Below are 72089 nucleotides of genomic sequence, written 5' to 3' on the forward strand. Positions count from 1 at the left end.
GTCCAGGGGGTCTTCTGACTGTAGGACAGTGGGGAGACATCCAGGGGGTCTTCTGACTGTAGGACTGTGGGGAAACGTCCGGGGGGTCTTCTGACTGGCCTCTGTAGGGACCCTGGGGAGACGTCCAGGGGGTCTTCTGACTGTAGGGACCCTGGGGAGACGTCCAGGGGGTCTTCTGACTGTAGGACTGTGGGGAGATGGCCAGGGGGTCTTCTGACTGTAACCTAGGATGGTGGGGAGACGTCCAGGGGGTCTTCTGACTGTAACCTAGGATTGTGGGGAGACGCCCAGAGGGTCTTCTGACTGTAGGTCCAGGGGTCTTCTGACTGTAGGACAGTGGGGAGACATCCAGGGGGTCTTCTGACTGTAGGACTGTGGGGAAACGTCCGGGGGGTCTTCTGACTGGCCTCTGTAGGGCCCTGGGAGACGTAGGGACCCTGGGGGGTCTTCTGACTGTAGGACTGTGGGGAGATGGCCAGGGGGTCTTCTGACTGTAACCTAGGATGGTGGGGAGACGTCCAGGGGGTCTTCTGACTGGCCTTTACCCAGCTGTGACCTAGGACTGTGGGGAGACATCCAGGGGGTCTTCTGACTGTAGGACGGTGGGGAATCGTCCAGGGGGTCTTCTGACTGTAACCTAGGACGGTGGGGAGACGTCCAGGGGGTCTTCTGACTGTAGGATGGTGGGGAGACATCCAGAGGGTCTTCTGACTGTAGGACGGTGGGGAGACGCCCAGGGGGGTCTTCTGACTGTAGGACCCTGGGGAGGCGACAGGGGTCTTCTGACAGGGGGCCCTGGGAGGTCTTCTAACTGCAGGACCCTGTGGAGACGTCCAGGCGGTCTTCTGACTGTAACCTAGGATGGTGGGGAGACGTCCAGGGGGTCTTCTGACTATAGGACTGTGGGGAGACATCCAGAGGGGTGTTCTGACTGGCCTTTACCCAGCTGTGACCTAGGACTGTGGGGAGACATCCAGAGGGTCTTCTGACTATAGGACGGTGGGGAGACGTCCAGGGGGTCTTCTGACTGTAACCTAGGACGGTGGGGAGACTTCCAGGGGGTCTTCTGACTGTAGGACGGTGGGGAGACTTCCAGGGGGTCTTCTGACTGTAGGACGGTGGGGAGACGTCCAGGGGGTCTTCTGACTGGCCTTTAAAGGACCCTGTTGGGCACAGTGCAGCCCTGATTGGAACGGGGCCAGATCAGAGGAGGCAAACCTTTTTCAGCAACTAGGTGAGGGCTAGGGAGCCCTGAGTGATGGTAGGGTTGGCGAGAAGACCGCAGTTCTCCTGGCCTGGAGGTTGGGATGCGGGAGGACAGATATCAGCTGTGTCCCCCTGGGTTTCAGAACAGGTTGACTTTGCTGACGATTTGATTCTGTATCAGTTATCAATCTGTGCTGGTTGTTCAGTTGCTAAGTCGTGTCCGACTCTGTGACGTCATGGACTTCCCTGTCCCTTACTATCTCCTGGAGTTTGCCCAAGTTCATCTCCATTGAGTTAGTGATGCCATCCAGCCATCTCATCCTCTGCCGCCCCCTTCTTTGGCCTTCAGTCTTTCCCAGCATCAGGGTCTTTTCCAATGGGTCGGCTCTTCCCAGGCGGGGACTGAGCTGGAGGAGGACAGACTACCAGTTTTCCTAGGTGATGAGGAGCTCTGGGGAGGGCAGAGATCAGGGAGGGGCAGGGGAAGGAGGCCCTCCTGCCCCACCGGGCCTGCTGGGTTCTGGATCGCCAAACCGGGCTGGCCGGGCTGCGGGCGGGGTCTCAACCTGCTTCCATCGTCCTGCTGCTCGGCTGGCACGGCTCCCGGATGCCAGCCGTGGGGGGCACACCATCCTGCTTCTCCCTCCGGGCTGTGTTTTTCTTTGGTCTGTGTTTTCTGGGAAGTGGCCGAGTCAGGCGCTGTCTGAAACACACGGTTTCAGTCTTAAAGTTCCTTTGGGGGAAAAAAGTTAACTTTTTGGAAGAAAAAAAGAGCACCTTGGCACTAGCTGGTTTTCCGAGCTTCCCAGGCAGTACATGTGTGGGGGTCAGGCAAGCAGAGGAGAGGGCGGGTGTAGAGACACAAGGGGAAGGCGTGGTCCTCCAACCCGGGGCCCATCCTCGGGACCCATCCCCTGGGGGGACTCTGAGGAGCAGTCAGAGTCTCCAGGACACAGACCGCGTGGAGGCCTGAGGGTGTCAGTGGGCACCAGACGGGCAGAGCTGGAGACACATTTGATGACCATCCTCCCTGGAGACGGTGGCCTGCGTCCCGCTCTCCCCATCCTGGCTCCAGACCTGGGGGCACGCATCCCCACTGTGCAGGCTCTTTCCCTGTCAACGCACGTTTTCCAGTTTTCTCTGGGACATCCTAGCCCTTCACTGCTCTAAGTCTTGGCCCCTGGATGCTGTCTTGTCCGTGTCCCTGATGACATTTCCACCTTCTCTTTGCACCTCCTCTGATTCAAACAGAGCTCCTCCCAGGGACCCCCCCGGGGACAGCTTCGTGCCTCTGCTCAGGTGTCCCCCTGGAGAACGTCCCGTCTCTGTGCGCCCAGGTCCCTTTCCAGCATCAAGGCCATCCCACGGGAAACTCCCCAGATGTCAGAGCTCTCTGATGCGACTCACGTAGCTTGTGCGTCCGTCTCTAGAGGTTTCCCTGCCATCATTTGTGGTTGTGTGCTGTGCCCCTCCTGGACTGTGAACTTCCAAGGATGTGGCCATGTTCTGGTCCTAATTCAAGGTCCTTCCGCGTTCATCACCAAATTCTGCCCACGGCGGGTGGCCAGTGCTGCCCCCGCAGGGACGGAAGGCTGACCCTTCTGCTCCCATCTTGGCTCAAAGGCTCACGTCAAGCTCTTCATAGTGGTGCCTCCGTCAAGGACAAGCCACACACAAAGCTTCCTTTATTTTTCTTTTCAGTCTCTACCCAAAACCTTTGAAATAAAAATGAAACCATTGAATACTGAAAATTCATTCATTCAGTAAGAAAATATTTCCTGTGTACAGACTACGTTGCAGGAATATCAAGGGATGTCTCTCTCGCCTATCCCAACCTACCCCCAGAAAATCCCTGCCTTCATAAAGCTGCTCTTCTAGACAGACGGCAGATAATAACTGTAGACACCATAAATGTTAGGATGTGATAAATGCTGTAGGAACAAGACAAAAATAGAGCCATGTGAAGGGTAGAGGGCTATAATATTAGACAGGATAACCAGGGTGAGCCTTACTGAGGCAATCTGACAGTCCAGAGAGAGAGAGAGAGAATGAGAGAGCTTAGCCAAGCAGGCATCTAACGTAACAGTTGTTCAAGGATAACGGGAAAGAATTCTATCTGGAACATAATTGATAAATATGGCTTGTGTGGGTTTTGGGCATAATTTAGCTGTTTTTTTTCTTTATCCCTGCATTATAACTCTTCAAGAGATAACAGAGAAATTAATTGAATATTGTAGTGGAGTTTTTATTACAAATAGATTTATAAATCCTACAGTAAAGGGCTTTGAATCCATCTTAATTTTCAAGCGAGGATTTGAGAATCTCATGTTTATCTAACACACGTCTCTGGCGGAGTCTCCTTTGTTTTCATCTTCCTCACCTGCTGTCTCATCCATCTGGACGTCGCTCCGCTGCTCGCACCTCACGCATGTTTCTCTCTGACTTGCCTTTCTAACTGCTGCTGTCTTCTGGACGTTGCTCCGCCTTTCTAACTGACTTGCTGTCTTCTAACTGCTGCTGTCTTCTGGACGTTGCTCCGCTGTTCGCATCTCACCATGTTTCTCCCTGACTTGCCTTTCTAACTGCTGCTGTCTTCTGGACGTTGCTCCGCTGCTCGCGTCTCACCCATGTCTCTCTGACTTGCCTTTCTAACTGCTGCTGTCTTCTGGACGTTGCTCCGCTGTTCGCACCTCACCATGTCTCTCTCTGACTTGCCTTTCTAACTGCTGCTGTCTTCTGGACGTTGCACCTCACGCATGTCTCTCTGACTTGCCTTTCAACCATGTTTGTCTCTGACTCACCATGTCTCCTTTCTAACTGCTGCTGTCTTCTGCTCCGTTGCTCACCCATGTTTGTCTCTGACTTGCCTTTCTCTCTCTGACTTGCCTTTCACCATGTTTGTCTCTGACTGCTGTCTTCGTGGTGGCGACTGATGTGTGAGCGAGCAGCATTTGTATTTACCGCAGCGCACGCTGCGGCGGCTCTGTGGTTAGAAGCATAAAAAGTTGATCCTCGAAACAATTAAATTAAAAAATACGTAAACCATGATCCAAGATCGCCATTGTTCATGGAAGGTTTAATTCAGATGCTGTAGGCTCACACACAGCCGTGAGAAATAATATAGAGAGATCCACATGTCCTTTGTGTAGTTTCCTTTAGTGGTGGTGTTTTGCAAAACTACAGTAAAATATCCTAGCTGAGGCTGGCATCCACGCAACCCCCAACCATATTCAGATTTCTGTAATTCTACTTGCACTGTCTGTACAGGATTCAAAAGTACTCTTTTATAAGTATTGGTGGATATTCACAACCAATAGACCATACACCTTATTCAAACATCACTGAATTACGGGAGCTTTTGTTGTATGTTTTCTCAAAGATGTTTTTTGTCAAACAGAAAGATTCCCCTTCTCCACCCAGATCTCACACATGCTCACATTTACACACACACACACATGCAATTCACATACCACACACATCATCTACCCACTCAGATGCACGCACACACACTCACACACACACACACTCACACACACACACACTCACACACACACACACTCACACACACACACTCGTACACCACTTGTACCATATGCGTCATACACCTCCTCATATGCACACATACTTACTCATATACACACATGCAACACACACACCCCCACGCATACTATACGCTTTATGCACCCGCTCAGATGCACTCACACACACTCATACACCACACATACCGTATGCGTCATACACCTGCTCAGATACACTCATATGCTCATACACACACACTACACACCACACACACCATCTGTGGATCCAGGTGGGGCCTGATCACCAGCGTGTCTAGGAATAATGGCGTTTCTGCCAGGTGCCCCCGCTGGTCTGGGGCCCACCCCCGGGAAGCACCGGAGTGTGGGAACCCGGGATGCGGTGCAATTGCCCAGCTCTCCCCTGCGCGGCCTTGAGTGACTGACTTGCTCTCATGAGGGTCGGAGGCCCTAGCTTGGCCAGTCTCATGGCCTCCCCTCAGCCCCATTGTCTTTGCACCCCTCACGTGGCTCTCCCCTTCCGGAAAGCCCCTCAATCCCAGGCCCCTGTTGCCCCTGCTTCCTCTCTCTTCTCCTCCTCAGCCCCCGAGGGGTGGCTGCCCTCGTGAGGTCCTCATGTGCTCCTCACCTCGCTGCTGGCTCTCTCCCAGGGCTGTCACCCCCGTTGCTAAGGCTTCAGTCCTCATTTCTAGGCAAGTGACGCCCAATCTCTGTCCAGTCCCTTGGACCGCAGCATGCCATTCCTAACATGTCCTCAACATTTCCCCTCCACATCTGTCCTTGGTGTCTAAACGATTAAGAAACAAGAGTTTCTTACTCAACATTTACTGATGTGGAAACTGGGGATGTGAGCTGGGGGCCCTGTCTCCACCAGGCCGTGAGCGTGTGCACAGCACAACAGGGAGTCCGCCAGCATACTTAGGTTGAGAAATCAGCCTGCCTGCAAATCCAGCCCCAGCGGGCCAGCCGCGCGCTCCTATAGACAACAGAGTGCAGATCCCCTGACGCGAGTCAACTGCAAGCACAGTTCACTGAGTTGAGGATTTGTTATGAAATAGATCAACACGCGTGGTTTCCAGGCCAAAGTTACTCAAACAGTGAAGGTCCTGGCCAAGTTGGAGGTTCTTTCTCGATGCTTCTTCGTGCTGCAGGTTCATTCACACTGAAACTCAAAGGCACATACGCCTTAGCCAGGAAACTGCGTAAGACCAGGTCCCCTAGAAAGTTTGATTGTAACGTTAGGTACTCATCCAAATCCTAGCGACCTTTGCCTCCTGAGCTGATTGCAGGAAAGTAGGGCAGTGTCAAGGCCTTGCTGGAAGGCGTGATGAGGGATAAGAGCCATCATTTCTGCTTCATCGGCCATTGCCCCTCCTTTGGTTTATTTTATTTCTTTTGAGATATGATTCAGGTATCATAATATCCACCTTTCAAAGTTAGCAAGTCAACTGTGTTTGGTAGATTCACAGACTTGTGCAACCATCACCACGGCCTCATTCGAGAACATTTACATCAGCCCTGAAGGAAGCCTGTATCCATCTGTGGTCACTTCCTGTTCCTCGCCACCCCCAGCTCCTGGCAAACACCCATCTGCTTTCTGTCTCTGTTAACTTGGGCCTGCTGGTTATTTCAAATATATGGAATCACACGCCATGCGGCCTTTGGCGTCTGGCTTCTTTCATTTAGATAATGTTTCAAGGTTTAGCCGTGTGTATCAGTACTTCATTCTTGATGGTTGGGTAACATTCCATTGTACAATCAACCACATGTTGTTTCTCTGGTTTTATCCTAAGGAGATTATTCTTTAAATGATAACGCAATGTTTTCAAGGGTGTTCCTCCTGACATGCCTGGATTGTCCCCTCACCCCTCCTGCAAAGCTCCTTTTGCTTATTTGGTGATCTCTCGAGTGGTGCTCCTTTGCTGTGTTCTTGTCCTGCCTGGGTGCTGCCTGTCGTGTAGACTCGGGCGTGGCCACAGCCACAGGCGGCTGCTGGTCTACCGTCACTGTCTCCAGGCTTTCCCTGAGATGGGCTGTCTGCAGTAGGGAAATGGGGGTCTTCTGAACCCACCAGCGAGGAGAGCACGTTCTAGCTCCAGGACGTGGGCAGCACATTTTCTGCACTGAAAGGAGAGCCAGTCCTGCTGTGTGTGTGTGTGGTAGGGATGGAGCAGGGTGGGGTGGGGTAAGTAGGTAGAAAGAATCAGTCTTTAGTTTTCCAAACGCCTTTCAAGTCACGGAGCAGAGTCTATAAAAGTACATGGTGGTTCTCAAGACTCTGTTTCCTCCCCTCCATCCCAGGCTTCACCGGTTCAGAGTCAAGTGACAATCTGAGGCTCAGTGCCTGGTGGCATCACGCCCTGAATAACCCTTGTAGGGTCGCGGGCTCTCCCCGTGACATGACCGGCCACTCGGCCGGGCAGAGTCAATGGAGGGCCCGGTGGGGCCGTGTCTGCTCAGCTTGGCTTGTAGGGTCCCCACCAGTTGGAGGAAGCTTCACGGTCTAAAGAAAGAACCCTCTTCAGACAGGATTTACCGAGGAGCAAACGCCCGCTTCCTCGACCCTGCACCCCAGCGATGCTAGGCTCCTCTCAGGCATGCCCTGGGAGCTGGCGAGGGGGCAGGGGGTCCTCCCCCAGCCTTGTGTACCCTCTGCTCTCCACTCTCCACCTAGCTCAGCCCACCCTGGAGCACACATTCTGAGATCGTTTGCTGAAGAAATCGTGAAGCTTGCCACAAAGATTTCTCTGACTTTGAGAGGAATATCCCCCAGTCTCAGAAGTCTGCTGTTTTGGTTTTGTGTTCTATAAGAATAAAATTAGTAACTGAACTTGTCTCTGAAGCTGGTGGAACAAAGAGATCCAAGAGCTCCAGTGTGGGACGGTCTTTCTCCAATTGTCTGGACTGAGCAGAGAGCAGACTTGGGCCCATGACTATCACGAGAAGGGAATGGCAACCCTCTACAGTGTTCCTGCCTGGAGAATCCCATGGACAGAGGAGCCGAGCAAGCTACAGTCCATGGGGTGGCAAAGAGTTGGACATGACTGAGCAACTAACACGTATCCTGAGGTCTAAATATTTTTTGACTCAAGGTTTACAAGATTCCCTAAAACCAACCTCAGAGCAACGTGGGAGGGGATGAGCTTTTTGGGGGACTCAGCCTGCTGAGTCACTGAGGGCCCTGCCTTCCAGGGTCTGGCCCCAGGTGGCTTCGGGAAGGCTCTCGCTGGTAGAGTTTAGAATGTGAACACCCCCCTCCATTTCTGGATTTCCTTTGTGACACTGGCTCAGGAAAAGTCACAAGAGGTCGGGTCTGGCTTGACCCCAGCCAACATCAGACACATACAGTGGAGCTTGCACTCACCCCAGACCCTTGTCTCCTCGGGGGAGGGACATAGGGTCAGGTGTCCAGCCAAGCTGCTGTCATCCAAACCTCTGACACACCGTGGGATGGGGGAAGGCCAGCCCGCCCCCCAGAAGGGCCGAGCCGGTGGCCGTGGAGCTGCAGTTGGCTCAGCTGCTCTGTGGCCCTTCACCTGGACTGTGGATATCACGGAGCAGATTTAGAACATCTGCGGAAGACTCCACCACAGGAGACATTTTCTCAAGCATTTTCATAAAAGCAGGACGTCCTGGACAAGTGGACACAGTTCAGCTGCGCCCTGGTGCTCCCGGAACCATTAGAAGGAGTGACCCAGGGCCCGGTCTGAACCTCCGAACTGGACGCACCTTGAGACCCCTCTCTATCTGCAGGGCATCAAGGGGGGGGGGGGGGTGGACTGTGACAGCCCCCAAGGCTCAGGACACAAGCAGGGCCCACCCCGGGGGACAGCAGGCAGCAACCCACAGCGAACAGAGAAGGTGCCTTCCGTCAGTGTGAACTGGGTACTTTGCGCATGAAGACGGGTTGATCACGGGGACTTCTTGCCGCATAAAGTGCCACGTGTTTGTGCTTGCGTGTGCACTCAGTCACGTCTGACTCTGCAACCCCATGAACTGTATCTCGCCAGGCTCCTTTGTCCATGGAATTCTCCAGGCAGGAATACTGGGGCAGGTTGCCATTCCCTTCCCCTGGGGATCTTCCCAACCCAGGGATGGAACTCGAGTCTCCTGCATTGCAGGCTCATTCTTTGCCATCTGAGCCACCAGGGAAGCCCAAAGTGCTGTGGCTCACTAAGCAATGGGAAAGCCTGCAGGGCTGTTTTCTGCCAGGAAGGGGTGGAGAGGACCGCCCCCTTCTTTCTTCTCCGTCACCTCCCTGTGCCCACCCTGCAGCAATGCAGAGAGCTCGGGGTGGGGAGGGGGCTTCAAGCTCAGCGGAGGTGGGGAGAGTCAGAGCCTCAGCGTGGTGGAGGAGGAGGGCTCGCCCACGCCTCAAGGCAGATTTCCGGGATAATTAAAATTTGAATTACAACCTGTCATACAAAAGCTCTTGCAAAGCGGCTCACATACTCCCTCTCACACCAGCGGGGCCTAATGTCACCTGACAGCTTTAAGCCCTTTGGAAAAATATCAAAAGGGAAACGGGAAGATTACGTTTCCAACTCGAGGAAGGCCCCGGTGGCCAACGATCTCTCTGGAACGTAGCACAGCCGCCATACGGAGTGAAGCCCACCTTGGTGGCAACCTGTGGCCCTGTGTCTTCAAGGAAGCATTCACTTAAAAAACGAGTGACTGTCTACAGGGAATATCTTTAGGGACATTTATCACAGGATCACATCTCTGGTTGGAAACAATTATATTTTTGACTTGATTTTTTTTTAACTGTTAGAAGCTGCTTTCTGATCTCCAAATACAAAATTCTAGATTCAAAACAAATACCTTGCCAGTCAACACCAACTAAGCCTTCTTCCTCCGCCCCACCAGAAAAAAACAAAACAAAACAAAAAACGGAAGCAACTCCCCCCAGCCCCCTCGCAGGGCCACGGATTGTAGGAGCTTTTAATCGGGTTTCAGAAACTCCAGTCCAAATAGGAATTCCTGACATATTCCAGGCAGCTCTGACCTCCCGGCACTTAGCAACCGCGGGCACAGGCTTTTGAATTTGCTTAAAACTATTAAGAAGTAATTAAGTAGTTAAAGGGTCTTTTTCAGCCTGGCTGAGTTTGGGAAGGGGGTTCAAAGAAAGAAAACAGCACCCTTGCTGGCCTGGCCTTCCTTTGAGCTGACCTTGCAGGCTGACAGATTCATCCTGTATTTTTCTGCTACTGCCAATTTATGGCCTACAGGAAACTAATCTTGTACAATAACTACCTTCCTGTACTTAGTTCCTAAATAGAGCCAAATGGATCTGGTGGCGGAAACGCTCATCCGCGGCCCCCGGGAAGCCAGGCCTAGGCTGCAGGAGCTCGGAGGCTGAGGCGGGCGCTGGGCCCCCACTGCCGACCCCGCCGCATCCCGGTGCCCTCGCCTCTTGGCTGCCGTGTGCCCTTGTGAACGGAAAATTGAAAGCCATCCTCCGTGCCAGGCCTCCCGCGAGGGCCTCAGCTTCCACCGGAGGGAGGGAGAGATGAGCCTTGGGAGACACGGTCGCGTGAATTTAGGGAGTGAGGTGCACACAGCCCGGCACCCTGGCGCCGAAGACCTCAGATGCTCTGGTGTGAAAGAAGAATCCCCAGGGAGTGAATCTGGTGCTGAGCTGGTGACAGAGCTGTGTTCTCCTTTGAAAGTCAAAGTCTTGCATTATAAGCGGAAGGGAGGAAGAGACAGAGGCTGACTTGAGACCTGGTGACATTTATTCCGGAGTCGTTCACGGCCAGGTTGAGACGACAAGGGCAGGCCCAAGGCACTGTGATCCCAAGTCAGAGAGCCTGTGGGGGCCCTTCTCAGAGCCTCAGATGGCTGAGCCGGGGAAACTCTGGAGCTCTCGACCCTCCACAGGGGCCCTGGTCCTCGGGTTTTCTGCTCCCCACTTCTACCCCATGAATTAAATGACTTTACGCCCACTTTGCTCAGCGGCTCACTCAGTGCTGTGTAGACAGGGAGCAAACCCAGATCTCCTGCGTTGCAAGCAGATTCTTTACCATCCGAGCCACCAGGGAAGGTCCAGAGTCCACTTCCTGTTAACTTAGAGTCTTGTTCTAAGTTTCGGGGAAGCCGCTAGCGCAGAGGGAAGTGGAGCCTTCTATCAGGGATGGAAAACACCACAAATCACGGCTGGGTCGGTGCTTTAAATCCAGGGAGGAGGGGCCCCATGGAGGCAATCAGGTGGGAAGCTCTGGAGTCTCTCTGTCCCAGGGGACTGACCGGTGAGGCCCAGAGCTTGCGATGGCCGTGGGGGATCCCAGGGCTCTGTATTCAGCCTGAGCATTGTCACAGGGGAACCAGGGCAAGAGTGTCCCACGTGGAGCCCCCACCCTGGGCCCCTTGTCCTGGGTGTGCTGGGCACCAGGTTCTCAAACCTTTTACCTCTGACTGGGCCTTGAACCCGTATGCCAGGACTGGAACGCAGCCAAAACCCGGTCTTCCAACTGAGATCACAGACCTGGTTTCAGGACCTAATGAAGCTCAGGTTCTTGATGTCTCGTTGCAGAAAGAATTCAGTGAGAGACAAAGTGATAGGTAAGAAGTGGATTTATTCAGAGAGAAATACCCTCCACAGACAGAATGTGGGCCGTAGCAGAGGGCAGGCGGGCGGGCAGCCTCCAAACTTGGCGCAGATAGCTTTTATGGGCTGGATAATTTCATAGGCTAATGAGTGGGAGGAATATTCCAGCTATTTTGGGGAAGGAGTGGAGATTTCCAGGAATTGGGCCACCACCGCCTTTTTGGTCTCCTGAGGTGCCTTGGAACTGTCATGGCCCTTCCGGGTGTATCATTTAGCTTGCTGATTGAGGATTCTCTGAGAGATCAGTTGGTGAAGAATCTGCCTGCAATGCAGGAGACCCTGATTCAATTGCTGGGTTGGAAAGACCCACTGGAGAAGGGATAGGCTGCCCACTCCAGTATTCTTGGGCTTCCTTGTGGCTCAGCTGGTAAAGAATCCGCCTGCAATGCAGGAGACCCGGGTTCGATTCCTGCGTCTGGAAGATCCCCTGAAGAAGATCCCCTGTATTCTGGCCTGGAGAATTCCGCGAACATTATAGTCCATGGGGTCACAGAGTCAGACAGGACTGAACGGCTCCGCTCACTCTGAGGGTCCATGTCCAGCTGTGGTCCTGTGTCTTCCTCCCGGACTCACCGGGTTGGAATGGTTTAGGTTGTGTCCTCGGGCCGCGCTTTGTTTCAGAAGTTGTGCCCTGCCCCCTTCCCTCCTGTCGCAGTCCCCGTCTCAGGAGGAGATGTGAGCTTGCAGGTGGGGAGGTGATGATTCGGAGTCGCTCAGAGCCCAGTGGGGACGTGGGTGAGGAGCGGAGAGCGTGGTGCCGCGGCCACGGCTGCAGAGTGTCAGCCCAGGAGCGCTGCTCGCCCCGGGGTCTGCTCACCTGGCGTTTCACAAAGTCCAGCCGCGATGAAGCCCACAGCCACGCATGGAGCCCTTAACACTGGGCGCAGGAGTCCAGAGGGGTGGCTCAGAGAGCAGCCTGGGGATGAAAAGTGGGGTGTCTAAGAGTCCAGGGGGGCGGGCTCAGAGAGCAGCCCGGGGATGAAAAGAAGGGTGTCCAGGAGTCCAGGGGGGCGGGTTCAGAGAGCAGTCTGGTGATGAGAAAGTGGGGTGTCCAGGAGTCCAGGAGGGTGGGCTCAGAGAGCAGCCTGGGGATAAAAAGAAGTGTGTCCAGGAGGGCGGGCTCAGGGAGCAGCCAGGGGATGAGAAAGTGGGGTGTCTAGGAGGGTGGGTTCAGAGAGCAGCCTGGGGATGAGAAAGTGGGGTGTCCAGGAGGGCGTGCTCAGAGAGCAGCCTGGAGATGAAAAGAAGGGTGTCCAGGAGGGTGGGCTCAGAGAGCAGCCCAGGGATAAAAAGAGGGGTGTCCAGGTGTCCAGGAGGGTGGGCTCAGAGAGCAGCCCAGGGATAAAAAGAGGGGTGTCCAGGTGTCCAGGAGGGCGGGCTCAGAGAGCAGCCCAGGGATGAGAAAGGGGGTGTCCAGGAGTCCAGGAGGGCGGGCTCAGAGAGCGGCCCGGGGATGAGAAAGAGGGATGTCCAGGAGTCCAGGAGGGCGTGCTCAGAGAGCAGCCTGGAGATGAAAAGAAGGGTGTCCAGGAGGGTGGGCTCAGAGAGCGGCCCGGGGATGAGAAAGAGGGATGTCAGGATGTCCAGGGGAGCTCAGCGGCCCGGGGATGAGAAAGAGGGATGTCCAGGAGTCCAGGAGGGCGGGCTCAGAGAGAGGCCCGGGGATGAGAAAGGGGGTGTCCAGGAATCCAGTCACAGATGGTGACCCTGGGCCTGTCCCTGGTATTGCTGCCTCTGGGTCCTTACCTGTGAGAGTTGGGGAATATGCGTTACCTTCCTGGGGTCACTGGGATGCACTGAAAAGCAGAGTGAACCAGAGTGACCCTAGCTACACTGCTTGCTTGTATTTGGCTTTCCTTAAATGCAGTCAGCACAGCCCCTTGGTCAGTTTCAGGTGTGCTGCAGAAGGTGCCGCCTCTGCGCGCGTTGTGAAATGCTGGCCACGGTCCGTCCACGTGTTGTGAGACGCTGGCCACGGTCTGTCCGCCTGGCAGGTCACAGGTGTCGCGTCCTTTCGCCTTCCGGGCCTCAGGTTTCCTCCTCCCGCGGGGACACTAATTATACTCCCTTTGCAGGACGGCGGCGCTGGTCACATGAGATGCTGGAGCCGAGGACTTAGCGCTGAGCATAAACAGCCGCTCTGGTTATTTTTAGCACTGCCATTACCCGGTCCTGAGATTGCCCGGGCGCTTCTCACCGGACGTTCACCTGACTGGCCTCCCCAAGCAGACCTTTCCTGACCCTCTCCTTTCCTCCTGGGTTGGCAGCCCAGGGGTGTCATTTGTGGCCTCACTGTCCTTTATTTAGGACGCTGGCACACTGCAGGGGGTTTGGTCACCATCCGCTGCAGTGGCAGCCTGGGGCACATTTGTGTCATCACAGGTCACATTCAAACGACCTGGGAACACCCGGCTGGAGTCAGGACAGCATGACCCCACATGGGTCCACAGGGTCCCAGGGGTCCAGGGTCTTACTTTCATCCAAAGTTCTTACCCTCTCTTTATGCATAAAGGAATCCCCTTTAGAAAGTCTGAGTTTTAAACAATCATAAACTACTCACAAAAAAGCTCAAAGTACCACCCAAATAATTTATTGCCTGAACCTTTTGAGAACGATTTGCCTCCGTTACATCCCACGACCCCTGAGCATTTTAATCTGTATCTTCTGAACACACGAATGGTCTCCACATGACCTCAACGGAGCCAGCAAAACAGACTTAACAGATCACACCCCCAGACGGCAGGCACGTTCGCCTAAAAAGCGGTGGAGAATGAAAGGACCCACTTCAGAACCTCATGTTGCATTTGGCCATCACGTTGCTTTGCTCCTCCCTGCCCTGGAGAAGCTCCTGGATCTTCTTTGACCCTCACAACCTTGGCCCTGTGGAGACTCCGGGTCTGTCCGAGGCCTCCTCTTGACCAGAGGCAGCCAGGCGTCTGGCAGGAAGGGCCTTGCAGGGACGATGTCCATCCCTGGCCACTGAGATGGCCTCTGCTGGTGTCCTCACGCCTCCTCCCTTCGGAGACAACACCATTCGGGTGGGAACCATCTTAAAAACGTGTGTGCAACCTGCTCCTCCTCCAGCAGTTGGTTTATTCACTTGTCTTTTGCCCCTACTGGTGTGAACTCGCAGTTTCCACTTCACTTGATGGATTATAATCTGTCATCACTATCACTCACTGTGGTGCTCCAAGGTGCCTGGATCTGATGCTTCATCACCCTCTAAACATGTCCTCCCCATCGGCTGGAAGACAAGCCGCAGACGGACCGCGCCCCTCCCTGCCCTGGACTCTGAGGAGCGCTGGTTCCCCTAAGGGGAGAACGGAACTCGGCAGCGAGGTCTGGAGCGGGTGCTGGTGTCTGGACAGAGCCAGCTGGCATGCGCACCCACAAGCAGCTCCAGACATATCTACTCATACTGAGAACCCCGAGTTCACCCTGGAACCCCCTGTTCAGCAGCCCAGGATGGGCCCTGCCTCTCCTCCTGTGTCTGTAACCCCTGCCCCCGGTGCTCAGCCTTGCCAGCCACTGTCGACCGCCGCTGCTACCCTTCCCTGACCTGCAACCTTCGAGCTTCCGTTTGGCCTCCTGCCAAACTGCACCCCACCTGGGCTTTCTGCCCACACGGTCACCCCCACCTTATAAGCTCTGCTGTTGCTGTTCCTCCCATGTAACTCTCTCCTCCCCATGAAGCCTCTGGCCCTTTGGTCTGGTGCCTGGCCCCTCCAGATGTCCTCCTCATCCTGCACCCCCACCCCAACTCCAACCGCCACTTGGATACACTCTCCATTTTGCTCGAGGTCCCAGTACTCAAGTGTGTCCCTGATCTCAGGCTGCAGCTGTCCCAAAGGCTGCCCTGTTCCCACACCCTCCCCTCCCATCCCAGCCTCCATCTTACTGCACCACAGTGCCCAGTTCTGCCCCGGACAAGGCTCACCTAATGCCACTCTGCCCCCCAATCCTCCATGGCTCATTCCACACAACATGGACATTTACCTGGCTCCAGCCAACCAAGTGGCTTTAGGAGTGAATTGATGGGGAAGACAAGGGTTTCAAAGAAAAGAAGAAGACCCCCCCTAAAATGCTTTAATGGTTTCAGCTATTTTCTAGAACAATGCTAATAAAAACTCACTCTAAAAAATGTACCTTGTTATGCCCCAGGGCTTAATAGGCATGGAGCTTGGTGAGGATGAGACATCTGGTCACCCAGACCTGCCTGTCGGTCAGCAGAGCCCCTGGGGGTGTCCCTGGGGCGGGTGGGGTGGAGGACGCCACAGTAACTGATAGAAGCGCAGTGGCAACGGGCTCCCGGGGGCCTCCACGCCCACGTCTGTGCTGGAGGTCCTCCGTCACCAGGCTATGGCGGAAGTCCCGTGGCTTCTTTCTGTACTCTCTGTCGACCTCCTAGGTGATTCTCTGGACGTCCGTTGGGGAGGCGGAGGCAGCGCGCCGGCTCTTACCCCAGTGTGGTCCAGGCCCAGGGTGATGCTGTCAAGATCCATCGTGTGGCCTTGAGAAACAGCGTGTCTGGAGCCTGGACCCTCTGTGCTGGGCGTGCTCCGTCTGGCTCAGACTTTGCATCTGCTAAACACTTCAATATGCAGTGACTTGTTTAGTGAGTGCAATGTTTACTCAGGAAATGCCAACTAGCCAACAGAAAGGTTCACGAGCTCAGAGCCTATTAGCAACGGGGCCTTGTGAAGCTGGGGAGGGGAGGCGCCGTGGGAAAAGAAGGGCTTGCTCACCAGAGACCTGCTAAGACGTGATGCCTCTTTCCCTCCCAGAGTCACGTACATTCTTGGTGTTCCCATCTCATCTGTAGATGCTGAAGGTCACTTTAAGAAGGCATTTTCAGGGACAATTGCCCTTAGATAAAACGTTTATTATGTGATTAAGTAAGCATGTTCAAATCAAGTGGAAGATGACATTTCCGTTTATAGATAACGCTAGGATATCAGAATATTTGTAAACATCTAGCAAAGCAGCAAACTGACAAAATGACAAAACTCAGATTCTTACTTCAAGGGAAATTTAAAAAATCAAGATGGACCAAAGGGTCAAATATAAAAAAGAAAAAAAATATAAAGATCTAAACTGAAATACAGGTAGAAATGTAACCAACCTCAGAAGCATGTTTTCTAAGCGTGAATCAATGGAAGAAACTACGAGAGGGAAGAGTCATAAATCTGACTTTGAAAAAATTAAAAACAAAAATTTTAATGAATCAAACCCAAGAGCAGGAATGAAATGAAAAGACAATCAGATACCAGGTAAATATTCTGGACAAATGGTTCATGGCCTCTGTTGAGGCAGCTCTTTTGCCAATCAGGAGAAAAAAAAAAAAAAGATGATTGTTCCCAAAAAGAAAATTTCCAAAGAGAAGAACAACAAAAATATAATTGCAAGTGGGCTAAATGAACTTTGAGCAAGTGCAGAAGGAGAGAGGATGTTCCAAACTGATATGTCAGTCCCGGTGTAAAGAAAGCCTCCATGTGACACAGATTGCTATGACACATTCTGGAGTTACTTACAAATGCAACAGAGAAAAAGTGAAAAAAAAAACTGACAGTGAAGGAAAAATTTCAGATCCAAGTCAGGAATTCTGCCAGCCCCCTAGCAGGCAGGGAGTGGTGACATGAGAACCCCACGGACAAATCGGAATTATAATTTGTTTCATGACCACATTCAAGTTATTCTTGGGTAAAATGCATCATAGATTTTCCCAACAAGTTTGCTATGGTAAGTGTTCACTCCCTATCAAATAATCCATTTAATTAAAAAAAAAGAATAAAAATGATAGTACCTAATATTTACTGAGTACATTCTAGGTACAGTGTTACATATACAGAAATTTATTCAGTCATCACAATAAGCCTGAGCCTTAGGTTTTATTATTATTATCCCTGGTTTATAAATGAGGGTTTTGTGTCTCAGCTTTCATGTATCAGTTAGTGCCAAAGACAAAATCTAAGTTCCAAGGGCCCCCTTAATGTTAGTCATCACCACCACCATCAGCTTCTTCATCACTGTCACAACCACCATCACCATCTTCATCACCACCATCACCATCACCACCATCATCACCATCATCATCATTATCACCACCTTCACCATCATCACCACCACCATCATCACCATCATCATCATCATCACCACCACCTTCACCGTCATCACCACCACCATCACCACCATCATCACCATCACCACAATCACCACCATCAGCATCATCTCCATCATCACCACCACCTTCACCATCATCACCATCACCATCATTGTCACCTTTAGCATCATCACCACCATCACCACCACCTTCACCATCATCACCACCACCATCACCACCATCATCACCATCAGCATCATCACCATCACCACCATCACCACCATCACCACAATCACCACCATCAGCATCATCTCCATCATCACCACCACCTTCACCATCATCACCATCACCATCATTGTCACCTTCAGCATCATCACCACCATCACCATCATCACTACCATCACCACCTTCACCACCATCACCACCTTCACCACCATCACCACCATCATTGCCATCTTCACCATCATCACCACCATCATCACCATCACCATCATCACTACCATCACAACCATCATCTCCACCATCATCACCATCATCACCATCATCACCATCATCATTGTCACCTTCACCATCACCAACACCACCACCACCATCATCACCACCATCATCACTGTCATCACCATCATTACCACCATCACTGTCGTCACCACCATCACTACCATCACCATCATCACCACCATCATTGCCACCTTCACTATCATCACCATCATAACCATCATCATCATCACCTTCACCACCATCACCATCACCACTATCATCACCATCACCACAATCACCACCATCATCACCATCATCATCACCACCACCGTCACCATCACCACCATCACCATAATTCTGGGCCCAGTTCACTCTGGTCCTATAATCCCAAAGGTCTCCCACCCCTGATCTTTGACACTCCCACCTTTAACAGTTTGGCTGTTGAAAGATATTTTTCCTCCAAAGTAACTAAGTAAGTGTTAGTCGCTCAGTTGCGTGTGAATCTTTTCGACCCATGGACTGTAGTCCACCAGGCTTCTCTCTCCATGGAATTCCGCAGGCAAGAATACTGGAGTGGTTTGCCATTCCCTTCTCCAAGGTTTTCCCTCAAAGTGCATATCAAATGTTCCCTCTCTACAAACCCTGTGGTTCCACATCCTCAATGCCAAGTGAAGGCATATCTCCTTACTATGGTATTATATATATATATATATATATAAATTCAGTGATAATATATGTCTATATCATATATAATGTATAAATATAAATATATATGTGTGTGCTTAGTCGCTCAGTCATGTCCCCATGGTTGTGTCCTCTCTGCAACCCCATGGACTGTAGCCCACCAGGCTCCTCTGTCCGTGGGGATACTCTGGGCAAGGATACTAGAGTGAAGAGCCTATCCCATCTCCAGGGGATCTTCCCTACCCAGAAATTGAACTGAAGTCTCCTGCCTTGCATTCGGATTCTTTACCAGCTGAGCTACTAGGGAAGCCCTAACCATATAAATATATATACACATGATTTTTAAAATGTAGAGTTTAGACCTACCCAAAGGTCTAGCACTTAAAACACCACAGGTTATGGATTTGTGGAAAGCCTGGAAAGCACATGACATTGCACACGCTTCCTATGTTTGTATCAAATAAGTCGGTTACACACTAAAAGTGAACAAATTCTGCGTCACCTGCTCTGTCGATTACAATGCAGGCCACTGCCACCTCCAGCAAAGCTCAAAACTATGGTGCCCACTTGGGAACAAATAAGGCCATTATTTGATATCTAAAGTGGATGGATCTCTTGAAAAAGAAATCTATTTGTTGGATTTCCCACCATCCTCTCCAGAATTTGACTCTTCTGAGTACGCCCTGGCTGAACAGGCTAAATGCTAACGATGCTCCGGAGTCTCATCACCTGAGACAGGTAAAGGAGGCTCCTGAGCCACGACCCTCACTGTTTCAAAGCAGAGGCAAGAAATGACCAGTCCGTCATTGAAGCCGGATGTGTTTATCTGTACCCGCATTCACTGGGGACAAATACCAGATCCACTTGTGATTTTTCCTACTGCTGGCAAGGCATTACCAAAATCAACACTGAGCTGCTGCAAGTGGGTTTGGAGATTATATGTATATATTTATTTAAAAATGAAGTTCTAAAATTGTAGCTAAAGCGGATGGGCACTGATCCCAGAGGACCGTGTTTCCTTCCGTGACAGCACTTCTCGAGAGAGAATGTTTGCTGTGCTAAGATTCGCTTTTAGGATTTTCAAATCTGTAGCTTGCAAGAGCCCATCCAGAAAGATGAACATCCAGGAGGCAGATATGTACCTTACATGTGGAGTGGCTTGGTATTGCCAACTTAGATGCATGTCGATAGCAAAAAGCCTGTTTACGCTCCTTGGTACAGGGTTTAAGATGAGCGAGAACAAGGAAAACGTGCCAGACTCTCCACACCCTCCCACCTTGAAAACTCCCAAGACTCTTTCCTCTGTCCAATTAGATAATTTCATCATGACTATAAAGGCTTTCATGGAGCTTGATTCTTTTAAAAACATATACCACGCCTTGGCATGGCAAACCTGAGACTCAGCATCATGCAGAAAGGCAGCGTCTGCATGTTGATCGCAGGATGGCCTCCCGCACGGCCATGGTCCTGAGACTCAACAAACCTTTGGATGGTGGACTCTGGGGCTGTCTGAGGACACCTTTGGTGACAAAAGCTGAGCTTGCTCATTCATTCTGCTTGCCACCAGGAAAAACGGACAGCTGTCTCCTCTTGTGTGTGTTTCTTACAAGAGACAGGACGGCAGGGAGGAGGGGCAGAGACAGAAGGAAGACATCCGAGAGGTAAGGACACCAAGGGATCTGTAAACCAGTGACAGGGAAGTTTTGTAAGGGAAGAGGCGGCTGATCTCAGAGACCAGGTGTGGGTTCCTCTTCACGGTGCTGTATATGAGGGACAGGTTCTTCAGATCAGAAGCGGCACAGACAGGACCCCACGGTCAAGGGAGTTTACACTTTCTGCACCACCAGCGGACCCCTGCCTTCCTGTTTGGTCGCGTCGTTTAGCGGAAGCCTCTCCAGAGGGCCTCTAACCCGCATGGTTTAAAAGAAAATGCAGAAGAGGAATCTTGAGCATGTGGGAAGCCGCTGTCTCACTCTCCCCTTTGGGACATGGAGAAGTCCTGCACCTGTGTGACTGTGAGGGCCTCTGTGGCCACCTCCACTTCCTTCTTTCCGTCTCGCGCCTCTCCCACAGCCTCCCCTCCCATGGAGGAGTTCTCTGTCTGGTGCCCCAGTGGCTCTCTGCTCCCCTGATAAGGAGCTTGCAAGGTTTCTAGCAACTTCCATGCCACTGATTCCTTCTGGGAAGTTCAGATGCACTGGAAGTTCCATGTAAAGGCACTGGATATTCATAAGGGCCAGGCTCTGCTTTGAGCTTTGCATTCAAATTCTCATCTTTTTTTTTTTTTTCCACAAAACTGTTAGGTTTGAACCCCCACCCCCCACCCCCTCAAATTATAAAGAAAAATGGCCTGGAGAATTCAAAATTTACCCCACTGACTTTTACGTGATAGCAGCCAAGATTCCAACCAAGATGGGTAACTTCTGTCTTAACCTGAATATTTCCTGTGAGCGAGCAGGTCTTCCACATACTGTGAGATGATAGTTCCCAGAAACAAGCCTGATGGCCCAGACCTCCTCTTGGGAACCAACCTGGGAGTCAAGGGCATCCAGGCTGCAGGCAGGCAGAGAATTTGCACGTGGATCTTGGAGAGAGCTGCCTGGAAGGCTGGTGAGGGTGGGCACTGGTGACGCTCAGATAACCCTGCCGTGACTCCCTGCACTGGCTCCAGGGCGGGCTCCCCTCATCCATTCACTCTGGTCAGAGCTGTGGTTTCTCCATCGGTCATGTACGGTGTGAGAGCTGGAGCATAAAAAAGGCTGAGTGCCAAAGAACTGATGCTTTCCAATCGTGATGCTGGAGAAGACTCTTGAGAGTCCCTTGGATAGCAGGGAGATCAAACCAATCAATCTTAAAGGAAATCAATCCTGAATAGTCATTGGAAGGACTGATGTTGAAGCTCCAATACTTTGGCCACCTGATGCTAAGAGCTGACTCATTGGGAAAGACATTGACGCTGGGAAGGATTGAATGCAGGAGGAGAAGGGGATGGCAGAGGACGAGATGGTTGGATGGCATCACCGACTCAATGGACATGAGTTTGAGTGAGCTCCAGGAGATGGTGAAGGACAGGGAAGCCTGTCATGTGATAGCCCACCTGGTCACAAAGAGTCGTCCACAACTGAGCAAATGAACAACATCTTCTCATGTGCAACATCCTCCTGTGTCCATTGTCACCTTGGGAGGATCCACAGAGAAGCCCTCACTTGTCTTATGAAGGTATATTACTGCTAAATTCAAGAGGAAGAGAAGAAAAAGGGGAAATGAAGACATCCTCGGTTTAAAACTTAACTCTTCCCCTGAAACTGGGAACGAGTGTGTTGTTTATGTTGAAACTTCAGCCTGGCTTAGCTCACATGACACCATCTATCAAAATTCCTAGCTAGCAGAGTCATCCTGCCAGACTCAATTATGGAGTTAATTCCATCCTAACTGGAAACAGAGCTTTTGGTTCATTTCCTCTCCAATCTCTCTTGGGATGCGTTTGATACGATTCCAGGGCGTCCAAGTTCAGGCCAGTTTGGTTGGAATCAATGGGCGTTTTCTGGCTCATCTTCTGTGGTGTAAACACACACACACATTCACACACACCACACACTCACACATGTGCTTGTGTGCTCTCCCAAAGCGCAGGTGTGCACATCCACACTCACGCACACGTGTGTACACGTACACGAAAGCCCTGGCTCCCCTCTCACATCTGGCCGCACATTTTCGACAAGGTGCCCTCCTGCTCTTCCTCAACATTTGCAGGCCACGTTGTTGACCTCTGGCCTCTCTCCCAAGCTGTTTTCGTAGGTCACTGCCTTCATCCTCTCCCTCATTGCAAAAGTCCTGTTTCGATGAGCAGGGTCTGACAAGAACAGAACACCGTGTCTTCAGTGAACTCACCACAGACGTATTACAACACCGCTATCATCAGATCGCTTCCTAAGACAGAAGGAATTCCTGCCAGTTCTGATATGCAGTTGAGTTGTGGTTTAACTCCTTGTGCTGAGAACGCCACGGGGAGTCAGATGGAGCGGCCCTGTGTTCTCTCTACGCAGTGCAGGTAGAGAACACCTTTGCAGAGACAGAGGCCACGTCACGCTGATATTCTCATTCATTCGCTTCAAGGTAATGCTGGCAAAGTTTTCTGCTTTTTGTTCAACTGGCTGTGTTTGGTAAAACTGTATAAAAGAATCATTTTTTTGTAGGTGACAGTCACTGAAGATCATCAATTTATATGTCTTATCACTAAAGATAAGCTCCCATGGTTGGAAATGTCAGATAGAAGGAGAATATGGCTTTTGACTTTATTGTAAGACAATCAGCTTAAGCCTGCATGCTTTGCGCTAAGTCATTTCAGTCATGTCTGACTCTTTGCAACCCCATGGACTGTAGCCCGCCAGGCTCCTCTGTCCATGAGATTCTCTAGGCAAGGATACTGGAGTGGGTTGCCATGGCCTCCTCCAGGGGATCTTCCCAACCCAAGGATCGAACCCGAGTCTCCTGCGGCTCCAACGTTACAGGTGGATTCTTTACCACTGAGCCACTAGGGAAGCCCAATCAGTCTAAGAGAAAGCATACAACTTTAAATTAAAAACTAAATTAATTTAAAATTAAAAACTATGGTCATTTTCAAAAATAAGAATATAAAAATACCCCAACTTTCTACACAAGAGCACTTACGTTTAATGACAACACAGAAGTACTTTATTATTTATTTACTTGGCTGTACCATGTGGCGTGTGGGATCTTAGTTCCTCCACCAAGCATTGAACCCAAGCCGCCTGCAGGGGAAGCGTGGAATCTTAACCACCGGATGGCCAGGGGAGTCCCAAGCATGTACTTCAGTAGAATATACAAAAGTACAGTATATATTTTGAGCAGAGAGTCACTTTTAGTGAGAGACCACTAGAAGTGGTCGAATTTAATTGTATCAGTTTAAATAAATAAGTTTGTATAAAGTTTAATTGTATCAGGTTCTTGAGACGGAAATAAAATATGACGATGTGGTCACACAAGGTAAAATACATTCCTGAACAGGAAAAGCTCTTTTGTGAGTTGTATGTTGTGTTACCATCAGAGACACAGAAAGAGAAATTAAATAAGGACCATAGAAAGAGCAGATGCATCGAACTATAATTTCATGGAGAAAACAGTAGTTTTGTCTGTCTTGTATGAACATGAACCATTTTGATTCTAAATGTCACTCCATCCCCAGATCTCGTGTGAGCTTGTCTTATAAACTGGGAAAGTGCATAAGCTTTTTAGCCCCTACTTTTTAGGTAAAGGGTTGCTCACAAGGTCAAGTTATCTGAGGCTACGCCAGAGCTCAGAGTTGGTTGTTGAGAGGGGTCAGTGGCTACAGGACACACTTCAGGGCTCCTCCAGGACAGAGGGCAGCAGAGCCTCAGCTTCTAGGCTGCGGGGAGGAGACCTTGGCTGCATCTCCGTCATTGCTCTTCTGAGAGGGGAGGTCACGTTGTCGCTTAGCTGGGGTCACATCCCCACGTCGCAGGGCTCCAGGCAGGGTGCTGAAAGTTGTGGACCTCGGGTTCTGACTCCTGGTGTTCGAGTTCTTCTTAGTTTTATGACTTGGGCTGGGTTATTAAGCCTGAGAATTGCTTTCCTCCTGTTGGAATCATGACAACCTCTTCTCTGTAGAGCTGATGAAGGTGAAAGAGAGTGTTAGTCGCTCAGTCGCGTCCAACTCTTTGCAACTCCATGGACTGTAGCCCACCAGGCTCCTCCGTCCATGGGATTCTCCAGGCAAGAACACCGGAGCGGGTTGCCATGCCCTTCTGCAGGGGGTCTTCCCTATCCAGGGATCGAACCAGGGTCTCCTGCCTTGCAGGCAGATGTGGGAGTTAAATTAGCCAGTTCTTGCAAAGTGCTCAGCAGCGAGCCCGTCGCCTGTGGAGCCATTGGTCAGTGTTCTCTGGGGACACAGCCGCCACTGAATCACTTTCTGCGCTGGGACCTTTAACCCTGTATCTCAGGCCTCTGGCAATAAGGAAACACTTCGTTTCCGGCTTGGGAGCGAAAACCATGACTCCAACTTTATGACAGGAAATACAATCCAAACAGTATTTTTGTTTCCCCAGGCTCAAGTTTCCTCCTTGAGATCACCAAGTGCCCTTTGCTGAGTCTTGGCGGGCACTTACGGCACTGATTCCCAGAGGCCGGACTGTCACAGGGCCCGGGCACTTACAGCACTGATTCCCAGGGGCCAGACTGTCACAGGGCCCGGGCACTTACGGCACTGATTCCCAGGGGCCGGACTGTCACAGGGCCCTTCGGTTCTGGGAATGGGTATTTTCTGAATGTCAGAATTCTTGCACCTAAGTGACCCAAGTGGGGTCCCCAGACCTCAACTCCGTCACTTTCTCTCCAGGGGACACCTCCCTAATCAGGTCAGAGGGAGCGTGTGGACGTCAGAGCTCATGGCTCTCACCACAGTGCCATACGTTTCAGAGTTGAAGGGCACATTCAAACTTATTCTTCTGATCCCTTCAGTGTGCAGGGCCTGAACCTAAGACTGGGCAGGCAGAGGTGGATGTGTGAGGCTTATTTCCCTGCAACCGGGCAGGGCTTAACTACTAGGCTCTGAACTTTAGTGGAACAGGACGGACTAACCAGTTCTTCCCCACAGAGCTGGTCATTGCATCTTGGTAGATGTGCGCTGGTCGTGAGCGTGGACAGCCACTGAGCAGGAAAGGGTGGGGGCACCTTCCCTCTCTGTGCCACTGATCAAATAACAAATAAAACTGCGTGGGCACTGCAGGGTCTCCTCGCGCTGCTAGCATCTTACACATCTCTGCAGTGTGTCCGACCCCCGAAGGGCTGGGATGGACCATCGCTGCTCCATCCCATGGACGGAGAAGCCTGCAGGCTACAGTCCATGGGGTCTCTGGACACGATTTCATACCCACTTCTGCCTTTTGAAGAGTCTGGCTTCCAGTCATCCAGAGCCCCATCTGCATGTGGCGTGAACTTTCTTCCAGGACTGGAAACAACTTCCCCGAGACCGGCTGTCCCAGAGCCTTGGGGACCCAGCCTGGCCCCTGGGCTCAGCCCTTTGGCTTCTGTCGGGGCTAATGCTTCCATGGTGCTCAGACCTGGCAGGCAGCCAGGAGAGGAAATGTGCGACCTGGGTGAAGAGCGGGCGCTCAGATGTTTCACCTCCTCCTCTCCTCAGTACTTTAAGGAAGTATTCATTTCCTCTCTTTTTTAAACTTCCTCTGGGAATGTTGAAAATGGAAGACTTTATCTGAGCTTATCTGAACTTTTTGTTACCTGCAAATCCAAACCTCCGTTTACCTGCTCACAATGCACTTGTCATCTGTGTCAGGAAGATTTTTACAGCTTGGATAAGATTGCCAAAATCAGGGAAGCGAGCCTATGTTCATACATACTCCTGTAAAGAGATTTTTTGGTTGCTGTCACAAGTCCTTAAATGTTTATTGGATAAATGAATGAATGACCCTTATAGCCACACCACTGCTATGACTTGAGACAGACTCCATCCACATTCTGAATGTTTACTTCAAATATCTATCTGCTGAGAACTTTTCTCTAAATAACATTTATATCTTGCAATAATTTTAGATTTTCAGAAAAGTTGCATGCATTTCGCAGAGAACTTCCCTAGTGTTAATGTTTTATGTAACCAAGTTGCATTGAAATTAACATTTCTGTAATGCTTTTAACTACAGACGTTATTCAGATTTCACCATTCTTCAAACCAATGTTCCTTTTCTCTTCCAGGATTTAATTCAGGATACCATATCATATTTAGAAGTGGTTGGAGACATTTCTTCTCCCTCATAAAATTAAACAAGCCAAACTTCCCCTAAGAAAATAACAACTGATAAAATTTATTGGGAGGTGGAAGGATTATTCTAGAAAGGGCCAGATAGTACAGAGAATCCCGTGGATGGAGAAGCCTGCAGGCTACAGTCCATGGGGTCACAAAGAGTCGGACTCGACTGAGCAACTTCACCTTCACTTTTCACTTTCGCCTTTGCAAAAGTAGCCACAGACAACGACTAAACAAGTGAGCACAGCTGTGTTCCAATAAAACTTTATTTGCAAAACACGAGGTGGTCATATTTGAGTCTTAGGCAATAGTTTTCCAACCTCTGATTTTATTGAGCCGTGATTTAACATCAAACTTGGTGTAATAGTCACTCCCTTCTTTCATTGTTACCAAAGCATGTGGAGTTCTCCTATGCCCTGGAGTGAGCTACATAGAGCCCCTTCTCCTCTTTTCTAGACTGAAGGTGGCAGAATTCTCTTGACTAAAGGTACCTCTGTCTACTTTAACCTACACTCAGAAATCCTCTACTGTAACACTCAGAGAACAGTCACTATACAAATTTAAATTGCCAGTTAATGATCATCATCTTGCAATAAGGGTTGTATTAATATCCGCTTGGCTGAAGGGGAGAGGCTTTTGAAAACTGGTGAATCTTGTCAATCAATTCCACTTAACTGAAATTTATTTTTGTAAGATGCATTCACCTTTCATGTAGCTATGTTTGGAGATTACTTCTTTGAAAAGTGAGCTATTCATTCTGAGTTGTTAATCTTTTTTTTTGAACGTATATTTTATTCTTTGGAGCATTTTTAGGTTCATGCAGGAACTGAGCGAGAGGTACAGAGTGTCCCCATGAGCCCCTTGCTCCCACCACTGCCCCCAGCTTCCCTCACTGGGTCATCCTGACTGGTCCATGGGGCCCAGATGTTGGTCAAACAGTATCCTGGGTGTGTCTGTGAGGATGCTTTGAATGGGATTAGCACTTGCATTGGTAACTAAGTAAGGCCGATTGCTCTCCCCAGTGTAGGCGTGGGCCTCACCCAGTCAGTTGAAGACCTGAAGAGAAGAAAGGCTGACCCTCCCCAAATAAGAGAGAACTCCTCCCCACTAACTGGCTCTCCTCTGGGACACTGGCTTTCCCTGAGCTCAGGCAGTGGTTTTTAATTTTAATGAAGTCCACCTGATGCACTGCTTCTTTCCTGGATTGTGTTTTTAGTGATGTTGTCACCAAATCCAAACTCATCTCGATTTGCTCCTGGGCTATCTTCTGGGAGTGTATGGCTTTGCATTTTGTGCTTAGTTCTGCCACCTATTCTGAGTTAATTTTTGTGAAGTTTGTAGGGTCTGTGTCTGGCTTTATTTTTTTGCATGTGGATGTCCAGTTGCTTCAGGATGTTCCTTTGTTGCAGAGTCTGTCTTTTCTCCATTGATTTACCTTGGTTCTTTTTCAAAAATCATTTGTCTTTATTTGTGCGGGTCTATTTCTAGGTTATCTGTTCTATTTCATTGATCTGTTTTGTCTGTTCTTCTGCCAATCCCATACCGTTGTAATTATTCTACTTCTATAATAAGTGCTGAAGTTTGGTACATTAGTACTCTGACTTTTTTCTTCTTAAATACTGGGATGCTATTCTGGGTTTATTAACCTTTTAAAGTTTTGAAAGATTTTCAGGTGTGGATTCTTTACAACTATCTCTCTTTTTGTGTATGTAGGTAAAAATACATACGATTTTTAATTAATACATATAAATTTCTTGGAAATCATTCCTTATTTTCTAGGCCCTGAGCCCTCCAGCTATGTTGAGCTTCCTGGGAATACACCTAGAGCTTGATTTTATTTCATTTTTTTCTGTCAGGGAAGCATGTGCCCAGTGCTGTTTTTGGTTATTTTTAAAAAAAGTTTCTGAAAGCTTTTAATGCTTCAGCTATCATCTGTAGAAGCCACAGTCTGAGGTATAGAGAGTCCTTTACATAGCTGTGGAAAATGAATTTCCCAGAGTTACAAGGTGTGGTTTTTGGCATGTTCAGTAAAAAAGAAACGAACAATAGTAAAAAGGAATTTCTAAGAACATTCCTTTACCTGTGAGTAATCTTGTTTTATTTCCTGCTTGATCTCCCTAAAAGGAATTAATCCTCCCGGGAACACCCCGAGGTTTCATGAGACCCCAAGGAAATTGTAGTTTACGACAGAGCTAAAAACCCTTGGTGAATGTTGCTGTCACAGAAGGAGGAGTGGACAGCTTCAGTCTGCGACTGCACAGGGCTTGCTGTCTCCTTCTCCTGCCTTTTGGGGAGTTTTCTGGGCCCACAAATGTGACTGGGGAATCAGGCAGACTAGATAATGACATTGCTAGTGGTTTAGCATGGCCTTCTCTGGAGTAGAGTTTGGTAGAATGACTGGTACCATCATTATTAGGAAATTGGAGATTGTCCACTTTGAAATTTGTATTTTATTTTAAATCAGTGATTTTTAGCCTTTTTTTTTTTTTCAAGCAGTTTGGGAATCTCCTGGCAGTATATAGATTGAGTCCTTGGAAAAATACTGTTACAGAAAGCTTTGCTTATAATTTTTAAGAGATACAAAGATGTTCTGCATCTCAGAATGAGAACTTATCTTTTAAAATCTCATTTTTGAACTTACTTTTTGTAAGGTATATACCAGGTGTTGGAGAAGGAAACGGCAGCCCACTCCAGTGTTCCTGCCTGGGAAATCCCATGGACAGAGGAGCCTGGCGGGCTACAGTCCATGGGGTCGCAAAAGAGTCGGATGCGACTGAGGGGCAGAGCACGTACCACGCTTGCCATATAACTTCTTCTAACTCACGTTTCCTGGAAGCATGCTCTGTTTACTGTAACAATTTTGTTTCAACGCTATAAACCAAGAGTGAGTCAACTGTGGCCCCCGGCTCTGATACGGGCACCCACCTGTGCTTGTAAATAAAGTTTTATTGGGACGTGGTGGGCACCCACCTGTGCTTGTAAATAAAGTTTTATTGGGACGTGGCCCTGACCGTTTGTGTATGCCTTGTCTACTGCCACTTTCCTGCTACAAAACAAAGTGAATAGTTGAGAATGAGGTCGCACAGCCTGAAAAACGGAAATATTTACTATCTGGACCTTTTTGGAGAAAACTAGCTGACTCATGCTATCAAGAGTGAAATTTGGGACGGTGCAATGTATGGCTTTTTATTTGATTCATGTCAATAATAAATTATGTTTGAAACATTCTCCAGATCACACGAGCTTGATATTCATGTAGCAGGATGCTTAATGAGACTTGCCCTGTTATCTCAGAATCTGGGCCAAGCCTGCAAGCTGAGACAACGATCGCTCACCTCCCAGGCTGAGAACAACAACCCCTCACCCCCGCCTCACCAGAGACCCTCAGTGGTTCCACTCAACCTTGCCCATCGGGTTCATCTCTGCACTCCCTGCCCTCGAACACACTGTTGAGAAAACAAATGAGTCAGTTCTAAAGGTTGCCATTACTCCATGTTAATGGGGTATCATGTATATTTACCTTTTTCACTGGCCTGCCAAGAGAATCCAGGAAGAGTCTGTCTCATAGCACCCAGCTCTCACTCTTAGCCATTGTAGCTGCTTCTGCTTCTTGTATAAAAAGTAGGAACTCGGGAGAAATGGAAGGCAGTTTTGAGAGTTGCATTCACTCATTTCTGCAGCCAGCATCCCGTTGGGCGGCTTCCCCACGCACTGCTCTGAACGCGGCCCAGAAGTAGAAAGACAAATCAGTGTGGTGGTCTTGCAGCTGATGGCCAAGCCTGGACCTCAGGTCCTGCCTGTGAGCCGGCCACCCTGGGCGCCATTGTTTCTGCTGACCCAGCATTAGGATGGGGGCAGCGCCGCAGTCTGGATTTGCTCCAGTCAACCGAGGAAGGAAAGTCCAAACTTAAAAGTTCTGTGCATTGGGATCCACTCATCTCTTTCAGAATCAGTTCACCAGAGTGTAAAGACAGAATCTGAACGAACAAGGCCAGGTGAGAAGTGACTCTGCCTTGTGGATCAGTTTGCATCTTTATGGTGGGAGAGGATGGGGAATGCAGAAGCCATCCCCCACCCTCACTTTCCCCAATGCGACATGTCTGCCGGAGGATCCACCCTGCAGAGCCCTGGGTCTGACCTGTAGGGAGCATGCTGGGGATCCCAGGAGCATCAGATGGCACTCACCTGCTGGGAGGAGTGCTCCAAAGACGTGCCCTCCCCAGCCTCTCCTTCTAGCACTTTGTAAGAGCCCCGGAGCCCCTCGCTCTGACCCTTCACGTGGCTCAGGCAGCACTAGGGGCGCTGGGCAGGATGGCACAACCTCTCACTCCTCCTGGGAGGAGGAAGAGATGCTGTCAGAGCCGCATCTGCAAACTGCAAGAGGCGGAGGGTTTGGCTTAACGCTCCGAGGTAGTGTATGCACTGGCTTCCGGACATGTGCTGATGGCTCCAGCCATCTGCTGGACGGACATCTGGCCAACACCCAAACACAGGTGCCAAATGGCCTCAGGGGCACCCGCCTAAGCTAGACTGTGGGTCCCTGGGAAAACGCTCTGTGCCCGGCGGGGCTGACCTCTCCACGGAAACAGCGACGTGGGGCCACTTCCCCTGCAGAAGGTGGGAGAGTTCCCACACTGAGCGGTGCTGAGATGCTGGAGGTCTGTTTTTATGTTAAATTCTGTAAACGGAATCACAGACGTAGAGAACAGACTGATGGTTGCCAAAGGGGAGGGTTTTGGGGGAGGCGTGGAGGGGGAGGTTGGGGTTCCGCAGATGTAAGGTTTTGCATGTAGAAGGGATAAAGAAGGTCCCTCTGTAGAGCACAGGGAATTATATTCAGTGTCCTGTATAAGGGAAGCTGCCCAGTCGTGTGCGACTCTGCGACCCCATGGACTGTAGCCTACCAGTCAACTCTGTCCACGGAATTTTCATGGACTGTAGCCTACTGGTCAACTCCGTCCACGGAATTTTCCAGGCAACAGTACAGGAGTGCGTTGCCATTTCCTTCTCCAGGGGATCTTCCCGACCCAGGGATCAGATCGAATCCAGGTCTCCTGCATTGCAGGCAGACACTTTACCATCTGAGCCACCAGGGAAGCCATCCTATATAAACCATATGGAAAAAATATTTTTAAAAGGAATATATAACTGAGTGACTTCATTATGCAGCAGGAATTAATACAACATTATAAATCACCTGCACTTCAGTAGAGTTTTTGAAAAAGTAGTATGTCATTTATTTGCAACACCACCATCAGAACCCCTGAGATAGGCAGATATTCCTTTATCTGCCTATGAACAGTGCCTTTCCTTTCCTGCTTACGATGGAACATGCCTGACACTGCTTGTCACCTGGCACCCACTTCACGTCACTGTCCTTCCCTCCTCCCCCCTCCCAACCCACGTCCAAGGGCAGGTGTGGCCGCCAGCATCGAATTTCACACCCTTCAGGTCTCCATGGGAAGAGGCTGACCTTTCCTTTCACAGGGAAACGCGGGATCATCTCAAGAGTTTTAAGAGCAGCAAGATTGTGTATTAAGAATTGCTCATTGGAAACGGGAACGAGAATTTCAAACGCTCTCCACACACCTCTTCTTAAAAACGGGACAGGGAAGTCACGAATTTGGTAGAACATGCATCTCCAACAGGGCAATGTGGTTCCCAGGAGGTGAAAACTGATCCTCGATGGACAGAAAGCCCCTGAGATATGACTGCAGTCTGTGGGCCTTCAAATGACCACAGTACCACCACGTGCAGTGTATCTGTGACCAGAACAGGTCACAGGGAGGGGTTAGGAAGGACACGTCTAAAAACTCCTTCAGGGGTGGACAAGAAAATGTTTGAGGGACACCCACGCAGAGAGGAAATATTGCAGCAAGAATGAAGTCTGCAGGCAAAGTCACAGAGTTCCCTCTTTTATTCCAGAAACAGGCTAACCAGGGACCGAGAGACTGAATGGTTTACATAACACTCCTGGGAGACCTGCTCCCGTGACCAGGTTTGATTCCTGGCAGGGAACTAAGATCCTTTATGCTCTGCCATGAGGAAAAAAAAAAAAAAAAAGATGTTGCCTACTTTCTTCAAACTGAGGGTTTGGGCCAACCCTGCCTCTAGGAAGTCTCTCAGTGCCGTTTGTCCAACAGTATTTGCTCACTTGGTGTCTCTGCATCATCTTTTGGTAATTCGTGTGATATTTCAAACTTTTTCATTATTAGTACTGTATTTGTTTTGGCAATCTGTGATCAATGACCTTTGATGTTACGACTGCACCTTGCAGGCTACCCTGGTGGCTCAGCAGTAAAGAATCTACCGCAATGCAGGAGACGTAGGAGATGCAGGTTTGATCCCTGGGTTGGGAAGATCCCCTGGAAGAGGGCATGGCAACCCGCCCCAGTATTCTTGCTTGGAGAATCCCATGGACAGAGGAGCCTGGCGGGCTGCAGTCCACAGGGTCACAAAGAATCGGACACGAAGCAACTGAGCACGCATGTGCACTGCACTCTGCTGAAGCTCCGATGGTGTTAGCATTTCTAAGCAATGAAGTATTTTTTAATTAAAGTATGTACATGCTTTTTAGACATAATGCTATTGCACACCTCCTAGGTGGCCATCCCTTGTAAATGGAGCTTTTATATGCACCAGGAAAGCAAAACATTTGTGTGATTCCCTCTATCGCGGTGTTTGTTTTACTGGGATGTTGGCTTTATTGCAGTGGTCTGGAACTGAACACCTGCATCTGAAGGTATGCCTGCAGCTGGTTTGCAAGGCTGGGGAACACCATTTTCTCAGACTCAACCCCAGAGAAGACACACACGGGATGATATTCCTGGTGACATAGTGTTCGGCGCAGAGCTTGTAGTGCTAGGAGAGGAAGGAACTTTCCCCTGAGAAGGTCCCCCCTAGGGTAAGTCCGCAAGTCGCTTAAGTGAGATGGCCTGGCTGCAGAGGACGGTGCTCACCAGGGCCTCGAGTCCAGGCTGTCCGGGCTCCACTGGCACGGTGGGACAGCGGTGCCCCGCATCCCTGGGGCGGCCCCTCCTCCGGGCCCCGTCCGCCTCCTCCTGGTCACGGCCACTTCTGAGGCCCCTGGCCTGCCTATTGCTGGCCTGTCCTGATGGCCAGGCTGTGTCCCACCAGCGTCCAAATTCAGGGCTCGCTTTCAGAGCCGAGTATGGAAGCAACTCCTTCTTTTCCTCACCATGCCTTTTACATGCAATGTGTAGTTGATCTAATTTCTTAGTTTCCTATAGTTCTCCATCTCTAGGAACTTTGGGAAAATTTACCCGAGTCTTGTTTGGGGGAATATTTGAAGAGTCTCACCTGCTGTCCTCCTGTTTCCCTGAGGTGTCAGGACACACCTCCCCTGGGATACCTTCCACTCGCTGGACCTTTAGAGGCTGCAAAGAAACTGTACTGCTTTCTGTGCAAAAACTCTAACTTTAGCCATTTTCCATTTCATGCTTTGTAGAGCTTCCCTGGTGGTTCAGATGGTCAAAAATCTGCCTGCAATGTGGGAGAGCTGAGTTGATCCCTGGGTCGGGAAGATCCCCTGGAGAAGGGCGTGGCAACCCACTCCAGTATTCTTGCCTGGAGAAGCCCACAGACAGAGCAGCCTGGCAGACCTCATGGAGGACCTTATTGCCAGGAGGACCCTTCCTGAACCTTCCTGGTGCCTACAAATACGTATCCAGTCTCTTGTCACAATCAATATTCTTGGAAATAAGGAAAATTTATAGTTCTTAATACGCTGATTTTCTCCACAAATTTATTGACCATGTCAAATGAAGTTGAGCAAAACATGCTACATCAGAAAATTGTTTTTAATGTCTTTGTGCAATCTTCCTTTAAAAACAAAATGGGAGCATTTTAGTGCTGAAGCATTTTGCAAGTTGCCAGGCGCCGGATTGTATTTTGGTGTGTCACAGCAGAGGTTGTGACAGAACCATTGTCTTCTGAGGCAATCGTTTTCCATGGAGAACAGACAGCCTGGAAATGCTGGAAATTAGGGATCTTCTCATCTTTTGACCTAAAGGGTTGATCCAGACTCATTTACGGAGTTAAGGTGTGGAGTAAACGATGTTCAGGAAGGTTCAGCTTGGTAGCAATTACATAAGCAAAATCTCTGGAACAAAACAAGCAAATACAAACATTGCTTTGGTGTGTGTGGGCCCCGATTGCACAACTCGACGCCTTGAGCTGACCCTGTAATTAGTCATGATGGTTCCTGACGTGGATGTACCTGCATGGGGGCGGGGGAGACACAGTTACACCAACAAAAACATTCTCATTTTTGCATGACCTGACGTGGCCTCCTTTCTCCCCAAGGGGAGCTCGTTTGGACAAATGATGTTCGCCACGGGCAGATTCTGAACTGGCAAATGCAGGGAAACTAACAAAAAAGCAGCAATCAATGGAGAAAGAAAGTCCAAATCAATTCCACAATATGAAGAGGTGAGAAGAGGCAGGGGCCGGCCCTGTGAAAAGCAATGAACTGGGAGAAAAACGTGGGACTCGGGCCTCTCTCCTCCACCTCAGTCAGACTGCGTGTCCCTCTTGAAAATGACAAGAGCCCTGGAAACGCAGACGTCAAATTCAGCAAATAGGTACCCTGTGTTTCTTCCGAACAGCACAGACTTTCTGTTAGAATGGGAATCAATCTATGAAAAGAAATCAATCTGTCAATATGTTCCTGTTTTTCTCCACCAGCAAGGAACTCAGCTCATTTTGAAAAGCCAAAAGGAACACAGGCTGCCTCTTAGAATGAATGCCCCAGGGAAGCTCAGCGTTTGGAGGTCAGATGTTCTTAGGAGATCAGGAGAGCTCCTCAGTCTGCCTGGCTGTGGGGAGGTGGAGAAAGCAAGCCTGGGTGATGCTATGAGGTTCCTCCACTCACTGTGGAGGGCGGGGCGGGCAGAGGAATCCACAGGGCCCCAGTGGTGAAAGCAGAAGTGTTAGTCGCTCAGTCGTGTCTGGATCTTTGCAACCCCACGAACCGCAGCCCGCCAGGCTCCTCTGTCCGTGGAATTCTCCAGGCAAGAATACTGGAGTGGGTTGCCGTCTCCTTCTCCAGGGGGTCTTCCCAACACAGGGATCGAACTCGCATCTGCCACTTGACACTGGGGAAGCCCAGAAACAGGACGAGGTGTACTACCTCCCATGCAGGGTTTTATTGAGGGGAAAAAAAGTCTTCGTCTGTCTAGTGATTATAATTCTCTCTCCGGATGAGCCTCATTTCACCCTGGGCTTCTCATCTTGAAGGAAGGAAAAAAACAAGTTGTATTCAGCTATCAGGGATTCTTGCAGACCTGGTAGATTCCCTTGTTCAAAGCTCTTGGGTTTGTGTGAAAAAGCAAACAAACTCAGAAAGCAAAACCCTAAAGCTTCCAACAAATTGGAAATACACAGTCAATGAGGGACAATATTTATCTTTTGGAGAAGACCTTTAAATAAAGACTCAGAGGGGGAAAAAAAACAAAAACAAAAGAAAAATAATCATTTGGTGTATTTCCCCAACATATTGGATTTTTGATTGTCAGTATATGCATTTTCACTTCCGCCAAGACATCTGCATCCATCCTGCTTATTACCAGAGATTGAGCATCACCAGGCAAGACTGTTACTATGGCAAGCGCTTTTATCGGAAGAGGAATGTAAATGAGAGGAACTCACAAAATGTACGGCGAAAACAGGAAGGCAGAGAAAAAAAAAATTCTTCCTTCTTGGGCCTAAGCATTTTAAAGGAGATGGTGACCATGAAATATTTAACAATTACCTATTTAGGTAAGCAACCTCATTGTAAGAACTGTAGGAGGCACCAAGGCAAACACGGGAGGTTTCCTGATCTCAAGGACCTCGCATTCTGGTTGGGGAATCCTGCCATAATCAGCACAGATGGATGATCCCCTCGATGTGATACACACGTGGTGAACTGAGAAAGAAGCTAGAAAACAGGTGCGTTGGGAGCCCAGGTAAGGGAGATACGATGGGCGAAGTTTGATCAAGAAAGATCTCTTCTGGGAAAGGGTGTGTAGACCTTGTTTTTAAAGGGCAGATAATGTCGGGATGGATCAGAGACAGTTAAGTATTACGGAAAAGTTCAAATATATATTCGACGGTTTAAGGGGTTGACTAAAATAGGGAAGAAGTAAAGGGAAAAGCTGGAATCCAGATGAAAAAGGTAAATGCATCTCAGTTCTGGGGGGATTGCTTTTGAAAGGCTAAGGAATTCGGACGATACCCTGTAGGGAAGGGTTAGGGGCTGTAGGTTTCTGACCGGTCCTGGCTTCCCGCTTCTTTGTAAATAGGGACAGGTGTTGAATGACAGGTCCCCCGGTCCACCTTCCCCCGCTGGGGTCGGGCTGGGGGCGTGGACGAAGTCCTCATTCAGCAGTTCGCCCGCTCACCATCCAGCTTTGTTCTCATTCCTGTTCTGAGTTTGGCAAACACTCCCTGAAGTGTATTGTACTGTTTCCAGGCTACCCCTCACGTAGCACAGCCTCTGCAGAGTGTCGGCTCTCTGCCAACCAGCCCCGATCTGTTCCTGAATCAACATTGAGTGTCTGCAGCCATATCTCCCAGCAGCTCGCCAGCCCCCTGCAGGAACCCACCGGTTTCTAGGGGGTGCTGACTGCGTCCATGCCCTCTCACCGTCGTGGGCAGGGCTGGGCGTCAGAGGGAATGGCTTGCACCCTCCACGTACTCTTGGCCTGCCTTCAGATAGTCTTCTGGTTGCTTCCGAATTGCGGACTCACATTTCCAAGTGCTAGAAAAGTCCAGTCTCCATCACCCTTCCCGAGCTGGCAGGCTGGATGCTCAGACCTGGTGGATACTCTGAATTCACCAGGAATCTCAGCTCAGCTTTTCCATACCCAGTCTACCTCCTAGCTAACCAGGCACGGGCAAGGAACATGATCTAGAAAGCAATGCACTAGGGTATTAAACCTGCTATTGTGTGAAATGCATTAAAAGAACAAAGAGTGTTAGGAAGAAAGCTAGAGAAAGAGGCTCAGTGTCCATGGAGAGATCTGGGTTCTGGAAGTGACAGGTGTTCTTAGCCTCTGTCGGGTCTGACTCTTTGAGACCCTAAGGACTGTAGCCCACCAGGCTCCTCTGTCTGCAGGAATCTCTAGGCAAGAATACGGGCGTGGGTTGCCATTTTCAAGTGGTACTAGATGGGAAAGGAAGGGATAGATATGAGATTTGTTGTTTCTGTTCAGTTGCTCAGTTGTGTCCGACTCTGTGACCCTTTGGACCACAGCATGCCAGGCTCCCCTGTCCTTCACTGAGATAGATAAATGGGAAAAAAATGGACCAGACACGGCGACTCCTCGGCCCGAAGGAACAAACAGGACGGAGTCCAAGGCGACTGAAGAGCTTCTGGTGTGGACGATGGAGAGGAGGCAGTTGCCATTAACAGAAATAAGGAAACAGGAGGGACATTTACCATCCCCACCCCGGGCTGGGTGGGTTGAATTTAAATGCTCAAGTAAAAATGGAACTCTTCCTCAGTGTCTTAGAGGGGGAAATGGTGCTACTGGGTGAATTTGTTAGTGAAGGGGAAAAAAAAAGGAACAAACTGGTAAGAGATGCAGGAATTAGCTCAGGGAAATGTTCATGTTTAAGAAGAAGTTTGAGGGGGGAAGAGGAAGAAAAGTCAATAAAGAGATAGAGAAGTGAGAGCCAAAGAGGTCGCGGTTGAGCCAAAGTAACTCAGGGTCACAGAAGTCAGGCAGCCCCAGATTTCAGAAGAAATAGACCAGTCATGTCACATGCTCTTAAGAAGTCATGGTGAGCGGGGAATAGCCCCTGACTGGGAGAGAGGAGTTCACGCACGTTCACTGGTGCAGTGCACCCGTCCTGGTGGAGATGGAGCAGACGCCGCCAGCCAGGGCGTCTGTAAGTATGAATAGTTCGAGAAGTTTACCCAGATCTGGATATGAATAAGCAGCCATCGTTGAGAAATTTGGCAGAGTCAAGAATGAGGGCTTCTGTTCAGTGTGGGCAAAGCAGAGACTGAGAAGATTCTGGATGAGGGGGGTCATTGTTTAGAAAAGAGGAGGAAGGTATTTTATGCTCATTTAGAAGAGCATAAAATGTAAAGTACTTTTGTACAAAATTTGTGCAACTGTAAAGCTGAGCGCTGAAGAACTGATGCTTTTGAACTGTGGGGTTGGAGAAGACTCTTGAGAGCCCCTTGGACTGCAAGGAGATCCAACCAGTCCATTCTAAAGGTGATCAGCCCTGGGATTTCTTTGGAAGGAATGATGCTAAAGCTGAAACTCCAGTACTTTGGCCACCTCATGCAAAGAGTTGACTCATTGGAAAAGACTCTGATGCTGGGAGGGATTGGGAGCAGGAGGAGAAGGGGACAACAGAGGATTAGATGGCTGGATGGCATCACCGACTTGATGGATGTGAGTCTGAGTGAACTCCAGGAGTTGGTGATGGACAGGGAGGCCTGGTGTGCTGCGATTCATGGGGTCACAAGAAGTAGGACATGACTGAGCTGCTGAACTGAACTGAACTGAAATGATGTAGAAAATAATAAACATTTTTTACCAAGAAACATCAATAGAAACCTATATAAATGGAAGGATCTGAATATCTTATCAGGGGAATCGTTAAAATATTTTGTTTTTTTCTTTTCTCCTTGTCTGTCTCTTTCTTTCTTATTTTTTAAGTTATGAAAATATGATAACATATTTATAGGAGACATAGAAAATACAGAACAAAATTACGTATAGTTCCACTATATACTACAATTGCTTGTTTTAAGTAGATAAATTAAGATTTTTAGTTGGAATTTCAATATCGAATTCTCCAAAATTAATAGAATGAATGTAGAGAGAAGTAGAATACAGTAAACCTGAAAGACGTTGTGAACCAATTTGACACAATTAAGATTTACACAATTTTCACACAACAGTAGGGTACAAATTTCTATTCCAGTTCCTGTCAACTATGAACCAGGATACACTGGAGATGCTGGCACACTAAATCCAGAGACGTAACACCAGGTGCAGAGGTTTCATGGTGTAAAGGTGTTGAATTAACTCTCTGATCACCGATCGGCACGTTCAGCAAAGTCGCCTCTAGATCCCATCGCTCTTTATCTTTCTCCTTTAGCAGCTCCACAGATTCCGTGCACAGAGTGTCTTGAAGAACACTTGAAGCTAGGCGCCATCTCCATTTTTATTTGTAGAATCTGACAGCCCTGCCTACTCTCCGCGCCTGAAAACTGTCCAGGAATGTCCCCTCTGTGGGCTTCCCAGGTGGTGCCGTGGGAGGGACTCTGCCTGCCAACGCAGGAGATTCAGAAGACTCGGGTGTAATCCCTGGGTCGGGAAGATTCCCCTGGAGGAGGGCACGGCAACCTCTCCAGTATCCTTGCCGGAGAATCCCATGGACAGAGGAGCCTGGCGGGCTATAGTCCATGGGGTCGCACAGAGTCAGACATGTCTGAGCACACACGTGCATCCCCTTCCGTATCTTTATTTTGGTGCAAATCATCAGTACCCAGTTCAGGATTTATTTCCTTTTTCTGTTAGTGAAAGAGGTATGGTGGGGTCTGGCTTCTTGCTGCCCAAAAGCCGCTAAACAGGCCAGGATGGTGGAAAGGACAGTCTGCTGTATTTCAGACGCTGGGAACTAGGGAGGGAGGGGGGCAGACATCTGTCTGAAGCCTGACTCCCCCTACCAGCCCCCAACTAGTGGGGCAGGAGCTTAGACGGAGTGCGGGACAGGGGGGATCTACATCCAGAAACAGTCATCTCTGACAGTCGCCTTCAGGTTGGTCCTCAATGGTCTGATCAGCTCGTGCTGGTTGCTTTAGGTACAGCTGATCTTCAGTTCCAGGGCCCATTTTCCCCCATTTCTTTATGGCCAGTTCTCAGAGTGTGGCAGCTCGTGTCCTGGGTACGGTCTGGTCATCACGTAGTTATCCCGTCCACCTGGGGTTTCAGTATCTATAAGACAGCTCACACGATGTGGCTCAGAATATCATCTATAGTCCTGGAGAAAGAACTGAAGGTCCTTGACTATGGTTAATGAGTGCATTCTTAGTATTTGGTCTCCTTTGACTGTTTTCCTCTGTCTTCAAGGTTCTCAATTTTCTGCCGGGCCGTGGGGTCCTCGTCCCTGTCGGGTCCCGCTCTGTCTCGTCCACATCGTCGATTCTTCTCTTAGGAAAGCGTTTTTGTGGACATCTCTTCTCTCCTTGGGCACCTCCACCTAAATGTGTCTGAGAACAAGCTTGTTACCTTGTCTCGGAAACAAGCTAATGCTTCACCCCTGGCCTCCCTACTCATGTCAGGGATGCTGCCTCCAGATTCGTGGTTGCAAGGGACAGAAACTCCTCGGGCCCAGCCGTGGTCAAACGGCAATTTACGGCCTCGGCGACGAACCTGCCTGAAGGGCGAAGGCGGTAGGGCCCAGGGCGGTGGAGCAGGGCTCAGGCATGGTCAGCACCCTTCTTGTCCCTGCCCACCCTGTCGGACGGCCTTGTTCCCTCTGGGCATGCGGGTCCTAGAGGGCAGCCCAGGCTAGACTCTGGCTCTGCCAGTTCACAGTACGACCCAGCACCTAGTTACCGACCCTTCCTGAGGCTCCCTTTCCTCCTCTGCCAGCTCCACTCTGAATTTGGTTCTCCAGAAGCAGAGAGATTTGGATGCACTTGGTTGCCCGAGGGGATAGTCTCAGGAGAAAAGGAAGCAGGGAAGAAGCCGGACAGGCTGGGGCGATGATGTCGTCTCAGCTAGAGTCTGCACTCCCTCCGATTCCATGGGGAGCTCTGCAGAGAGAGGTGGTGTGCAAGGCTGGACCCCTTTGAGACAAGGAGCCCGGAACCAGCCTGGGTGTCCCTGTGTTAGCTGGGTGCAGGTTGTCTCTGCAGGAGACAGAGCTGGGGAGGAATAAGCTCCCGGGAACAGAGGCTCCAGCAGGGTCAAGGCCAGTGGAGTAGGAGGGGTATCCTGGCAACTGGAAGCCTTGATGCTCAGCAGTGGAGGAGGCCAGGGCAGGACGCCAGCAGTGTTCACACTGCATGTGGAAGCAGGGTCCGCCTTGTGGGTCTCAGTCACAGGAGGCGCATGCCTGCAGCGTGCTGAGGCGCTTCAGTCATGTCCGACTTTGTGCCACCCCATGGCCTGTAGCCCGCCAGGCTCCTCTGTCCATGGGATTCTCTGGGCAAGAATATTGGAGTGGGCTGCTATACCCTCCTCCAGGGGACCTTCCTGACCCAGGGTTCAAACCAGAGTCTCCCATGGCTCCTGTATTGCAGGCAGATTCTTCACTGGTAAGTGACAAGGGGAGCCCCGTGAGAGATGCTTAAGTCATTATCTGGCATACAACAGGCACTCGCTAAATGCTACATGATGATTAGAGCTACTTTTCCAGTTTTACTAGTAGCTCATGAGAGATACTGGGCTTCCCCCATGGCTCAGGTGGTAAAGAATCCGCCTGCCAATGCAGGAGACGAGGGAGACGTGGGCTGGATCTCTGAGTCGGGAAGATTGCCCTAGAGGGGGAAATGCAATCCACTCCAGTATTCTTGCCTGGGAAATCCCATGGACAGAGGAGCCTGGAGGGCTACAGTCCATTGGGGCGCAAAGAGTTGGGCACGACTTAGTGATTGAGCACATGCATGAGAGATATGGAAAACAAAAAATATGTGTTTTGCCAGAGTTGATAAAACTTTTAGTTTTTGCTCAAGAATCTGTGGTCTGTGATCCATGGTTTTACCATTTTTTTGGTACCATTTCTGTAGTTCCAAATATTCAGCAAGGGCGACATGTTTGACTATCCTTTGACTGTTGGTTTTTAAACAGATTTTTCAGCATCAAATCCAAGGTCATCTTTGTTGTCAGTCAGGGTTACAGGAGGCTCCAAAGAAGCAGTTCTATCTGTTCTTACTCATTTCTTGGCGGCCTCTCCTTGGCTTTCTGTTCTGTGACAGTCCCGACCTACACAGATGTATTTTGCAAGCGGGATTTTGTGCTACACTGTATCAAGTGTATTATATTGCAGTCGTCATTCTAGACATACATCAGCTGCATTGCTTTCATCTGTAAATCTTGTAATTCCATCACAAAAGCAATCAAGTTGTCTATGGAATGATTAGTTCCCTACAAACACCTGGTGATTATGGCTCCTGCTTCTATTATCCACGGATGCTTTCTGATTTCCCCCTCTCCTTCCTCCATTATTTACTGGAGATTCAGGGTGTGCACAAATAATTCAGATTTATCATGTCTCACCGGTTATTTTATAACATCATTAAGTAGGAAGATGGTACTGTACTTCACAGATGAAAAAGTTAAAACAAAGAAATGTGTGAATTGAAGTGCGATGGTCCAACTGTAATTTTTATCTTAAAAGTCCTCAAGTTCCCTGGAATTGAAAATTTGGTTTTGAAAGGAGTCCACCTTGCCCTTCATTTCCTTTGGGCTCTCAAGCCTTTCTGACTTAGTGGGGCTGCAGATGACTACCACCTTTTATCTGCCTAGAGAAAACCAAGGTTTATCATTGTAGCTTTTCCTAGTGCACCTACTAAATTTGCAGCCACAGTTTTTCTCTTTCTCCATCTCACAGTTATTTGGGAACACGTCCAAATGCTGTAATTTACATGGTCACTGAGCCAGAATGTATCATTGTGCATGGAATACGGGTTGTTCAGTCGCTCAGCCATGTTCGACTCTTTGAGGCCCCATGGAGCACAGGTGGCCCTCAGTTCAAGCTGGAAAGGCGACAGAGTCACAGTACAGGGAGGATGGTCCCTGGGCCGAGGGTGCTCCAGGCATGCGTATCCTCTTTTCCTCTGACAGATGATTAGACAGTTGCAGTTGGGATAAGAAGGGGAAATAAGAGGAAAGAACTGGGGTGGAAGCACCCAAAGTGTTTGGCTTGAGCGGGAAGTGGGGAGCAGTTGCTGTCTTCATGTTAAGATCCTGGAGTACCTTCCGTGTAAATGAGCTCTTTCCTGCTGAGGGCAGTAGAAATTGGTGTGGATGGTTAGGAACAGAGGATTGAGCTGTATAGCAAGCAAGGTTTTGAAATGTCAAATTTTGTTGTTTACTTGCTAAGTTATGTCTGATTCTTCATGACCCCACAGGTTGTAGCATGCCAGGCTTCCTTGCCTTTCACTATCTCCTGGATTTTGCTAAAACTCATGTCCATTGAGTCGGTGATGCCATCCAACCATCTCATCCTCTGTCACCCCCATCTCCTCCTGCCCTCAATCTTTCCCAGCATCAGAGTCTTCCAATGAGTCAGCTCTTCGCATCAGGTGGCCAAAGTATTGGCACTTCAGCTTCAGCATCAGTCCTTCCAATGAACACCCAGGACTGGTCTCTAGGATGGACTGGTTGGATCTCCTTGCATTCCAAGGGACTCTCAAGAGTCTTCTCCAACACCACAGTTTAAAAGCATCAATTCTTTGGTGCTCAGCCTTCTTTAGGGTCCAGCTCTCACATCCTTACCACAATTTGAATGCATCAGTTATTCGGCGTTTAGCCTTCTTATGGTCCAGCTATCATATCCATACATGACTACTGGAAAAACCACAGCTTTGACTAGACGGACCTTTGTCGGCAAGTTTAGAGGCTAAAAATCAAATTTCAGTCAGAGAAATTCTAGAAAACTAAGGACACGGTTGCTTTTTGACTGCATTTTGTTGAAAGATGGAGAGAACAGGTTGGCTCTTCGGAAACTCCACAGAGATTCTTAGACGCTGGGGGCCTTGGGGACGTTACCTCACCCTGCTGGCAAAGGCAGCTCTTTGGTCAGTGGGATTGGATGGAAGGAGGCTCCACTCTTACAAAAAGACCAGGTCTTTTCTGCATCTAGGGAGTGGGTGGAGCACACTCCGGACCTGGTGTTTGCTGGCAAACAGAAGTTAAAAGGATGTTTAATCACGTTGTTTTTACATTTGGGGACAAGCAATTGTGGGAATCACAGAGTAGGCTTATAACTAGAATCGACATATTTGCATTGGATCTCATTTGCTTTTTTTCTTGTAATGATATCATTCAATTGATCTCTACATATTGATCAGAAACACGTGTTCACTTCATGAATAGAAGACGGAGAAGAGGTTCCCAAAGCAGCAGACTGGAGTGATGCCCTGAATAAATGCCTCGTTTACGGACACCAGTGTGGCTGTGTCCCCAACTCTGCCACCTGTGGGGGTTTATTGGTGCCCTAACAGCAACCGATGGGCCACATAAACACGTTGCATATTTATACAGAAGGCTCTGGATCAAACACGCTGCATTTGTGGGGTCAAACCTTTCCAGCTGCTGGCGCTCTACCGCCTATGCTCTGCCCGTGGTGCAAGCCATGGATAAAGTGCAACATATTTATTCTCAAAAACAAGACAGACTTACCCCAGTTTATTACATTTCAGCCACTACAAGCTCAAGATCATGAAGCCTAATGTTCCCGACTCACACTTTCCCACCCATGAGAGCAATGACCTTGTGCAGGTGAAGGTCATGCCCCCGGAGAAGGGCCGAGTGTAGACCTGTGTGAGTATACACAGGGGAGGCGGGCATGGGGGCCTTCCAGGGCTTGCAAACGGGGTCTCCTGCTCGAGGGTGAAACAGGGAGTGCGGCTGGAAACGGGAGGGCTGGTGTCTCTGGGGACCGGCAGCGGTGAGTTTGCTCTGCACCTGTCCTCTGGGCATCATGGGCTGTGTGGATGTGACGTCTGTGTGGAGGATGGGAAGCCAAGGTTGCCTCCCATCCACCTGCACGAATTAGCACAGCAGAGTGGAAACAGTGCACTCTGAAGCTGCACAGACCTGAATGTAGCTCCAGCTTTGCCTCTGTGTCGCTTCAGGGCTCTGCTGCCCTGAGCGGGGCGGTGCAGGGGCGATCCCTGGTTTCCTTCTGAGGGGCAGGGTGGCCGTGGTCACCTTGCCAGATCGCAAGCGCACTGCCCACCGTGTAATCAGAGCAGCTGGCAGAGTGGCCATTCTAGAGATGGGAGTAGTCGTTACTTCCTTTATCACCGCGGTACATACATCAAGAAGCATGTGAGGTTTTCTGGGTCTTTTCTGCTTTGCGTTGACCTGTAATACTAAGTGCGGAATGAAGTAAGCCAGAAAGAGAAAAACAAATATTGTACATTAGCGCATATACTTGGAATCTAGAAAAATGATAAAGATGAACCCACACACGGAGCAGGAATGGAGATGCAGACACAGAGAGCGGATGTGTGACACAGAGGGGAAGGGGAGGGTGGGGCGGATCGGGAGAGCAGCGCCAAGTGTGAGTTTTCCTAAATGAAGAGAGCTTTGTGGAGTTAAGTTCGCAGTTCTTGTAAAACTATCTAATTGGTAGGCTATCCATCAGCTCTGATAACACAGGACCCCGAATCATAAATGAACAGGATTTTCATCATTTTTTTTTCTCACCATTTCAGTTCTTTGACCAAAGTCAAGAATGAAAGGGAGAAGATGCTTCCTTAGTGGAAGGCAAAGGGGGACATTTTAAGTAAGTACATCTATGTTATGAGGTCATGGATCAGGATCTGAAACCTTATCTGCTAATTTTTCCTTCCATTTCGTTTGCAAGGAAGAGAATGACTGTCATTATCTGATGGATGTTTACTGTTGCATAGAGGGTTCAGCTCGAAAGCCTTATTGTGACTTTGGGGTCATTTCAGTCCACAGAAATGTGCGTGTGAGGAACGGGAAGCAGAACTCAGCTGCCTTGGTTTCCGGCGGGTTTCCAGCTGATGTAGGGGGAGCTCCCTGAAACCAGTGCAGCCGGAGCCCAGGAACCGAGAAAGGGAGACGCTCCGTGCCTGCCCTTCCCTGCCCCGCACAGGACCCCCCGCAGCCGGCACCCAATGCCCTTCCGGCCACACTCTTGCTCCTACCGGCCTGGCCGCAAACAGGACCCTGGCACTTTGTGAGTCCACCCGGCGGTTCTCTCTGTGAAGTTGCCACTAACACTGAACTAGGCCATCCTGAACCTCTGCTTCGGGGGAAACACAGCACTAGGAAGGTCCCGTGAGCCATTGGGTGCCACATTTTCACCAGCTGATGAGAGAGAGCCCTGCCTTGGAGGGAAGAAGTTTGTTTCACGTGTCCTACAAAGGGTTTTGATCGCAGAGGAATATGGATAAAGCTGGACATGAAGGATATGAGGGCATCTGAGGAGATGAGAGTGAGATGGAGCAGGACCCTGTGGGGCTCCTGGGCACAAAAGACGTCTGTGTCCCCCGTTTCTTGATTACAGGAATTAGGCTTCATTCAGGCTCCATGACCTTCTCTGAGTTCCAACAGGAAGGTTCAAACAGCTGCCAATCAGGGAAGGGAGGGGGTGCCGAAACCAGGAAAGAGCAGTCAAGAAGCAGTAGGGCAGCCTTGGAGCCGGGCCCTGGTTCCCCTCAAGGGATACACAGGAAGATATCTTGGAGCTTTCTGCAGATACTGAAACCCTCACTACACGGAAGTTAGCTGCTTTCTGCCCACGAACACGGAGGCCCTGGACGGCTCGGAACCAGAAAGTTGATGATGCTGACTCCACTCCCTCACTGCCAAGCCATCAGAAGAGTGTCCATGAGCTGATCACGCCCTCTTTTAACTAATACCATACAATTCTTCACTACCCCCTCCAGATGGGGTCAGAGTTTTGAAGGCATTAGCCCGCTGGGGCAAACCCCTTTGCCTGGCAAAGCAATAAAGCTATTCTTTTCTAGTTCACCCAGAGTTCAGCTTCTGAGAATTTATTCTGTCCTAGGTACAGAGGTCAGACTCAGCATCAAGAGCGTGGCGTTGCCTTAACTGAGATGCCATCTCCACTTGCTCCCATGGCCCAGCTTACGGTGCTCTCGTCGGGACAATGACAGCTGAGTGGGAAATGGGATTGAGGTACAAGCATCAGGCGAGAAGGGGCTTTCCCGGTGACTCAGTGGTAGAGAATCCACCGGCAATGCAGGAGCCACAGGAGATGCGGGTTCGATCCCTGGGTCGGGAAGACCTGGAGGAGGAAATGGCAACCCACTCCAGTGTTCTTGCCTGGGGAATCCCATGGACAGAGGATCCTGGTGGGCTACAGTCCATGGGGTCACAAAGAGTGGGACACAACTGAGCGACTAAACAACAGCCTGGCAAGAAAGAATGATGCACAAAGGGGATGATCTATAAGTCCTTAAAGCAGAGAGCCATTTTCCTATGCGTTTCATAGCTGGCTCCCCCGGCTCTTCCAGACAGACCTGTGCTGTCTGCATTATGACAGCTCTCTGCCTTTGTCCCTTGCACTTTTGTAATGCGTGAAGAGAGAGATTAATTGTATGGTGAAACTCTTCGACAATTTGCTGAACCTCTGCATTCCTGACATTAATCTTTCCCCAAGTGCCCTATGATTAACTTGAAAAATCAACCGGGCACAAGCATAGACTAGATTCATGTAAATGGAAACACATAAACAGCGTGCGGGATGGAGAAGGGGCAAGGCTGTCTGGCTGCCGAGAATCTGTAGCAAGATGATACATGAAGCTTTTCTGCAGACTGCTTCATCCGCGGAACGTGTCGGTTATCCGTCAGCCGGTGCTCAGGAGTTAGAATCGCTTCTTCTGGGCAGGGGCCTGGTAAGAGCACAGACCGGGGCTCCATTTGCAAGCTGCTTTCAAGTCATGCAAATAAGGATAACGTTTCTGTCTTGATCTTTAACAGAAAATCTCTCTTCCTCTTTGTTTGTGGAGTTTAGCAATCAGGTGCCTTTACCTGGATTTTCCTCTTTGTGAAGAGATACGAAGCACAGGAGGTCCATTTGGAGATTTTCTAGACAACGTTCCTGCGTGTTTACATCAGAGATGCTCTCCTGACGCCAGCTCGGATTAGTCGTACGCAGTTGGCTAGAGGGCTCTGTTGATCTATTCGCTTTGTAAGTTCTGAACCTCCTTCTCCTGCTCGGACGCTTCCACACGTGAATTTGTTCTTATGTAAATAAGAGCTCTTCATCTGTGCTCACAGAATGATGAGGATGAGCTGGATGGAAAAATGGAGCCCGTGTGCAGGGAGGCGAACACGGCCCTCGGGTGAATCCACCAGGGGTGGATTTTACCCCAGAGGCAGCCCCGGGTGCCTGCAGTCTGTGAGACCCTGAGCTGGCCTTCTCTTTCAGCTGCAAACTGTCATCTGAGTCATTCGCTACAGAGTTTCACCTCAAAGGCTGGCAGTTTGAGAATAAGTATGCACCATTGTTTCACCGACTACTTTGAGATTGCTAACCCTTGGCAGTCTGCCCTGAACTACAGCCCCAGCACATGAACCCGTTGTCCACCAGCCACCTGATGGGGCTTCCCTGGTGGCTCAGATGGTGAAGAATCTGCCTGCAATGCAGAAGATCTGGGTTCAATCCCTGGGTTGGGAAGATCTGCTGGAGGACAGCATGGCCACCCACTCCAGTATTCTGGCCTGGAGAATCCCACGAACAGAGGAGCCTGGTGCGCTATGGTCCACGGGGTTGCACAGCATCAGACATGACTCAGCGGCTAAGCACAGCACAGCACAGCCCCCTGATAGAGGCAAAGCGATCAGGACATAATTAAAATGCAGTTAGTCCAGTGGACAGACGTAAGTAGAGATTCTTAACAAGGGAAATGAAGGAATATGCTCAGGCCGTTTTCAGAGCTCAGTTGAAACTTAAATACATAAGTCATATCAAACCTGTAATGTTTGTATTTGAAGCAAAAATTAAAGTGGAATTTAGAATGGAAAGCGGCTCCCACTGATTATATTTTTTTCCTTTGTATATAGAAAGTGATTATATGACTGAGAAAGTTAAACCTTAGCAAAGGCTTGGATTTAAGTGAAAAGGCATGTAGGTTTATTTTCAATTATTCTTTCAATTAATGTTTATGGAGAGCTTCTGGGGTGCCTATCTCAGTATTTAGCAAACAGTCGTGAAGCTTGTAGCGTCAAGAGCCTAAGACAAATACCTGGACGACAATTTACGCGGTTACATTAAACAGGTCACACGCAGAATTTCCTGAGCCTAGCCCCCTTGTCTCTCATGCCCATGTCTGTTGCTGGGAAGAACAAGAAAATAATTAGAGATTTCATGATTACGGACTTGTTAGGACTTGATTACTAACTAAATTAATAATTTATTTTTATAGGCTAGATGTTCAGCTTAAAATCACACATGAGTTTATATATGTAAGGGAAGTGCTTTTGAAATGTAGGTACTTGCAGGGGTATAATATCAGGGAGCCAGATTGGACTAAAATTTGGTAGAAACATCACTAACCCACACGAACCATTTCCTTAAACTAAAGGTAGTGATTAATACTTCCATGTCATGCTGTGCTGTCCTGAGTCGTGTCTGACTCTCTCTGTGACCCCATCGACTGTAACCCGCCAGGCTCCTCTCTCCATGGGATTTCCCAGGCAAGAATACAGGAGTGGGTTGCCATTTCCTTCTCCAAGGGGGATCTTCCAGACCCAGGGATCGAACCTGTGTCTCCTGCATCTCCCGCATGGGCAGGCAGATTCTTTACCTCTAGCGCCACCTGGGAAAGTGTTAGTTGCTCAGTCATATCTTTTTTTGTGACCCCATGGACTGTAGCCAGCCAGGCTCCTCGGTCCATGGAATTCTCCAGGCAAGTATACTGGAGTAGGTGGCCATTTACTTCTCCAGGGGATCTTTCTGACCCAGGGATGAAACTTGGGTGTCTCACATGGCAGGCAGCTTCTTCACCGTCTGAGCCCAGGGAAGCCCAGGGCCACCTGGGAAGCATTTATTAAATTTATTAAATACTTACATAGCATTTATTAATGGAGAAGGCAATGGCAACCCACTCCAGTACTCTTGCCTGGAGAATCCCAGGGAGAGCAGAGCCTGGTGGGCTGCTGTCTATAGGGTCGCACAGAGTTAGACATGACTGAAGTGACTTAGCAGCAGCAGCAGCATTTATTAAATGCAAGGGATTGTTCTCAATTCAGTTCAGTTCAGTTGTTCAGTTGTGTCTGACTCTTTTCGACCCCATGAATTGCAGCACGCCAGGCCTCCCTGTCCGTCACCAACTCCTGGAGTTCACCTAAACTCATGTGCATTGAGTCGGTGATGCCATCCAACCATCTCATCCTCTGTCGTCCCCTTCTCCTCCTGCCCCTAATCCCTCCCAGCATCAGGGTCTTTTCCAATGAGTCAACTCTTTGCATGAGGTGGCCAAAGTATTGAGTTTCAGCCTCAGCATCAGTCCTTCCAATGAACACCCAGGACTGGTCTCCTCTAGGATGGACTGGTTGGATCTCCTTGCAGTCCAAGGGCTCGCAAGAGTCTTCTCCAGCACCACAGTTCAAAAGCATCAATTCTTCAGCACTCAGCTTTCTTCACAGTCCAACTCTCACATCCATACATGACCACTGGAAAAACCATAGCCTTGACTAGATGGACCTTTGTTGGCAAAGTAATATCTCTTACACACACACAATTCATTTATTTCTTTGAAGGAGCCTTATGAAGGGGATGGACATCATCTGTGTAAATAAATAAATGAAGGGTAACAGAATGTGTCACCTGAAAATATGCTTTTTTGAGGTAAAGGAGCTTGAAAAACAGCAGGTGTAACAAGGGTGCTCCATTTCCCCTGCCTTCCTAAAGCCAGGAGATAAAAGTGCCGCGTGGAAGGTGTCCTCCTTGTACCAGGAGGGGAGACACACTCTTCTGACCAGTGTTGGGGATGGAGGCAGGGAAATCTGTGCAAATAGATCTCGCTAGAGTAAGTCTAAGCTGTCCTTTGGTCCCCGTGTGTTTCAGTCACTTTTCCTCAAGGGTCTGTCTTTGTTCAGCCTGGTGTATGGACAGGGAGGCTTTGCGCCTCCTCTGAGTCTTCGTGTTTTCTGCGGGGCCTCACAGACGCGGACCAGCTCCTGTGCCTTTCCCTGGCTCGCCTGTCTTCCGTCACCTTAGCTCTCGTGCCCAGCCGGGAGGCAGCTCGCCTCCGCTCCCCTGACAGCCTCGGTGCCCAGCCCAGTGGGTATGCTCACAGCCTTCTTCATCTTGCAGGGGACTTAGGGGATGGTGGCGACCAGCAGTCCCACACCCATCAAACACCGATTTATGGCAGGCCATGGAGATGCACAGACGGTCAAGACCCAAGCTTTGGCCCGCAGCTTCCCTTCTGGAGAGAGGTGGGGGGCTGGAAAGCTGGTGAGAGCAGAGGGAGACCCCTGAGAAGGGAACGGGCGTGCAGTTCTGCTTAGAGGCCTCACAGAGGACTGGACGCTCAGATGCTTGGGCTGTCTTCTTAGAAGGTGGTCAGGGCAAGGTGAAGTCACGTCCAACGTTCCCCCGATTCTAAGCCTGGAGTTGAGGCCATTTGGTGGTTCTAGCTGTGATCTTGTACCAAGCAGAGCTGTGGTCGAGATTATGAGCGAGTAAGACAGTGACTTGCTAGGCTTGTTCCTTCTAATGGAAAGATCTAGGTCAACCGTAGGAGACAGAGGATGGAGACAGTGTCCTTCAGGTAAAAGCAGAAGAAACTAGAGTCTCTGGAGATAAACTGAAACCTTTTCTCTCGCCCCCTATTCCATTCAGGAAAAAAATCCATCAGCAACAGACCCTGACATTGACTCAATATCTAGGGTAACGAGATTGAAAAGCTAACAACACAGGGGAAAGGAATACTTCCGAGATCTGTATAATCCAGTGGTTTTAGCAGCTATCTTAAATCACTTAGTAAACATTTCTGAGGTGCTAAAACGTGCTGGGGCCTACAAAGCACTTCATGACGTGAGCGTGTGGGAATTAGATCCTACACATGGTGTTGTCCGCCACCGTGTACTGACACGTGTGCACACGTGTGTGTGTGTGCATGCATGTGCACGCCTGTGTATATGTGTGATTTAACAGTCTCCAGTAGCAACATGGGATGTCTCCCTCCCAACATAATCTACCTAAGAGCCTGCACCTAATCTAGTAGGACCAGGCTCACGGTCACACGCGCACGGTCACAGCCACGCACTTCCGCTGGCTGTTTACTTAGACTAGCACCACCAGTCGCTCAGTTGTGCCTGACTTTTTGCAACCCCATGGACTACACAGTTCATGGAATTCTCCAGGCCAGAATACTGGAGTATGTAGCCATTCCCTTCTCCAGGGGATCTTCCCAACCCAGGGATCGAACCCAGGTCTTCTGCTCTGAAGGCAGATTCTTTACCAGCTGAGCCACAAGGGAAGTCCAAGAATACTGGAGTGGGTAAAACCCTTTCTCTAAAGCACATTATAACATGTAATGACTGCATTTTAATAGCGTTTCAAGCATTTGCAGGTCACTTGCAGTCTTTGCTAACTTTAAGAAGGGGAGCGGACTGAACACCTTGTAACAAATGGCTGAAGGCTCAGCGTTGGTCCTTCCGGCCAGCTCGAATTCCATCCTTGTGAATTATGCTGGGTATCTTTATTTTGCCTGGGGAATGTACCTAATGGAAATATTTGGCCACTAACCACATAAAACCGTTATCAGACATCTGGGCACTTGCTTCATAAAAGAAAAATTGTAATCATGAGAAAATTAAAATTTCCAATTAAGATCTATATAAGTCATCTTTATGAAATGGAGACAAATCACGAGTTCTTCAGCCTCTGAGCCCTGAAGAATATGTCTCTCTTGATTGCTACCTGCCTGCACAGTATCTTCTTTGTCTGCAGAGCCATTGACCATTTGCTGTGATGATCCTTACTGGGTCAGGGAAAGCTTGAGAGAGAATGACTCTGCCTCAAAGAGTGGACACATGCTACAAGGAATCTCGTTCCTGGAATCCTATCCTGCAGAGTGGCCAGGGTTTTGAGAAGCTGTCAGCACTGGGAAAAAGAGACCATTTCTCACCTCCCCTGAAGAAGATGGTTATCACATCCCTTCGCCCTATTCTTTGAAATAAATTCTGAGAAATAAAGACACATTCTTCATATGCCAGGACAAAAATCTTTCTGAAACGAGCATTGGTGAGGACATGGAGAAATCGGAACTCGTCCACTGTGGTCAGGAATGTAAAATGGTGCAGTCACTTTGGGGAACAATTTGGCAGTTCCTCGAAAGTCTATACATGCCTTTTGGCCCAGCAATCCTACCCCTAGGCCAACACCCATGAGAACTGGAAACTTACATCCAGGCAAAACTGTACACAAAAGTTCCTATCAGCATTATTCATAATAGTCAAGTTGGAAACAACCCCAGTATTCCCCAACAGATGGATGGATAAACAGAATGTGGTGTATTTGCACAATGAATACTCGATATTTTATAAAAAGAAAGAAGTTCTGATACTTGATACAACATAGATGACCTTGAAGGCATTATGCCCACTGAAAGAAGCGGTAACGGCAGGCTGGATACTGTGCGAGCCCATTTACATGATATGTTCAGAGCAGACATATCCGTGGGCACGGGAAGTGGGTTAGTGGTTGCCAAGAGCTTGGGAAGACTTTGGAGGGAAATGGATTGTGACTGTGACGTGTTTTATTTCGGGGTGATGACAATTACATGGTGACAATTTCCCAACTCCGTGACTATACTAAAACCCACCGAATTACACACTTTAAAAGAGTGAACTTGGAGTCTGTGAATTATATTTCAGTAAAGCGGTTATCAAAAATCTTTCTGAGTGGCTTTCTAGAGTCCAGGCCCGCGTGCCTGTGAATTCCTGTAAATGATCAAGATTTAACTAGTTGTTTTGAGATGTACTATAGCCTGAAGATAAAATAAAACCTTTTAAAAAATAAACAAAGACAACAAAGCAATAAGAAGTGATTTTTGTCACATGTGTTAGAGTTTCATGTTTTCAAACATCCGAAGGGAATCATCCATAAAATGAATCAGAATGATAATAGATATGTTTTTGCAATGCTTTCACAGATGGTCTTATTCAAACACATTCTGAGTGATGATAAATACAGAAGCTTATAGAGTCAGACTGCGCTTGTGAGACTCTGGGTTGGAGATGAGACCAGAGAGCTAGTTCTCTGAGGGAGCGTCTTTTATTTGTCTTTGTATTTTCCGGGGCATGGATGACACGTTAGCTGAAGGAGAGATTAAATGGGTTATCACTTTCTGAGGGAGCACCTTCAACCGGCAATAAAATATCCCTTTATCTCTGAGATAATACAATCTTAAAGAATCACCGATTTCAGAATGTAGTAGATGCTGGGAAATGCTTCATGAAAGCATGCAGGAAGCAGTGCACATGTGAATGGAGAGGTGTAGAGTGTGTGCAAGTGGTTATCTGAGCAGATCCCCAGTGGGCTTCTAAAATCAGTTTCTCCTTTGCCTTCAGTGTGGGCTTTGCTGGTGGCTCAGACGGTAAAGAACCCGCTTCCAGTGTGGGAGACCAGTGTTCCAGCCCTGGGTTGGGAAGATCCCTGGAGAAGGAAATGGCAACCCACTCCGGTATTCGTGCCTGGAGAATTGCACAGACAGGGGAGCCTGGCGGGCTACAGTCCATGGGTCGAAAAGAGTCGGACACAACTGAGTGACTAACACTTTCGCTTTCACTTGCCTTCACTGTAATGGAGTTGGAATTCTGAAACATTTTTAAGAAATGAAATGATCCACAAATATTTGTGGTCTGGTTTACGGGCAGAGTGTGTACCAAGATAGGCTTCCCAGGTGGCTCAGTGGTAAAGAATCTACCTTCCAATTCAGGAGCCGCAGGAGACATGGGTTTAATCGCTGGGTCTGATCCCTGGATCGGGAAGATCCTCTGGAGAAGGGAATGGCTACCCACTCCAGGTTATTGCCTGGAAAATTCCATGGGTAGAGGAGTCCATGGGGGTGCAAAAAAGTTGGCCATGACTGAGTGCACACACACACCTGCCAAAGTGTTCTCTTGTTTCCTAATTCCTTCATCAGTTATGCTAAGAATTTCAGACTTGATGGCACTGTGGACAGGCTGCCACCCCTGAAACCAAAAGCAAGAACAACGTCTCCTGGTAATATACTGCAGACTCCTTATTCTGGAGTGAAACCTATCTCTCAGTTATATCATGTGATTAGAAAATGCCTTTATAGGAATTAAAGTTACATTGAATCAACATGGGACTTTTCACCAATCTCTAACTATTGGTTTTCCCTCACACCAAGGAAAACCAATGTCCCTCAGTAATACAAGGATTTTAAACTTTCCCCAGTAGGGAAATGCTTATTGTTTTTGGGGGAAGGAAATCAAGGGGAATGTGGTTTCTGACTATTACCACACTCTTCATTATTTGAGTTTCCCATAATTTTTCAGGTCACTTGCCTTTTTGAAAATATTTTTAAGCATTAAAGGTCAGCATGCTTCCCTCATGTTATTGAACTGGGAAAGTTTATAGTTCTCAGAATCTGTTCATGTATTGATTTAAAGAACAGGAAGATCCTCATTGGACTTTCTCTAAAATAACTGACACGCAATGAATCAGTTCACACCAGCCGCCGGCTTCAGCATCATCTACTTATGAGGTCAAGGTTCATAGCCCAGGAGGGCAGAAATGATGGTCAAATCAACCGATGTTTAAACATTTTTAGAATTTCTTATGGGTTTATTGACATGGACCAGCACATTCTGAGATGAAGTAATAAGTGCATATGTCAGACTCGTGGGGAGACTCTTGAGTTAAACTTAGATATAATTATATTGCAATATTAGTATCACAGAGCATTTTATAGATAGAAAACTATACAGCGTGATAGATCTCCTACTTCTAGACTTTAAATGGCTGTTGCAGTCTTGCTTGATCAGTTTTGTTTCTCACCCTGCGACTGCTCGTCTTGTGTGTGCTGAGTCACTCAGTCTGACTTTTTGCAACCCCATGGACTGCAGCCCACCAGGCTCCTCTGTCCATGGAATTCTCCAGGCCAGAATACTGGAGTGGGTTGCCAGACAGCTCATCTTAAGTCATAATAAATATGAGACCCCCATCACCTCTATTCTCACCTCCAGCTAATTCAGTTCATGACCTCCCATCTAGCCAAACTCTCTAGTTAAATTCTCGACCCTCTGATTTTACAGCCTCCAATTCCTAATCCTGGCACTTTCTTCCCATCAGGATGCACAAGTCATTCCACTACTCTAGATCTACTTATTCTGTAAAATGGCCTCTGGGTAACAGATTACAGTCCCGAGCATATGAAGGACTTTGATTCCCAGCATGCCTTCATAAGTTCAACAAAGCTAGCCTGGTTATGCAGCTAACACAACTGCCTATACAGTAGTGTGTGTGTGTGTGTGTGTGAGACAGTCACTCAGTCGTGTTCAACTCTTCACAACCTTACGGACTAGACAGTCCATGGACTTCTCCAGGCCAGAATCCTGGAGTGGGTAGCCTATCCCTTCTCCAGGGGATCTTCCCAACCCAGGGATCGAACCTAGGTCTCTTGAATTGTAGGCAGATTCTTTACTAGCTGAGCCACAAGGGAAGCCCAAGAATCCTGGAGTGGGTAGCCTATCCCTTCTCCAGTGGATCTTCCTGACCCAGGAATAGAACCAGGGTCTCCTGAATTACAGGTGGCTTCTTTACCACCTGAGCTATCAGGGAAGCCCGTACAGTACTGTAACAGGTTTCTAATATGTTTCACACAAATAATACATAAAAACAAACACAAAAAGTTAAGTCCGTTTTCATCTTAGAGCACAAGGTCTTGAAACGCACAGTAGTCGTGTACAACGGCTGGCGCACAGGGGCTGGCCCCGAGCGAGCAGGCGAGGAGAGTTCCTGAAGGGAGGAGGGAGAGGGCTGAGCTGAAGGAGCGTCAGAAGTGGGAGACAGAGGTAGGGGGAAGCTGCAATTTGACTCACTCCTGACGCCGATGGAGTGCAGGTTTGCATCGCTGAAAGTCTGCAACTTGAAGGTTTGTCTGTAGGGGACTTATTGTACAAGCATATCACCCTCCTGTGAGCTCTTGGCCATTCTCCTCTGTCTCAGACACGCGGCGCACACATTACCGACTTTGATTTGAAGTTCCATGAGGCAAGTCCGTGCCCGGTGCGAGACAATGTATTCCTGGAATTCACAGACCATCCTGGTTGATTTCTGCACGTGACTCCCTTCACACAGGTAGCCTTGAGATGACTGTTTGTGGACTGCCCGCGTGGAGGACAGGAGAGGAACACTGAGGCATGACTCCTCTAAGGGGTGTCTGAAGGGTGAATGATTAAACTTGCACAGGACACATTCCGTTCTTCCGTTTGACCTGTGGCTTTGGAAGTGGAGACCCTCCCGTCTCTGGGGCATCAGGTGGGGAGACGAACTCCTCTGAGAAGTACCTGCAGAGAACTTTGATCGTCAAGCACAGAGCAGAGACGAGGACAGATCTGAGACTCTTGTTTTCTGCAAAGAGGCGTGCTTTATATAACACCCCTTGGTCACAAATTGGCCATCTGTTGCTCAAAATAGTGTTTAGGATTTCACCCCAGAATGCTTCCAAGGAACCCAGGATGAATGTGTTTGTCTTGATATAACAGTCAACTTGATTTTGAGAGTGAAATTGTCATTTTGGTTCCCTTACCTAGCAGAAATGTGATGGCTACAGAGCCAGAGGATTTCCGCAAGTACCATAAACACATTTAACCAGGTGGATTGTTTTCAAAAGGTTCTTACACAGGCCACTTGGGTACAAAGGGTCAAACGCAGTCCAAACAAATGCACACCAGTAATAGGTACAAAGGGCCCGTGTCCTTGGTGAATGATTAATCATAAGCCATCATAAACAAAAATGTTCCATACATTTGATAAACAGGTTTGCAAAGGAGACCGGAAGCACAGGAGATAGTCACATCTTTCAACATGAAAGGTCAGTGGCAAGAGAGCTGTGTGCATTGGGGCCTTTACAGTTTTGAAGGGTTTTGTGTAATACTTGGAGTCAGACCGGGGTGGCTATGTCTGTACCCACAGGTCAGTAACAATATGTACATCTGTAATCGAAACTTGAGGTATTTCTTTCACCCTCTTCTGTTTTCCAGTCAGTAGATTATTTTATGCACGTCGACTCCCAGAATGGTCTAAGGGGATGTCAGTTTTCTCTCCCTGCATTTTCTCCTTGTGGGAATAAGAATTAACCATGGCAACCACAGATGGAAAGGCTGTTACACCCGGTTTGCAAAAATAAAAACAAAACACCGTCACATCCTCAGAGTAGCCTAAGAATAGTAGGCCAGAAGACGGGAGTGGGTAGCCTTTCCCTTCTCCAGGGGATCTTCCCAACCCACGGATTGAACCCAAGTGTCCCGCATTGCAGGTGGATTCTTAAGCAGCTGAGCCACCAGGGAAGCCCAAGAATACTAGAGTGGGGAGCCTATCCCTTCTCCAGGGGATCTTCCCTACCCAGGAACCGAATTGGGGACTTCTGCCTTGCGGGCGGATTCTTTTCCAATTGAGCTGTCAGGGAAGCCCAAGAACACAGGGAGATTATAACAAAAGAGACAGACTTTTGTTTTTTATCCACAGATGTGCTGAATGACATAGCCAAGTGCATGTCTTCTACTTGGAAGATTACACAAATATTTTCCAATTTTATTTTTTCTGTATTGGACAGCAGAATCTGCTTGCTTCAGAACACTTCTAAAGCTTAAGGAATTGTAATTGAGGGCCACTTTATATTAATAAGTCACATAAGAAAACTATTTCTTTCCTCTGGCTGAGAGTCACCAGAAGTATAGGTACAGCTGACCTTCTCAGTACGTAAAGCAGGAAGGAAGCCTGCCGTGGACACAGATGATGGCAATAAAGACACCTCTGTGGGACTTACCTGGCCATCCAGCGGCCAAGACTGCCAGCTCCCGATGCAGGGGGCCTGGGTTTGATCCCGGGTCAGGGAACTACATCCTGCATGCCACAATGAAAGATTCCACATGTCGAAATGGAGACCTCGGGCAGTCAAATAAATAAATATTAAAAAAAAAGAAATAAGCGAAAGAATGAAATTCTTAAAGGAAAAAAAAAGAAGGAAGAAATCTGTGGGCCGACCCAGGCAGGCCCCTGTGACTTAGGGAATGGAGCACAAGCGGAAAGAGCAGAGGGAGTGGGCCGGGCGAGGAGAGCGCGTTAGGGTCCTAGGTCGACGGAAACACTCGAGAAATGGTTGCTCAGCCTCATCCTTGGGGCCAAGGCAGAAGCGGCCCTTCTCCCTTTGCTACCACATCCCCCGCCTCCCCAGCCTCGGTCCCCAAGTCTTGTCTCTCTGGACAAGGAAAGCAAACCACAAGGAGAACAAAAGCCCACATGTGTTCCAGGAGATTTTGGTCATGAAGGGTCGGATATCTGGCTGAAGCACGAGGGGAAAAAAGGGCAATAAAGAAATGGAAAGGCGAAAAAAAAAAAACCCCAATCCATGTATTTCCTGAAAGATGTTATTTCCTTTATGTAAATAATCATTTTTTAAAAATTCTAGAGGATGAGATGGTTGGATGACATCACCTACTAGGTGGACACAAACTTGGGCAAACTTCGGGAAACGGTCAGGGACAGGGAAGCCTGGTGTGCTGCTGTGCATGGGTCACGGAGAGGAGGACCTGACTTGGCGACTGAACAACAACAACAATTCTAGAATCTATGTTCTCTCCTTCTCCTCCCCCCAAGAGTACAAAGTCTGAAGGACCCGTGCGTGGAGCTGCCCACAGGAAGTGCTTTCCTTCCACGCTGTATCCCGGCCCCTGGGATGGGTGTGTGCACCCCGGCATGGTCTCCTGAGGGCCCACTCCTGCACTGACCCCCACACCCACCAGGCTCCGGGGTCCCTGCTCTTCAATGCTCTTCATTCCCTTCTGCCCTCCTGGACTGGATCATGGAGGTCAGAGCCCAGGGAGTTTGAATGGATAGTACAGATTCTCCGATTTTGTTACCATTTTATGCTGGGGTTTTCTATACAAGGGGTTTTTACGAGATTCTCCAGTCCTCCAGGATTCTTCTCTTTGGAGAGAAACCTCAGCCCCACAAAGGGATGGATGCATCAGACCAGATGGTGCCTAGAGCTTGTGTAGTGTGGGGCTGGGCATCGCAGGAGCTCCTTAGAGGGATGGCTCCTCCTTCAGGAAACTCAGACGAGCATCACAAGCTCCTGACCCTTCCTGACCTGCAAGCTGACCCCTGCAACTTCACTGCAGCCCACAAAACCGGAGTCACCCCCTTGGAGGTCCTTCTCATCTCCTTTTTGCCTTTTCAAACATCCTCGTTTTCAACTGTTCTTCCTAGGATATGATTCTTCTCTCCAAGTAAGTTCCAGTCTATTTTTACCAACAAAGCAAATATTTTAAAACCACCATTTTGATGGATATGTTGAGTCCATGTCTGTCAATCATTAAGCTATAATCCTTAAACAGGTACAACTTTTAATCTTCAGCTGTACTTCACAAATCCAGGAAAAGTTTTATGTATATAAAAACATATATATATATAACATTTTATATGTTTATATGTAATAACTTCCTATTTTATAGTTTACTTTTTTAAAAAAACTTATGCTTCCCTATTTTAAATGTTCTCAAGACATATTTTAAATGATTCTAATTAATAATGGTTATAGAGAAGGAAATCCTATAACCGTTGGTGGGAATGTAAATTAGTGCAGCCATAATGGAGAACAGTATGAAGATTTCTTAAAAAACTAAAAACAGAGTTCTGATATGATCTAACAATCCTAATTCTGGGCACATACTCAGAAAAGATGAAGACTCTAATTTGAAAAGATACGTTCACCCCAGTGTTCATATCTGCACTATTTATAATGGCCAAGACATGGAAGCAACCTAAGTGTCCAACAACAGATGGATGATAAAGAAAATGTGGTACATATACACAGTACATATACACTGAGTAATGGAACATTACTCAGTCATAAAAAGAATGAAACAATGCCATTTGTAATAACATCGATGGATGTATGTAGAGATTCTCATACTAAGTGAAGTAAATTAGAAAGGCCACGTATCATGTATATCACTGATATGTGGAATCTGAAAAAAAATGATACAAATCAGCTTATTTACAAAACAGAAATAGCCTCACAGACATAGAAATCAAACTCACGGTTACCAGAGGGGAAGAGGGGGGGATGAATCAGGAATTTGGGATTAACAGATATACACCACTATATATAAAACTGATAAGCAACAAGGTCCTACTGTGTAGCACAGGGAGCTATGTTCAATATCTTGTAATAACCTGTAGTGGAAAAGAACCTGAAAAAGGATACCTGTGTATGTATAACTGAATCACTTGCTGTACACCTGAACAGTTGTAAATCAATTATGCTTCAATAACACATAAATAAAATAATGGCGCTAGGCATGATATCTTGCACAGACCACGTGCTGCACCAAACCTGCTTCATTCACATCCATCCTGTGCTTATCATCAGCATTTCATAAGTGAAAACCATGATCAAGCCACAATACACGTAGGCTCCACACCTACCCAAGTTCATCACAGATGAGATGGAAAAAGCCAGGAGTCAAACCCAGATCTGACCATTTTCAGAGCCCGGGTTCTTCTCTGCCGCCTGGTCTGTCTTCCTGCTTCTGTGCTTTATTCGGGTTACGGCTAGAAGGCTGCTCTGTTGCCTGGTAACATTTGGTAGCTCCAGCTCTTCGGCACGTTAGCCTGGTGGCCACGTTCCAGAGGTCCCCCTCTCTCTCCCACACTTCTCTCTGGTTATATTCCGTTTTGTAAAATCACATCCACAACTGCAAGGAATCTGAGCCTGTAGATCGTCTGTCTGACGGACACCTGTCAGTCAGTTTCACGTTTCAGATACATTCCATGTTTCTTTGTTTGAATCAGGGTCGTCTTTCAAGTCTCATTTCTTTGTATCTACCTACTGTCAGAAACTTTCAAACTGCCTTTTTGATACATCTGGCTTCCTAGGATGTGCTAGTGGCAGAGAATCCACCTGCCAATGCAGGAGACTCGGGTTTGATTCCTGGGTCGGGAAGATCCCCTGGAGGAGGGCGTGACAACCCACTCCAGCGTTCTTGCTGGGCAAATCCCATAGACAGAGAAGACTGACCGGTTACAGTCCATGGGGTGCCAAGAATCAGACACAGCTGAGCACCCCCACACACATTGATACACATGTGACTTTGAAGAACCTTTTTTTTTTTTTTTTTTTTGGTCTCTGCTCCCAGGGTCCTGGGCTTCCCACATAGCTCAGTTGGTAAAGAGTCTGTCTGCAATGCAGGAGAGCCAGCTTCATTTCCTGGGTCGGGAAGATTCCCTGGAGAAGGAAATGGCAACCCACTCCAGTATTCTTTCCTGGAGATTCCCTTGGGCAGAGGAACCTGGTGGGCTACAGTCCATGTGGTCACAAGAGTTGGACATGACCTAGCAACTAAACCACCAAACCACCACCGCCCAGAGCATCCAGTTCTTCCCCTCTATCAAATAGTAGTCGCTGCCAATGTCTTTTCTAAAATCAGGGTGAGGACTCATCAGTACGATGAAAGATGACTGTCTGGTCACATCCTCTGTGTTCAGCCCGACAGCTCTGGGGAGTTGAACTGTCCACCCATCTCTTTATTTCGCCTCTGTGTGAAACTTAAAAGCTAAACTGCAATCACAGCCTCAAGTTTTCTCTTCTCTTTCATCCAGTGGGTGATTTGTGTGTGCTCTCTGACATATTAAGATGGCCTTTGATCTACACCAAGAGCCTGTCCACCCAACCCTTGGGTTTGCAGTGTTTCTCAAAGCACAGCTCCGTCTTCCTTATGGGCGTATTAGTCCGTTACGGCTCTCGTCACCAAGGACCACAGGCTGAGCGGCTTAAAATCACAGAAACGTCTTGCACCATAGTTCTGGAGGCCAGAAGGCCCGAATCCAGACATTGGCAGGGCCACGCTCCCTCTGAAACCAAGGAAACAGTCTTCCTTGTCTCTTCTGTCTTCCGGTGGGGCTGTTCCTTGGTGTCCGTTGGCTCACAGCGGCGTCAGTCCCTGACGTCACATGGCCCCACGCGTGCCTCTGCCTCTTCTCTCCGTGAGGACATCATCCTGTTGGATTCGGAGTCCACCCCGCTGATCTCATCTCAAGAGGATCACATCTGCAAAAATCTTATTCCCAAATAAAGTTACATTTACAGGTGCTGGCGGTTTGAATATTTCAACATATCCTTTCCAAGGAAACCATTCAACCCACACTAGTATGGAGCCCTGCTTCTTTTTAAGACTGAGTACCCTTTGTCACCAAGTTCCATAATAAATCCCACCAGTCTGAAGCACCGTGTCATTTGTAAGATCACAATTACCATCTTAAATGATGACCTCAAAGTCACATCATTTGTTGCCTTGGGTACTGGCCGGCAGAAAAATGGGTACACACATCTTGTTCGGTTTTTTCTCTTGTCCTACCTTAGTGTCTCAGGATATCAGCATTTCATCGTCTGCAGGTTCCTACGTGACACAGCACCCACCACTTGCAAGGCTGTGTTTGTCTCCAGCCTCCAGAACCCACCAAATCACAGCCTGCCATTTTCCTCTCTCATCCTCTTTTTTTCAAATCACTCTATGGAGGTGATTTAATATATACAACTGTAGATATTTAACATATACAACTTAATGACTTTGGGGATAAATACACGCCAGTGAAACCATTACCACCATCAAGGCCATGGACAGCTCCATTGCCCCCCAAAGTTTCTTCTTGTCCCCTTTATTTGCATTATTATTGCTAGTGTGTATGTCTGTGTGTTAAGACCACTAAACGTAAGACCTATGGCCTTAGCGAGTTCCAAGTATACAATACAATGCTGCTAGCTGTAGGCATGTACTGAGCAGTAAACCGGTATTATTCATCCTGCACACCCAGAACTTCATGCCCTTCAACCTTCATCTCCCCATTGCCTCCTCCCCACCATCCCGGGAGACTATCATCCTCCCCTCTGTTCTACAGAAAGCGTCATCCATCTGAGAGCTTATAGTCATCCATCTGAGAGTTTATAATCATCCATCTGAGTGCTTATATCATCATCTGGGATCTTGACTTGCACAGTCAGTCTTTCATTTCTTCCACCCTCTTTGCAGACATTTTTCCAGGCACAATGTGAGTGCTTTACCTCTATGTACTGTCATATGTAAACCATAGAATTGTTTTAGTGGCCTGTACTTTGATCCCCTGCAGAAGGGAATGGCTACCCAGTCCAGTATTCTTGCCTGGAAAATCCTACGGACAGAGGAAACTGGTGGGCTACAGTCATGGGGTGGCAAAGAGTTGGCCATGACTTAGCCACTAAACCACCACCATACTTTGAAGATCGGTTTTCAAGAAAATAAAATATACCGCCAAAGCTCAGCAGCTCAGAAACATTTTGAAATAACTCTTGACTCTAAAGAGAAAGCAAGGAGACGTGTCCTCTCTTGAAATGGGACACGGCTTCCAAGATGCCCCTTTCAGATCACACCTGCGTGGGCCCAAAGGAAACGCTGATTCTGACTAGCTTGTAGGAAAAAGCAAGTGGTGGGATTGAATTCAGTATAATAAAAACAAAACGAGCAGATGAACACCAGAATACATGATCTCAGTTTGTGGGTGAGTCTGAAGTGAATAGGACTTGTGTTTAATTCTTGCTCCTTACATGTGTGTGGTCTGTTTCTCTGTGGGGCTGGGATCATGTTTGGTAAAAGTCCCAGATGGGACTCTGCCCATAAGAAACTCAGCTCAGAAGGACTGTGACAGAGGTGTTTGAACCTTCAAACACACCTGTTAGTTATGCCACATTCTGCAGAAGCTGGGCGTGGGTGCCAGCCAGTTCCCAGCCCGGTGGAGACCCCCTCAGACGTTGTCTTCAAGTCCCTTGGCTTACTAAATGACAAAGGAAGAAACCAAGAAAACTCAGTTCCTTTCCCAAAACTTGGCCCTCTCCTCCTCCTCTGATCCTTCTCTGAACAGTTGAATGTGGTGCCTGTGATCACCTGTTGAGATTTAGCGATGTCCCTTGAGTTAATCCCCCAGTTTCAATCTACTTCCCTTCTCATAATTGACAAGCACATGCCAGTCTGAGGGCAGCTGCGATACCCTTTGCGATTCTTCCTTTTCTCCCCATTATGTGGAAGGAGAAGGCCCACAACTCAGCCTTTCTCACCAGATACCAGCCTACAACTCGCCATCACATTCTCCTGCGAGTGAGAACGCAAAACCAATGTATTATTTCTGTCCTCTGGGGAAAAGGTCCACAGCTATGTGTTCACAGAAGGATGTGAAGAGCTGGACGAGGATGCGGCAGTGGGCTTCCCGGGCAGATCCTCTGCTGGAGGCCAGGCTGTGTCTGCCTGGCTGATGGTCTGGACACCTGCCTCTCTGAAGGGGCCACGGGAAAGGCACTTCAGGTGTGGACCTATGATTGTTGAAGACAGTCCACCGTTGACTCTAAACAGGAAGACCTTTTCTCAAGTGGGTCATTACAGCCATCCAGACTGTGCCACTGAAAGTCACTCAGACGTGTCTGACTCTTTGTGACCCCATAAACTATGTGGTCCATGGAATTCTCCAGGCCAGAACACTGGCATGGATAGCCTTTCCCTTCTCCAGGGGATCTTCCCAACCCAGGGATCAAACCCAGGTCTCCTGCATTGCAGGCAGATTCTTAACAGCTGAGCCACCAGGGATGCCCAAGAATACTGGAGTGGGTAGCCTATCCCTTCTCCAGTGGATCTTCCCGACCCAGGAATTGAACTGGGGTCTCCTGCATTTTAGGCAGATTCTTTACCAGCTGAGCCACAAGGGAACTATGGTGACCAGTAATGGCAAATGACCGTTTCCAGATGTAATGAGCCAAGAATGGACATCTGAGATGAGGCAGAACCCTCCAAAAGCAATAAGTCCAAGCCAGAAATGCCACCCATTTTTACCTGCCTTTCACGTATCAATAATAAAAGTGCCAACCTGGTGAGAGGGCTCCGTGGGTATCGCCCACTGGAGCTCACTCACCGATGTGTTCCAGCACTGAAAGATGATTCTGTGGACGCCGATTAGCTCACAGGGCCAGGTGTGGCTGTACCTGTCAGGTGAGGCCCCGGGCAGCCCCATGGGCTCCAGGTGCGTGCTGAATGTCCTCTGGGCAGCGGTCACAGCCGCTATTTGCATTAGGTTGTCACGGTGACACTGACGCTCACATTTCTGGCAGCAAATTGACTCTTCCTCCCTCCGTTGGCTGGGTTATAAAGTGAGGTGTAGCATATTAATGACCGATACTCACGTCAGAAGATTAAATTGAATGCGCTGAAATCCGAATTGGCTATTAAGATGTAGACACAGGAACATTAAAAAGAGAGAGAGAGAAGCCACAGACTGTTAACCCTGACAGCTCATCGCAGCCAGCGCTCTGCCTCCTCAGGTAACAGGGTGTTTGATTAACGATGCCCCCACTCCGCCCCCAGCATCGTCTCCACCTCTGTCTGCCAATTTCTTCTCTTTTTCATCTTTTAAAAAATTTTTTCTATATACTTTCCTTGTAGCCTTACTCCATCCTTAAATGAGATCATGCTTTTGTAAATGAGAGCGAGTTCATGTTAGAGAGGAGATGTGTTCGCCCAGAAGATGTCGGGGTTCCTTGGAATGTCATCAGTATCTTCACCAGGGTGTCCAGATGAGGTCAACAAGAAGGATATTTAGACAAAGAAGGGAGAATCCGCAGCAACGAGCACACTCCAAACCTCAGGGATGCTGGCGGTCTCCCCTACATGGGGGCCGTGAGCTGGGCAAAGCCCTTATCAAAGGCACCCTGGGATGGCTGAAGAAAATGATGATATATGAGACTGGACTCGCTGTGCGTATAATATATCATTAACTCATTCACTGTTGTTGTTCAGCTGCTCAGTCGTGTCAGACTCTTTGTGACCCCGTGGCCTGCAGCATGCCAAGCTCCCTGTCCTTCACTATCTCCTGGAGCTTGCTCAAACTCACGTCCATTGAGTTGGTGATGCCATCCAACAACCTCATCCTCTGTCGCCCCCTTCTTCTGCCTTCAGTCTTTCCTAACATCTGTCTTTTCTAATGCTTCGGCTCTTCACATCAGGTGGCGAAAGTGTTGGAGCTCCAGCTTTAGCATCAGTCCTTCTGATGAATATTCAGTGTTGACTTCCTTTAGGATGGAATGGTCTGATCTCCTTGCAGTCTCAAAAATTCATCATTGAGAATGGAGCAAAAAAGGAGTCAGAGGAAAATGCCCTCTCTCTGGCGTCTCTGGCACCCCTCACTTCTGATCAGGGTGACCCGATCTCCTAACCGCGCCACCCCTCGATGGAGTCGGGTCAGAACTGAGGGAGGTCCACCTGCTTCTCTCAGCCTCTGGTTCAGATGCTCGTCTCATCTAGAAACATCCTCGCAGGCACACCCAGCATCACGTTTGACCACGTGTCCAGGTGTCCTGAGGTTCAGTCGAGCCGACACATAAAATCAAGCCTCGCGCCTTCTGACCCGAATCCTTGGCTCCGTTAGTGACATTTTAGCAAGCGGAAAGGAGGGTTCCAGCTCCTTCTCAGGCCTCTCTTGGAATCAGTTGAGGTACCTAAGGAAATGGATGAAACCCATCAACAGAGCAAACTGTGGGTAATCATGTGTGAGATTAAAGAAATATGTGATCTAAACAAGCAAGTTTACAACAGGCTTTTACAGTGTTTTGCACACCAAGTAGCTGCAAGTACATCGGATATAATTTGCCTTCCCAAATAAACTGACACACACAGGTCTTCCTGTGCCCTGCATGCAGAGACTTCTCTCTGAAAACAGCCTCGGGCCCTGTTGAAACGATTCTTCGTACCCTTCCTTTCTTGTTCCTGGGAGCTAGGATCGGAGGGAAAGGCAATTTACATGATGCTTGAAAGATTGCGCAGTTGCACAGGATAAACCACGCAGGTTCTGAGAGAAGACCTGTCCGGGGCAGATGGAAACGGGCTTCAACCCTCCTGCTGGTGGGGGTCACCACCTGCAGTCAAGAAAGATCATTCCTGGAGAAACACACCCACATGCACACACGGGCACACACACGTGCGTGCACGGGGCAGCTGAGAAAGGAGACAGGAAGGGGAAGATTTGAGTTGAAAAGCCACGTCCCCCCGGGACTTCTACTTTTTGCAGGCAATTTTCATGTCAATGGGTAAATCGAAAATGTGAATAAGAGCTTTTTATTTTTTTCCCTGAACCTGAGGGAAGATTCTATCTTTACCCCCAATTCCAGTGCATTCTGTGAGAGCTGTCAATTTCGGCTTTTAACACGAGGCTCCAGGCTCCCCTTTCCTCGAGTAGGGGGTGGATCACTCACTGTCACATGCATAATAGAACCTGTGCTCCTCTCCCCGCAGCTCGAGTGTTACCGATGTCTGTAGCCTCACTCTCTTAAAGTCGGAACTGGTACCCAGAGCTCAAATCTTGCTCTTAGATAAAGTGGCCTCTCGGTACCATTTTGACAATTTTGTCTCTCATCACTGTAGCTGGTGAGAAGGGCCCCGCGGGATGGTACTAATTTAAATTAATTCTTTTGTACCAAGATGATATGGGCTGTGTTCTCCCTTGCCATCTTTCCAGTAGTTTCTAAATGTTACTTCTCCCTAAGCCTCTCCGGGCCACCAGCCAGATTTGGGGCCATGACTCTCCCCCGCTCCCACTTGGAGTAAACAGCCACCTCGCCCACCACCCTCCCCCCGCCCTTTGCATCTTGAGATGTCCCCATCAAACTGCTTTCATGAAACGGAAGTTTGCTTTTTGTTTTATGATCTGGGATTAGCACAGAGCTTTTATGGGCGTCTGTCTTCTCGTGTACCTTTGTTACTTGTTCCCGAGGGGTCTGTCCTCAATGAAGGTTCAGGGTAAACTTTGGCAATTTACTTTGAATAATGACTATCAGGGTCCCCTCCAATATTTCAAATAAATACTGCGGACTGTAATAAAATGGAGTTCTGAAAGAAAGCCTCAGACACCAGCCAGACTTCAAAACAAATATTTTAATATTGTACTGAACTGTAAAACCATTTATTACTAGAATTAATTGTTGCTCGATTTATTGCCATGATTCCCTTGGTATCAGACAGGAATTCAAGGACATTGCAACTTACATCCTGCTGTCTGCTCCCCATGTAATCGTTCTGCAGGGCGTACCCTGGCCCCCTGTGGGGGGGTCCAAGTATTTGGAAGTGGGGTGCTCTGCAGAAAGGAACTTCTGGGCTCCACTCCATTCTCAAAATTGTAGTCGATTTGCAATGCTGTTGTGTTCATTTCTGGCATACAGCAGAGTGATTCATTTATATACATAGGTATATATTGTCATATTCTTTTTCATTTTCATCATAAGTTATTATAAGGCATTGAATATAGTTCCCCGTGCTCTATACGCTGAACCCTCTGAAGAGAATTCTCAAAAGATGAGGCTCCAAGAACGTTCTGAAGCAAAGAAGGACAACTGAATTAAATCGTAGCCTCTTGGGATCACAGGGCCATTGAGGGACTGGGCTGAGCTTCCTCTGTTTGTATTTAAAAGAACACGCTCTTCTGTACCAAGGCGGCCCGAGGTGTGTGCGGAGCAGTGGGCTGCAGCCAGCGCTGGCGCTGAACCCCATGGGCTACGGGAACCCCATCCTCCTTTGGGCTGCGACGAGCCCAGCTGTGACTTGACACCGGACTTTTTCCAATCCGCCCCTGCTCCCAGACCTTCACAGGACGATTCGGGACCTGAAGTGTGGATCCTCCCCACTGCCTACAAATAAAATAAACCGTCTTTCCCGCCCCCCGTCCCCGTGGTCTGCAGGCCACCGGGAAGCCGTCCAGTGCCTTCCTGTGATCACGCAGGCCGCAGTGCTCTCTTCGGATCTGAGTGAGGCCAGTTTGGCTTAAGTAGGAACAAACGCAGTGAACCTTGAGAAAGCATCGTTCTTCTTCCTTTTCTGTGCTTCCCTTTGGCAGCTCTTCACGGGAACCTGGGTTTCTTGGTTGAGGACAGAGCCTTGCGTTCAGAATGAATTGAAAGGAGAGGCGGGAGGAAGGAGCAGTCAAATTGAGTACGAAAGGCTTCCTTGACAAAAGTGGGCACGCCTAGGGCAATCTTTTTCCGTGGACATGTTGACCTTTCAAAGTACCTGAAATCTCATATAAGCTTTTTTAAAATCGTGCAATAGTGATACAGCGATGGTGCGTCTGGTATTCCCGGCTCATGGAGTTAGGGCGATCACTCTACCAGCAGGCTGCCTGCGTGCCTTTGTATTTCTGTCCTCGGGGTCTCAGACTTCGGCAGAGTCAGCGGACAGGACCCCATTTTAAAAACCTACCAGGTGTCTGGACTGTAGGATGCAATCAAGACTCACGCAGTCTCTTGTCTCAGATCTCAAGGCCGAGAGGGTCGTCCCAGTCGTGGACCTTGAGCCCCATGGGGTCTCTGTTCTCTCGAGGTAGACGTTACCTGCTGTGCTTTGCCAAGTGGAATTTTCGAGGTGACTGGCTGGCACACGGATGTAGTACGTCAAGTCAGTGACGTGTCTCTCTTTTGAAACAAAACAACATCCCTCGGGGTTGTCCCCTCGTGCGCACATGGTGGCAAATAATTGTTTGCCAAGCTTGCTCTCTCCTCCCTCTCTGTGTTCCATTGAGATCATGGAAATGCAAAGCAAATAGCCATGGAGTAAAATGCCTCAGAGAGTATTTGTTTAAGAGTATTATTCCAGGATATGCACACAGATAAAGACTTTGTGTAATGAGTGAGTGACTCCAGAGGCCAAATACCAAGAAGTCATGCTCTGTACCCACTGTGTCCTGGCTGGGGTGAGGTCACTCAGGGCCCCCTCAGGACATGCCCTTAAAAAACGGTCACCTTGCCAAGCTCCAAATCCATGCGCGCAGGCGGAAACTCAAGGAAGGAGCTTAGGAAAATACCCCAGGGTGCTGTCAGTTTGTCCAGAGATCTAGGTTAGACGCAGACAAATGAAACCCGGTGGGCAGACCGGTGGGCAGAGGACAAGGGAGGCCTTCCAGATCCTTCTAGAGCCAGGGGGCACTGGCAGATGTCCAGGAAGCCTCCGGACTTGGCAAGCACTGGCAGCTCGGAGCTTGCTTCTCATTTAGTTCTTCAAGGACCCAAAGAGGCAACAGCAGCTCCTGCTTTTGATGTCCTGCGGGGTCTACGGAAACGACAGGAACCATCGGTGTTTGGAAATCAGGGTCGTGGGTGCCGACACGCCCTTGTTCCCTGCACGTGCAGCGGACAGACACAGCGCTGACAGTCTGCTTTGGACTAAGACCTGGAGCAAGAAGCACACGAGTGTCTCTGCATATTTCATGATTATTGACTTTTTAAATTGGTTTTAAAATAAAAGCTTTCTGGACGAAATACAGGTTTGAAAGGATGGCTAGGCGGTGTGGCTTAAACCCCACACTCCTCGTTCATTCTCGCCTCCGTGCATTCGCTTCACCATCCCCCTCGAGTTTCCCATAAACCTCTGTCTGCACTGCAAATCGTTTTACCACCGAAAATGCTGTGCACGGGGCTAATGGGGTAATGAACAGATTTTTCATGAACAGACCCGTGTGTTCACTGACTGCCTAGAAGCAGGCTTCGAGGTGCTCGTGAGGAAGCACAGCGGGGCCCAGCACCGTCTTCCTTAGGGAGCCAGGCTTCCCGCTTTCCATAATAAGAACATAAAGAATCGCTTTTTATTGATATGGGAATGCATTTTTATTGCTTTTTCTGATTTAGCATCTTTCCTGAAAGTAGTGGATTAG

The 72089-nt window shown here is 48.8% G+C and overlaps 1 long non-coding RNA gene across 4 annotated transcripts; it reads left to right on the top strand.

The window, feature by feature from the left end:
• The first annotated feature begins 22582 nt into the window (after positions 1 to 22582).
• On the top strand, positions 22583 to 54079 carry LOC138990233 (uncharacterized). 4 transcript variants are annotated; one of them, XR_011466353.1, is made up of 4 exons: positions 22583 to 22726; positions 44815 to 44935; positions 45835 to 45905; positions 46078 to 54079. It is a non-coding gene; the product is annotated as an uncharacterized lncRNA (long non-coding RNA). The 4 variants fall into 4 exon arrangements; XR_011466352.1 differs by lacking the exon at positions 22583 to 22726 and adding an exon at positions 35136 to 36382; XR_011466350.1 differs by lacking the exon at positions 22583 to 22726 and adding an exon at positions 35136 to 36365 and having other exon boundaries at positions 43522 to 44935.
• Positions 54080 to 72089: the final 18010 nt, after the last annotated feature.

The sequence above is a fragment of the Bos mutus genome, chromosome 12, assembly GCF_027580195.1.
Source record: "Bos mutus isolate GX-2022 chromosome 12, NWIPB_WYAK_1.1, whole genome shotgun sequence".
NCBI classification, from domain to species: Eukaryota; Metazoa; Chordata; class Mammalia; order Artiodactyla; family Bovidae; genus Bos; species Bos mutus.